Source organism: Vanessa cardui, chromosome 8 (genome assembly GCF_905220365.1).
Source record: "Vanessa cardui chromosome 8, ilVanCard2.1, whole genome shotgun sequence".
NCBI classification, from domain to species: Eukaryota; Metazoa; Arthropoda; class Insecta; order Lepidoptera; family Nymphalidae; genus Vanessa; species Vanessa cardui.
In genome coordinates this window covers 10,780,967-10,852,068 of record NC_061130.1, presented here as the reverse complement: position 1 = coordinate 10,852,068, position 71,102 = coordinate 10,780,967, and the positions used below count along the sequence as shown (strand labels likewise).

Below are 71,102 nucleotides of genomic sequence, written 5' to 3'. Positions count from 1 at the left end.
TCGGTTTCATTACGTCGTAATAAAGAATCACAAATGAGTACACGGTTCCTTAGATTTCTTTCAGTGAGTTCACGAGGCACCCATATATCGAGCTTTTTTGTGTACCCAGCTTTATTCAAATGAGTCAAAACCGTTTTGTGGTCAATTGCCAGTTTTTCAGCTACATCGTAACTACCAATATGCCGATCTTGCTCCACTTTTTCAAAAATGGCATCAATTTTGTCCGTAACAGGGCGACCAGAGCGAGATGCATCTTTGATATCAAAATTTCCGGCTTGAAAACGCTTAAGCCAAACTTGCGCTACTCTTACAGATACTGCATTAGGTCCATAAATATCACAATTTTTTTTCGCGGCTTGAGTTGCATTTTTACCTTTTTTATAGTAAAATTTTAAAATGTATCGAATTTCTTCTTTAGATTCACTCATTTTAACAACAACAAAAACAAATGAAAATCACACAAATTCCTAATTTGAATTTGGAAGTGACTTCTTTAAAATTAAAACTTTTTAATGATACCAAAACCAGCCAGATACAAATGGTATAGCCAAAGAGATTTTATTACAAGTTCATACATACTATATGCGAAAAGACTTTTTCCCCAACCTAATATTATTCTTATATATATCCAATAATAGATCTATCTCTTCCAGGTTTCTGGCAAATTAATCTAAAGCCAATTATACTTTATATTCCTTAGCATTTGTATTTGAAAGGGTTGGTTTGGAAGCGTTAATTGTGTAAATAGTTATTTATGCCCTGTCAATCCAAACCATGCATTGAAATAAATAATGCAACTTACGACATAAAAGTATTCATTTTTCGTACATTCAAGTATATTTTTTCCTTTAATAGATTATATTTAAGAATACATAAGAAGAAAAACACACATACAAGTTTAATTTCAAAATATTTTATTTATCTTCACACTGTAGTGTGTGTGGATGAAATCTGCAATCAAACCGGTCCCATCTGATGGCACCGATTATTCCTCACAAACTTTTGGTGCCTGTGACAATCAAGTCAATCTTGTATACTAAATTCTATTTTATTTTTATTCATTTTGAATATAAGGTTTCCAAGAAACCTATTAAAATTTATAAATTATTGCTTGTAAATTATATCTGAAAAGTTTTAATTGTATCTTGTTTTGAAACGTTTGCTTCCGAAATATAAAAAGAGGTATATGTACATTAAATGAAATTGCTTTTACGAACTAGTATTCGAATAAATATAATATCATGTAAATGTCATTTTGAAGGTACATCAAAAGGAAAACTGATCCCTTTTCCGGTTTGATACCTGCCTTCTTTGTCGCGTCGACGAACCTCCGACTTCCTCATTGTGCAGAGCCCTCATAACTTTTGTCAATGGACAGATTTCTTTATTAAACGAATACTTTTCTAATTCAATCCTCTGATCCTCCTGCTCATTTATTTATTCGTTTCAAAGTAATTCAGTGAAAGGCAATTTGAAAAAAAGTCCCATTTTTCTTATTAAAATAGTCCACTGGGAACACCCGAGGGACCTCATTGTTACTCCACCTGCATTCTTCAGCTAAGTTCAACATAAGTAAATCTTATTATATTCGTCAATGGGAATCGAGTTACTTGAGGGAACGCTCATTCTATATTTATAATACGCCGCAAGTTAAATTTTCAGAAATGACATTTCGACATTATAAGCTCGCTCGCATACTCGCGTACGTAGACGGGTGTATATTTTAACGAGTCGCATAACTTCGCTTGATCATTGGATCTTGAATTTTTTTTTTTGAGAAACTTTATTGTATATATTATCATTTTAAGTATCGATATACAAAGAATAAACAATGAAAACAATAAATAAGAAAAATTGAACCAATTCAAACTTGATAAAAACATATATAAATATGTAAAACAAATGAATTTGCATAAATTTTGTCCTACAAATTCCTGTGGCGTTGTTTCTGCGACGCTAACACCTATTGGTTACTTTAGGCTCAATCTTTGAGTTAGCTCAACATACTTAGGTAAATACCAGCTCTTGGGTCGCCATATGTGTAGTTGATTCACTACACACTATCAGTTATTCTTTTTAGTACCTTTTTCACGAATAGATTTTTATTGAATGTGTGCTATATCCAGTTCCATTGTGTTATTAATTCATTATAGACGTCTGGGTATTTAATATTCCGCACCCATCCGTAACACAATGGTATCCAATTGGAACACTATCTAGACTAAACTAGATCTTTCTACCAATTAATTTAAATTAAGATATTCTTCTGAGCTATAACGACAGTAAACGATTTATATTTTTTTTAGATCTACCAGCGATACTTTAATATGATATTAAAAATAAAAAGAAGAAAATATTACTTACTTACTTACTTATTTCGTAGTCATTAAATCTTTCTTAAAACGTTTTTGTTTTGTTTAAATGTGATTATCGACAGTATTCAGCAATAAGTACGAACGTCTTTATAATATTCTTTATATTATATTTAATTTCTTATTTTTAAATCTCTGTAAATATTTATTGTTACCAGGGCAAAAAGACAACGATATTTTATAAGTTATGACCATATGATAATAAATAATAATGTAACTATATCATCAAATAAAAAACCTGGAATTCATTTTCTACGTGGTTATAAAAGAAGAAAATTAAATCTAATAATTATATTAAAGAATCGTTTTTAATGGATACATCAGTTAATTGTTTAACTACTTGTAAAATATATTTAAATATTAATAATTTGATCGCAGTACTTTAGTCTTAATTTTTTCATTTTATTTGATAAGAAATTCTTGTATAAGAATTACATTTAAATGTCTTTACTTATTTACAAATGTACGTATCGCGAGGAATTAATAAAAAATATCTATGATTATTTTCTTAAATTACAAACATAATCGTAGATTACTCAGAACCGAATACAAATAATCTCGTATAAAACTAAGCTAAATAATATGATTATGACAAACAAATTTTTGGAACTCTAATGAGGGTTGTACTGAATATCGCCTCGCCACAGATTTATTTTAAGACCAGCGGCAATTTATTATATACGTTCTAAATTATTTAGTATGTACAATTTTAAGTATTACATTACTTATGCATGCTACAAGCTATAAACGGGTATAAATTTCATTCAAGCCTTTTTTCGTCTTTTATTCAAATTATAAATTTTCAAATTTAGAATTAATTCTATAAATAGTCTCACGTTGATTCCAGCAAAAACAACTGAAGCGTAAAAAGTAATAACTCCTAATACCACATTAATATTTATAAAGCAACTATACAATGTTGATATTACCTTATTACGTCGTTAATAAATTTAATATGAATACCTTAAGCCGTGTACTGGTGCTGCCACACTGCAGTTATAAAATGCTATAAAAAATATTTTAATTAACATTTTGTCACAATGAATAGAACACTTTATTACATACTAGCGAGCCGCCCAATACTGGTATTCTACAGAATTTGTTTATTTACGATATCACATTATTAACATCTAAAATGATCTGTATTTCTTTATTATATTATTCACGTATTATACATATACAAAAATATTGCCCGCGAATCACTCTACCTATTAAAAAACCGAATCAAAATCCATTGCGTAATTTTAAAGATCTAAGCATACATAGGGAAAGACAACGGTAAGCGACTTTGTTTTATACTATGTAATGTATGTATTATATAATGATAAAATGATTATCACGTGGTGTAAGATTATTTGGCAATACTTAGTATTGTTGTGTATTAGTTTGAAGGGTGTGGGAACCAATGTGAATACAGGCACAAGAGATATGACATCTTATTTTCCAGGATTGGTGGCGCATTGACGATGTAAGAAATAGTTAATATTTTTTTACAAGTTCAATATATTTGACCAATTGTGGCTTCTTACTATACGAAGGCCCATTTGCTCGTCAGCCCACCTGTTATGTATTCATGTTCTTTTACACATTGCTTACTTCCGAATTTATATACAAAGTTAAGACTTTGTATTTTTCATCGCTAGCTAAGGCTAGCGATGAAAAATAATGTGTGTTAAATATGTAAAGAATTGTAATGAAATCTTACATATGTTGATAAATAAAGTGTTAGTTAATGTTTTAAAACATTTTGTAACTGCAGTGAGGCAACACCGTAGAACATAAAGCGAGTTCGCAAACTGATAGCTCCCCTAACATCACGTGTTCATATAGATTTTTAAACAGAGGAACTGAGGGTTGCTTTTATTTTCTGAGTTAAGTACACGGTTACGACACACTCGTAAAACACGGATCACTGAAAATTTTTGATATGTAACTTTTCTATTCAAATGTCGAGTTTACGAGCCGGCCCATTATAATTTTACTGACGTCATATTTTTTCTCGACGTCGTGATTATGAACGGTGGTTCAAAAGAATTTTTTAATAAAAAAAATGTTATTTCTTTTTAATCACTTCCCTTTTACATCGTCGGAACGTCTCTTTTCAATTTTGCGCAGTGGCACTATTAAACTTGTTTATTTCTGTTTTTTATTGACATTTAGAAATTGCCAGTAATTGACTCCTTTTAAATAGAGAAACATGTTTTGTTTAAGTGATTTCGTGGTTTTTATTATACTTATTTATACGTGTTCGATATTTTTTTTATATCACTGACTTAATTAATCTTTAATTAATGATTGACCACCTAGGTACCTACGTAAAAACATTGGTGATTCAGTATAGTTTATTGTAGATGTCCCACTACTGGGCTAAAGACTTTCCTTTCAGGGAAAAAACGTTTTATCAATTACGCCGCTTCACTGTAGATTAGTATAAACATTTGTGTCAGAATTTCCAATGAGTATGTACTAAAAGTGAAATACGCGTTTCGCTCCAGTTCCTCGAATAAGTGAGAACTTTTTTACAATGATTAGGTGTGTATGGGTAATACACTCCCATTATACATATGTAATGATTGTAAAAATAGTTGTCTTATAAGGCACTCACATATTCTTAGAAGGCAATAATTTGTATCAGTATATATGTATATCATTTTTATATTTACCTATTGCGTTTTGCTTTAAACTGCGTCTGTCTTATGAAGATATCAAATCGAATCAATTATTTTAAGAGTAATAAAAACTTGTCATTGACTCATTATGTAATTGGAAATGACAGATTTTGAAAATAAAATATATATAACCATGTATAAAGGTACAGGTAAATAATCGATAACCCGTTTTTTGACATTTTTTTGAGTTTTTTTTCTTTCGGGTGACAAACGTGTGGTTATCGAATCAAAAAAAATATACCCATCATAATTAATATGATCTGATATCTCATATTTTATTAACGATTCATGAACTACGGTTAAATTCTTAGTTTGAGCTCGGAGGCTGAAAGTTGGAAGTATGTATACTGTAGACTCCAGTTTCTCGAAGCCGTTGTTTTTGGGCCTGATTTTCCGATCTCGAGGCTGGGATACGAAATCCCACCTCATCGGATCATCGAAAGGAATAGTGAGTGCACTTGTATATTTATTTTTTTTAATTAATTTCACAGCATCCACGGGCTTACAGTCGCCCGTGCCTTTTTTACATCTTACTTTAATACATTTTGGCGTTTTATATTTCTCACTGAATACCAGGAGATCATCTTTGTACTTCAAGCTAGTCGCATTCTTGGAAGACGTTGCCCACACTGGTTTTTTTCTTTTTGCATTTGCATTATAATTATAATATATAAAAAAATAGGGAAAGTATTATAAAAATATATATGGTCTCGAATATTGAACGCTTGGGACAACATTGTAAGCTTTTTTATCCTATTAAAAACTTACTTGTATTTGCGTAAACATGTTTGCCATAACTATAATACGTTCTGCTTCTTATTAGTCACCCTTGAGATTGCCCGTCTTGGCTGAAATAGGTCAGGATATATAAATTCTTACCGCCTAATGCAATAATACCTTGTAGCTTGTACCTTGTAATACATACAATTAATTTAATCTTGAACGTTTAAATATAGGTACATATTTGGGAAATTACAATATTAAAGTTGTATCAAAATAGTTCCCAGAAAAAAATGTTCTGATTTTGATCTGAACCCAAAATAATTATGTACTAAGATTTAAAATTAACATGTTTATTATTATTACAGTTATTTTTATTATATATATAGCTCATAAAAATAAAAATAAAAAACATGGTAAATATCCCTTTTTAAATAACTATAATTATGTAGTAAAGTAAAGTAAAGTAACAGCCTGTAAATTTCCCTCTGCTGAGATAAGGCCTCCTCTTCGATTAAGGAGAGGGTTTGGAGCATATTTCACCACGCTGTTCCAGTGCGGGTTGGTGAAATGCACATGTGGCAGAATTTCGATGACAATTATATTAATTTAAAAATTATAATTATGTAGAAATTTCTCAAAACAATAGTGTTTACTAATTATTATACTATAAATAGTTACATGATTATTTTTAGTCTGTGCTTTCTGTAACATGCCTCTAGACAAATATTTACTAAAACTATAAAACAAAAAAAAATAAAAAACAAAATAGTCCACGCCAATAAAAATTAATAAAAGCCATTACAAATAATGAGTTATAAAATAAAATAAACAAATCCATTTTTATTACCATCACGAGTCGTATCAAAAACTGCTCTAATTTATAGTCATATGATGTCATATGTGTAAAATGGAAGTCAATAAGAATAAAAGACGCGCAATGAAAAACATGTGTCGGTGTAGCGTGAGAACATAAAAACCTATTCGATATAAGAGACAAGTGTAATTCGTAAACATAATAACATAACTTTCCTGTTATGATTCGGCGATTTCTAGAGATGGCCCTTTGTGGTTAAAAAACGTGAATCAGTCGTATTTCAACCAATCAAACCTGGGTAAACACCACAGAGGATTAGTGTGCTTAATTTGTGTTTATAATTAATCATATGTCTGCTGAAATTACGCTGCATGACAGCTCCGTCTGAATCATATGAAGCGCCCGGTAATTTTCGCGATTTTTACTCCTTTAATTTTTAAAAATAACTATGGTTCACCATTATCAGTAAAGCTACCTTAACCTGCGATGTATTTTGCATCCAGTATTTCCCGGATTGAGACGCATCTGCAATATAGAGTATACTCTAAACCTTTGCAGAATAATACTTCTGAAATCCAGTTACTAAATTAAAAAAAAAAACCGATTATATTTGCTTATGTATAATTGAATTATCACAAGATTCTTCTCTCACTACCGAAGCTTAGATTAAACCGGGGACTAAATAATTATGAGAATCGCGTTAATTTGGGTTACATTAAGCTTTGCTATAAATTATACGTAACCAGATATATCCAGTTCTAATGAGCTTAGGTTGTATGAAACTGTGGGAGATACTATTTATAGCGTCATATAAACAAAGTCCTAAATATACCTAAAATAAAACAAAAAAATAAATAAGGAAGATTCTCTAGGCTGTATTATCGTTAAATTATTTGAATATATTGAACTCATTAAATAAATATATTTGTAAACTAAAAAGATAAAAGCAATAAATTAGATACATACTTATTATAAATACAAAATATACGAGCGACTGATACAAATTCTTCACATTACAACTACATCGATTCTATTAATATTTAGGGTATTAAGCGGAGATAAAAATCAAAATAAAATACTTTAAGTTTCCGAGTATCCGAAATAAGGTCAGGTCAACAGTCGGGTACAAAGTATGTGTTGTTTTTTGACCACAGTTATGCAATAGGGCGTTGAAACATGAGAAGAAATACAAAGCCGACGATTCTCAGAAACGTGCTTTAGAGAGAAACATCACAATTTCATCGATTTGAACTCGATATTGGAACATATTCGAAATTCAAAGCATAACTTTAATAGTTTGTTGAAATAGAACAACTCCAATTAGCGCAGATTTCGTGAGTTAATCGAACATAACACACGTATTAAAAGCCAAACATTGTTTTTATTTTGTGTTTTCTACTTTTAATAGACTTAATTTGTTATTTACGACAGACATTATTCGATTTTCTTAGATTTAATTTATTAAAATTATACTAGAAGTTGATTTAAACGAACAACATTAAATCGATTTTTAAAAGTATTATTAGGTATGTCGCACTGCTGTTAGATTTAGACGATTTATCGATAGCGTTAGTTCAAAAGGTCGTATGTAAATTTTTGATCTTTTATGTGTATAGTAATAATTATATTATTTCCTTAAGTCATTATAATTTCACGTTACTTTTGATACCAGAATGCTATCATGAATAAATATATAAACTAATTTGTTCCTAAACTAGCTATATAAATAGTCACTACAGTATCCAGTGCAGTAATCTCGTTCTCCGTCACTACAAACACAGACTTATAGAAAACTTACATTTTAGTTTTACAAATAGCGAAGTAGTCGACGATGTACAAACGAAACAAGTCAAACGGGTCTCAGGTTTTCAAAGTATATTTTTATACGGTTTCCAATTTCTTTCTCGCACAAACAACACAATAAAGGGGATGTATGCAAGCCACCGTGATAATAGCATCGTGTTAACGTAGAACGAATGTAACGAATACACTGTGAAAATAACTACACTAGAAAAATCGGTATTATAATAACAAAAACATACTCGCATTTAAAGAATCGTATCTATAACTCGTTATATACACACACGGGCATGATCACGCTTGTCACTTCATCTGTATTGTTTTATAGTGGTGTATAAATTTAAAATGTAGCCAGGTATAATTTTATGTATATTTTTCGAAACTCACTTAATTTTCTGATGCATGTTTGGAATAGGTTTTTCTGTTAGGCATTACAAAAAAAGTTTTTTTTTATTAGATAAGATACGCTATTTATTAGTCGGCTATATATTTTCGCGAAATTATGGGTATCCATGTAAAAAACATGTGTCTATTTATTTTCATCAGTATCGTTCAAATCAACTTCAAAGAAACTTTATCATTTATTATTTCGCTTAAAAAAGCGAAAAAGTTTCGTTAAATTAAAGTTTAAGTATAAAAAATTACTCTCCACGTACGATCATAAAATCCAAGTTACCATATTCGAGGTCAAGCAGAGAAAATTTGTGGAATCAAATTTAAGAGCACGCAGCTGTATCAAAATTTCGCGGCGAGCTGAGCGACCATTATTCCAAACCATAAATAACTCCACTCCACTATACAAAAACGACTAACCCTTCATTGCCTCTTCCTTTTACGGTTCCGCGAAAAGAAATAAATGTGCGAGCCAAAACAAAGGCTATTACATCGAAATGACAGGGCCACACGCTTTTCACGGACGGGAGATGTGGGGAATAAAAAAAATCGAAACTATAATATCGCATTATGTAACAAACGGAAGGAGTTGCTCGACGGGATTCGTATGCAGGCGAAGTTTAAAAATAACCCAAGGTTAGCCGGCGGCAAACCGTCGAGGGTCCCTTTCAGAGATCAAGGTCTACCAGTTTCGCGGGATGCCTTCGACTACATCCACCATGTTTTGTTCGAAAACCCGTATTGGAACTGTATAGCTAAGGAAAGTAGATGCGTATCTTAATTAATGGGATAGCGATATCTTGTTGTTTCATTTTACTTTAATAGTTATTTTATTGAAAAATGAGTTCCTTATAGACATACTATACACTCATAAACATAAATAGCATGTAACTTTATGTTAATCATAATACTTACTGGAGGAAAAATTTTAATTCTTTCGGTATAAATATTAGTTTTTTTTTTAATGAAGAGTAATAAAATATACTAAGATTCTATTTAAACATTTTGATTTTAATAAGAATAAAATAAATAAGTATTTTTAAATGTTTTTGAATTAAAGTATTATTTAGCTTAATTACGTTTATTAATTAAATATTTTATGTATTATCTCTAAAATAGAATCATAAAAATATACAATTATAATTTTGGGAATTATATAGATGAAGACTTTATGGTTTTAAGCGATATACATTTTAGGTAAATTACACATAACCAGTACGCCTTATTTAAGTAACAGAAACATGTTAAGCACTTTATAAGTAAATACTTAAGTGCAGTCGCAGACAGTAATTACGAAATAAGTTATTTTAAGTTAAAATAACATTATATTATACATGAAGATACTTAAGTCGAGTAATAATGTGCAAGGACTTTTAATACTATGTACTTTTTACCTACAGTTAAATACTATTTCATTTATAACAAATGAAGTACAAATTAAAAAAGATTTTAATCTCGACGTTTTAAGTATGTTGATCTTTATACGTAATTATTTATGACTATTTTTTTATTTTTTATAAATTTGGTCGTGATATTTACTAGTAAAAGAATATTTTATACTAGAGAAATATTTCATTTTTTAATACTACTCGTCGACGCGAGAATCGCGTCTTTCAAAGAACGAAAAGTAAATTAAAAAATAATAATAATACTTAATGCATAAAAGATGTAATTATTTATGTAGATGTGTCTAATGTATTAGAATTAAAATTCGCAATTAACGAAGCGTAACAACATGAAATACAATAAAAACCGAGAAATGCTTCAGACACAAAATACTGTTGCGATTTAATAAAGTATAAAAGTAATATTTACTAACATAACAATTAAGACTTACTGTACTGTACTTAAAGTTTTATCGAGTACCATTAATACCTACTGCGCTATAATTAGGTCGAAGTCGCGAGAAAATCTCTGTGATGTTAACCAGATAGATTTTATGAATACATTTGAATATTATTATGTTTAATAATCGTAACGCTATTATTAATATAATTAACTTTTATAAATTACATTTGAAAACATTATAAAATACTTTAAAATGTATGGTTTAGTTTCAAATCAAGAGTAAGTAGATAAAATATTAAAAAGATTTGTTGAGAATGTAAAAAGTTTTTTTTTTAATTTTAAAATAAACTAAACTTTGTATAAAGCAACGATCATGAACTGTCAATTAATTAAAGAATATACGACAAAAAATTAACATTCTCCTTAGTCGGCTTCATTGGAAAGATAATTAAAAAATAAGTTTCTAACACGTCAAAAACGTTCAATAAATATTCGATGCAAAAACATGTTCACCTATAAAAATTCCCGCGCACGCGCAGGCAAAATACGAGCAAAAAGCGTACATCGCAGACCTTGAACAACCCCTTAGCAGGTGTACGCACCAATGCACCTGCCAACATTATGCAGTGACCTATAAAGTAATAATTAAACAATTTATTCCTCCACAATTGTCCCTTAGATGTGGGTCAAATAAAAACGAATATGATTTTAAAGCTAATGAATCGACTTCGCCTGTGGCTGTACTGTTAAATGTGGAATTTACATGCATGTTTAAATAGGCTTTGATCGTGACTTTGGTGAGTATTTTCAATGCGAAACCACTTTCAAACAAAGGATTTTCACAAATTAGCTGCGTTTATTGAAATTTTCACGCTCTTAAACGTACTTAAACAATACTAATACGTACTTAAATTAATTAAGTATTTTTTTACAATGTTTTATCTTTAGTTGGTGTTGCTCGATATTTTGGCCATATCTACGAATGTCTTGTTCACGTCAATCTTAATCTAATATGTTATTAGTGACGAGACCCACCTTACTTTAAAAACAATTTACTTACGCTGATATTTTAATTGGTGTTTATAATTTGAATTTAAAATTGTACACACGTACCAGTTATATATATGATTTTATAAAACATTTATTGTTTTGATTACGACAACAATGTCTTTACAAATTAAATCATATAGAAAATAATACTGTGATAATTGGTATGGATCAGTATAACTATTGAAACAATGGGAAATCCGCAACAATAAGGCTAGACGCTGGCTCATCGTCAAAACATCGCAGAATCGTGGCCATCAGTCATTATGTGCTAACGAAGTCACACTCGGCAAAATAATAATATGTAACGCTTTTTGTATTCCACAACGCGTCCGCTCAGCGTCAGAGGAAATGAGGGGTTTATGTAAAAATTTACTGGTTAACTTTTATGGCGTGTACAACGCATCGCTTAACAAGATGCATTATTTTGTAATGGTCATACTTTTAATTACAATTTGTGTTTTAAATTTTAATGCCGTACCATGAAAATTTAACTTTCTTTAATATATCTTGAGAGCTATAAATCAAAGAACATAAATTTTGTTTTATATCTTTTATTTATAAATATATTCTCAAGGAACTGATATCGTTTATGTACAAATAATTTATCGTTTATAATTTTAAGAATCCTTATTCCTTGAGTAAATAACATTCAAGAGTTTCGCTCCAAATATTTTCCACAACTCAATGGCGATTCAAGAGGTCACACAGATGTGCGGACTTCAGACAAAAGGCTTACCTATAATAATATCGCGGGATCGAAACGAGTTGAGACGCAGTTCCTTCACCACGTTATCTGTAACGCTGATATTTTGACAGTGTTCCTTATTGGTATGAAATAAGGCAGTTTTTGGCATGAATTTTGAGGATGTACTTGAAGTCTTAAATTTGTCGGGTTGTAATTCGGCTGGTGTTTGATACACGTGTTTAGGCTCCCCTCGAAATGCACCTATCACCTGGTGGGGCAAGTCGAAATAAAATTGGGTCACACGTTGCGCCACTAGTTTCTTTATAGGCTTATTCAGTGATAAATATTCGGATATGATCCGGTTGATTTGACCCTCTTATACGAATTTTCCAGTAAGATTTCAATCTGAATTATAATCTTATTAAAGATCATTTTTCTCTATCAATATAATTGCAAATGTATAAAAAGTATCTAAAAGAATATAGCTAATTCAATAATTACACACGACAGAAATAATAAATAAAACAGAAATGCAACAAGCCCATTAAGTTTTTAGATTAAATGGTCGATTGTCATAAATGAAGATTCAATCGCTCAATCAATTCAAAAAAGAACATACCTACCATGCCATAGTTCTCTAGGGCCTGATCTTAGCCTTGGACCGGTCTTGGCATTATTGTGCCTTTCAATAACCACCCTATACAAACGCCTATAGTATATTACACACGTGCGCGCTTTGTATAATCGGCATTCGGTGTACATGAATGGTTCTTTAGTCCTCATTATTTTCATAAGGGAATTGGTCAACTGACGATGCTTACGATTTTTTAATAAAAATAGTTACTATTTTTCAATTATTATTTTTTATATAGCAATACTTTTCATACTAAAAAAAATATTCATCATTGTTTATACTCTATGAACGGTAGATCAAATAATTAATTATTATTTACGTCAATAGAGAAAATAAAGGTTATTAAAGTAGTATAGGTAAAAGAATCATATTACTTCAACGTTGTTAGTATCTAATTACTAAATTCTAATTATAGTTATTTTATCGACGCCACACTGTCTATTCCGCTGACAATATAGATAAACAATATCAAAACAAATATATTGCGATTCACAAACTATCGTTGTCTAATAGTTTTACAAATAATTACAAATGGATCACTTTCTTAATTACTAAAATGTTAAGAATAATACTGATAAGTAATACTAACTTAAGCATTATTGTTAATATAAAAGTGAGTTTGTAACGCTTTTACTTCTAAAGTACTTTCGGTTCATCATCATAGTGTTGTAATTTTTAGGGATAAAGAAATACACAAAGGGTTTTCAATCGCCTCGTAACAAGTGGACGACGTATACGATACACGCAATTTCATCTGTTTTGTTTCCATGTATTAAAACAATAATGAAATATATATTAAAGCAATCTATCTACCTGTTTATACAGCATATGAATAACTGTTAATAGTTACGTAATACAAGACACGATTTATGCATTCACAATTTGAGTCGAAGTCGAAAGCGATTTGAATTATCTGATCAAATTTGAATCAACACATATCGTTTCGTTAAAAAATACTAGCATTTATTGTTATTTTTAATTGTCTGGTTCAAACTGCAATAACAAAGTAAAATCATGCTATATAAGTGTAGAATATTATTTATATTTATTATATTTATTATATATATTATATTTTACTATACTATAAGATTATTCTTTGTTTCCATGAGAATTGGGTGAAAAATATCACCCCTGAGGCTGGTAACTACGGACTCGCTGCTGTTTCACTCAATAGCAGGCAAAGTTTTGAAGGCGGGATTTACTTTATTCGAAAAGTATATACGTTTATTCTGTTTCAAATTTAATTCATATTTCACCAACATTTAATTTGTAGCCTAACAAATTCAAACTGTGTGAAGCCGTTACTGCGTTAATTTCGCTGTCGGAATTACAAAAATAAAAGGACAATTTCTAATTAGGAAAAAAAAAAGGAAGTTTCGTGGGACATCCGGTTCGAACGATTCTACTTTCGCTATTTATTTCGAATTCAAAAAAATTTAACGTTTAAAAGTAATTTACTAAATGAAAGTAATCTAATAAACTTGTAATTAATTTTATAAAATTACATATTAAAAGTCTCATGATAGTCGAAGTGTTACATTTTTTTTTCATCCCAGCTCTATTTCGCCCTAGAAACGTGTAACGGACGATGGTGAACTTGGCTCCAAAAATATTTAATATATTTTTTATTTTATATATTCTAACTATTATTTAATAAAGGTAAGGTAGGTACTCCAGTACAAAAAAATATTTAGAGGTAAGTTTATTTTTATTGAGACTTTTAAATTTGCATATAAAGATGATATAAAAAAAGCAATGTCATACACCTAATAAGTATATGTTACAAATTAAGAGTGGTAAAAGGCCTTTACAGCCTGTCAATTTCCCAATTCCTTGTCAAATGTGTTGGCCGTGTGCTAAGGCCGCCTCTGCCTTGGATGCTTCGAGCTTATTCCACAAAACTGGTACAGTGTGGCTTAGTCACATCACACATGTAAGTCTTCTCACGATATTTTTCTACGAACTATTTCGGGTTTGAACCCGCTATCATCGGTTAAGATGCACGCGTTCTTACCACTGGGCTATTTCGGCTCGCCTATCCTAACCTAAGCGTCTACTAAAGGCTAACCGGGCGGTCATAGAAGTTCAGATGGAATAAAGTATATCAGTTTGACGGAGTAGAGAGAAAGAGAAAAAAAGACTCAGCGGGAGAAATCCGTTCGACCAGGCAAGGATCAACCTGTGGCTGTCAAAAAATTTATCTTAAACCTTTTATAGGTATATAAGTTTCTTATTTTAAATCATTCATTGATTATTTACTTTTTGGGATAGAAAGGCTCTAGTTGTAATAACGAGATAAAAAGCAAAGCTGTGTGCATACCTACTATGCTAAAAATCTCAACCATTCAGAATTTCAAAATAATATATAATTTTGGTATATTATACTTATGTTAAAACGATCATATCTTTGATTTACCTAATAAGTCCAGAATAGCAATTCCGTTATAATCATCAAATTAACTTAATTTATCACATCGTTTTAAAATCTGCCATTTATATATCCTATGAGGATCGAAACGTGTTTATATTGAAGATAGCATACAGACATAATATTAATTATTATGTATGCAATTATTATAGGTATAACAAAAACGATATTTACTTTTTAGTCGAAGTTTCATGAATAACGTATTGTTTGTGTTATAGTGGTATTGTTGCAGAAAATTAAACAATAATGGCGCTATGTAACGAATTCGGTTCGCACCAATCAGAGGTCCTGGCAATAACACAGGATGCAAAGCTACTTGCACATGAACATCAACCGCCACCACCACCTCGCCCGCTGTCGCGCGAAAGTGAAAATTTGCTAGGCACTTTCTCCCCACCCGGCCCGTCGCGCGTCGGCCGCATCGCCCCGCCCCTCGCTGCACCCCCGCGCCCCCTCGCGCGCCGCAAGGTCAGCCCCGCGTGCAGGCGGGTGGCGCGGCGGCGGCGCGGCGACGCGCTGCGCTCTTGAAATTTCGCTTTCGTTCACTCGCGGTTATTAGTCGGCCGCGCGCGCTCCGGCAAGCATGTGTCTCGCGTGACGCGTTTTAGTACTTCGCGGCGGCACGTTCGATTTCGTTGGCGAGTCGGTCGTGATCCGACATGGCTCCTCGACGGCAAGGCGCGACCGGCGAACGTGAAGCCGAAGACATTCACGGGTGCTGCGTTCCCGGTGAATGCCTCCGCCCCCGGGAACCCGTACGCATCGAGGACGCTATCCGCGTGCTATGCAACAACGACACGTGTGCCGTCGGTCGGTACATGCACAGAGAATGCTTCGAGCAATGGGAGGCCGGGGTGCTCGCTTATCTAAAGTCCTGCGGCCGCGCAAGATCGTGGTCTGAAAGGCAAAGACATCAGAATTTATGGACGAAGAAGGGCTATGATTTGGCTTTCAAGGCGTGTGGCTGCCGTTGCGGTCGTGGTCACCTAAAGAAAGACTTAGATTGGACACCACCAGGGGCCGCTGTAAGAGCTGACGATGAAAAGAAGAAGCGGAGGCGAGCGAGATCTGGTCGGACGCCGGCGGCTGTAGACGCCCGCAGCAGGGCTTTCAGTTTATCAAGTTCTGGGTCCTGCTCTCCACCATCTGCACCTTCGGAGCCATCAGCTAGCCCAACACATGCTGCACCTCACTCGATGACCCCGGCGAAGAGGAATTCTAAACCTGAAATAGTTTCCGATAGAATCAGGTAACTAAAAATATTTTAATCGTTTTAATCAAATCTGCTCATAGTTATGCTATGATGCGATTTTAATTTTTAACAAATGTTAAGCTTTACTTTGGTGTTGAAAAAACATTATCCGTCTTGTCAACATTACAGTGCTTATGAATAATTGAAAAGGCAGGTAAGTGTACGCGATAGCATTATTACGCGTGTGTTATTAGAAGTCAAAACATGTCTACCGGTCACACTAAGTTGTAACAACAACATATATACGTATAAAATAATAATCACGACTTGTTTTCCTGGGATTAAGAGTGTGGCGCCGTGCGGGTTAAATCGCAAACTATATATTAATATAAAACTTCACCCACGCATATTTAGTATGTCTACTAACTACAAGCTACGCCTACGGTGTTTTGAATGTTGTCGCTTGCCGGTTGTTTATATTTAATCCTCTAAGCGCTCCGTATAATTGGCGCAAACTGGTTGTGGGCTCGCAGGCTAGTGTCGGTCAAAAACCGGACCCCTTTTACTGTATGCATTGAAATAAGATTCAACGTTAGATATTTATACAACCGAAGTATTTTAGAAAACTTATCCTAATCAAGTTAGTAGAAAGTACTGTAGGTTAATTGCAAAATGTCACTACTTTCAAAATTTATACCCATTTATGTTTTAATTTTAATGTTCATTAAAATATATATATGAATATTTCAAATTGTATAATTAGCAATCAGCAAAACCATTTCAATTTTAAATCATTTACTAATATAAGTATGTACCTGGACGCTTTACACCTGGTTTTCTTTTAATTGTCATTTGCAACATCGGCTAATGAATTCATAAACATACATGTTATTCATTACGGTAATAATATTTTATTTCAATCGCGATATCAAGTTGATTTAGTCGGAAATGACGCTCCCTAACTCACCTGTCTTTGTTTACAAATTTGTAAAGTTCGTTGGAATTTGATAAACATTTATTAATATATATATTATGAAAATATATTCAAGTAGGTTTTGAATGAATTATCTCTATATCTAAAAATAAAACCTAAAACTGAATTAATTTTATAAAAACAATATATTATCTTCTTGATCTTTTAAGCTCTAAAAATAGATATAAACTAAAAAATACTACGATATTGTATAGTTATTAATTTAAAAAATATTAATATACCTAAATAATATCTAAATTCGTAACATTTCTTCCAGCATATTATAAAAAAGTAAATAAAAGAAAATTAACTTGTCATTATTGAACTTAACGTAAAAACACAAATCAAAAAGGTACATGGTATGCAAATCAAAATGTCATATCGCCAAAAAAGGCGTGTGACCTTTTTAACGTGTACTTCAATAACTGCAATTCTATAAATGAACAATTGTAATACAATATATTGTGTTCAAAACAATGAGTTTTTGCACAACAGTTGGCGTTAGTATTCCAGTCGGAAAGCGCATCCGAAATTGTCGGAGCCCTAAAAATGCAATTTCGCCGGTCCCATACATTAAGTCCGCTCCGTTGCGCAGCTGGTTTCCGCTTCCCGTACATACTACATTGTTACTGTCAAAAATGCATTTTCCCGAAATTGCCACAGCTGCCCTCCGTTCAATTTGTTGCGGTTTCTTCGCTAAAACTCATTACAATTCCGATTACCTTATCGAATTGTTTTAAGTTCAAATGTTATCGGTTTTTGCATTGTTATTGTGTAACGTTACTACACTTATTGTTTTGTATAATTATATTATAACTTATTAAATTCACATATACATATTTACAAACCATAAATACAAAAATTGTCGTACAAATTAATGAAAATATTACATCTATTTAACAAAAAATTACGTCTTATTACTAAGTTTTGCATATTTTAGCTATATAAAAATATGTAATACATTTATTGTAATAAATGTTACATATTTTTGTTGATTTTCAATTTAAATAAAAAAATGCAAAAGAAAAAGACGTTAAATAAGTTTATTTAATGTAGCAGTTTATGTAAATGCGCATTGAATTAAAAATAACATGTTATCAATACATTTTATAAATACATGAACAAGTATTATAATTCCATTAATTTATTAAAATTATCAAACCATTTTTATTATTTATCACAAATGTGTTTAAATAGTAGGAATTCGGTTTTTATTCAAAATCATCCCTAAGTTTTATATTATCTATGTTTTTGACGTGTAAAAATATCCAGACCCAAATAATGCACACTAAATAGTATCTATAATAGAGTACTTGTATAGTCAACAAAAAATATATTTAAATGTGTCTATACTTTTTAAATTTCGCTGTTAACTTTTATCGTATGCCAGTTCCATTTCCATTGATATTTTTTTCAATTTTAATACATTATTAGAAGATAAAAATACGAATCAATAACAAAGTTTTGCCAAATAAGATTTATTTTAATGAAACTGGAAATGGAATTAATAAATTATCATTCTTACTTGTTTTTTTCCTCGTATATCGAATCATTTCATTGCAGTAATTAATATTTATTCACGTGTTTAAACAAAACGTGACTTTATTATCAACGATATTGAACATCATTATATCTTCCTTTCAATCGTAGGTGTTATAGCTATGTAATAGTGTATAATTATGATCTTCATTGTTCCGTGGGCGAAGACTGCATGACGTCCCATTACCGATGGCTTGTTTACTCGTTTAGTTGACCTATAAAAACGAGACGAAGCGTAACCTCGGCTAATTGAACTTAAACTCTTTGCAAATCAATCATTCTTAATTTAAAATTTGAATAATCACAGATTATATCATAAGCAAAGCGTAGTATAACACCAGCCACAGATCAATCCTATCTAGTTACTAAAATGTTAATGACCACAGATTATATTTTAATAGACAATGAAATCATTATTACTGTTTTAAATATCGAACATTAAACGAACACATTTATAAATGTATGAAAAGGAAATATTTCATAAACATAATTTAAATTTGTAAACCAGTGTACGCTGTAAGATTGATTTAAAATATAGCTCACTTTTTTATCACAGCTACATTAAAACCTGCTTTGGAAATTTTAAAATTGTAATTTATATCATGAAACTGAGACTGAACGCCTCGAAGGTATAAATAAAATTAATGCGATAGTTTGTATGCGTATGCACGTTGTAATTCCATTAATTGATTGTAAAATACCTTATAAGACGAAAACGTTCGGTTTTAATTAGTAGTTCTATTAATATTTATCAATCCCCTTAATCACATATCATACTGTTATTTTTTATTGGGGATTGTGTTTTCACTAACCTTCTGGAAATTTAAGGTACATGATAACGAATAGTGTTAGGGTGTAATGTTTGACAAAAAGTGTAGTAATATAAGGTACAAAATTTCAGACATATTCAGGTGATAAAATCTTATTCTGTAAATATAATCTGCGGAAACATGTTGAATTTCAAAGTTTATATTATTAAATAATTGAGACAATTATATAATTTATTATTGAGAATTTCATTAAAAAGGGTCTGGTAACTATGTTTGTATCATGTATCATAAAATATGTTTATAGAACTAGTAGTTTATATAAAGACGATAAAAAGGTTACACAGTTATGCGAAAAATTAAAATCTATTTTGTCTTATGAATATTAAAATGATCAAATAATGATTTACTTTAAATATATTCAGGAACGTTCCAAAAGCAGAGATCCTGAAAGGTATTAATGAAACCGAAACCAGCTTCTGTTTGTCCAATAAAATTTTATTTCCGAACAGGGTCCGAATTTCCATACCATCGGTTATGCCATAAAAGGTATTGCTGCCTCTGACCGCATTGGTGGTTAATTAACTTTACATTGGGAGTTATTGTAATTATCCGATATTTGAGAGACCAAATTTTGAAAAATCTCATATGTTTACTGTATTTCGATTCTGTGACTTAAGCGTAGTTTGTAAGCAGTTTATTTTTAAATTTAATAAATGCCCGTTTAATCGCTTTATTTATTCCAGTACGATCAAGAAAAAACTTTTAAAGTAATGATAATGTAAATCTAAAATAAAAAATCTATTTCGAAATCTCTTATCAAGATCTATGTTTTTATAAAATTTACGATAGTATAAGATTCTTTTTTAATATAATTATTCGTATACAGGATCGGAATATATAATCCACCGAGAATAACTGGCATGAAAATCAGTAGATACTCATTTTCATAAATTGATTAAAAAAAAACATCAATCAATCATCAAACTTATTTAATAATCATTGCGACAAAATATAATGATACCAAATATGATATACCTAAAATAACGCTTGGCTAATATGAAGTTAAAAGCAATTTGTATTCCATTCATGAATCATTGTGTGCCCACTGCCCGTTGGTCGCATTATTATCGATCTAATATGAATTTATAAAACCGGTTAGACGTCTAAAATATACCGTGTACACATATATATCATACAATGACTACAGCAGGATGTTTATAACGTTAAATAACATACTTCAATAATATCAACATAGTATTGTACGAAACGTAAGCACTTTATTATTAAAAGTCACAGTCATAACTGTTATTTATAATCTGTAACGTTTTTTCTAACTCGTTAATAACAAAACTATGTTTTACCAAGAACGCGTTGCTGACAAAAAATTATCACAAAGCTACGACGCAATTGCAAATAGACATCGAACGGAAGCAAACGCTTTATATTTATGGTGGCTAAGATTGTTTTTAAAAGTTAATGTTTCAAATTTATATTTCGTTGCGGTCAAACTGGTTTTTTTAATTATTTGTTTTTTTTTGTTTTTTAATATCTATTTTTATTTGATATAATCTGTGAAATTTTATACAATTTGCAACTGTTTATAATATGCCTCTATAGGAGTATATGTATATATATATTCTCGTTTTTGATTTGCGAAATGATTGCGTTACGAAATAGTCGGATCACGTTTGTCGTGACCTTGAGACGAACAAACAACGCGAACCAAGCCAAACATTCAAAAGGCAAAAGTATGGCACTGCGGCTGGATGTGTTTGGTTTATTGAAAGAAAAAGAAAAAAGAAATTATTTATTTATATGATTTTGAATTATGAACTTTTATTTTTGATCTGTAAAACAAAATATAGCAAACTACTTTTACCGTTTTTGATTTATCATTGGGGCAGGATTAATTTATTATTCAGATAAAAACTAAACACAATTGTCATATGAAGTTCATCATCATATTATATTTTGTTTAAGTTTAAGTATATCATAGACAAAAATTCATTCTTGTTTCAAGAAGACAAATTCGAACTCTGTCCCTGCCATGCCCATTTTACAATTTACATGTGTTAAAGATATTCCCAGATTAAGTTTTTTTTTCTGTATAATCGAATGAAAAAATATCAATAAATATTATAATTATTAAATGACTGATTAATCTGTTATTAATTTTATTATAAAATTTTGTACATCATATTTAAAAAAATATATCATTAGGTGTATAAAAAACTCACTTCAAAAGGTCGCTTTTTATGGAAAAATATAAGGCAATTCTATTCGGTTGAGGTATGAAAAATTACGGTAATACCCTTATTTATATTTCCTCTCAGTTCTGTATTTTCCTTTATATGTAAATAAAATCAGTATTTATAATACATTTCGGAGAAATTCTGTATCATCAATCATATGTACAGAACAAAGGGCATGTGTATTATAATACATTTATTTGGCATGAATGAAACCAGTCAAGAATGTTTGTTTCGTTTTAAGTTGCTGTAGATTGAAATTGTTAAAGTGCACATGATAAACATTCATCGTGTGAAAATATACAAATTGATTAGACCTTTGAGGGCCATTCTTTAACAGATCGTCTGAGGCGCGATCGCTGTGACTCAGACTATAGTGGGGCTTAAATACTTTAGTGCCTTGCAATGGACATATCAGCAATTTATTTGACTAATTAAAGGCATTCACATATACCGCATTATTTAAAGAATAGAAATAATGATATCAATAATATTGGAATGAAATCATTGATAAATTACAAAAATAAATATCGCTCCTCTTCACTGGTCATTGTTTCAAATTACAGCTGATACATATATAGAATAAATGTAAATAGTATTAAATTACTCGACGTTAAGTACAACTTGAGTCTTAAATTCTTGCCAGACGAGGCGGCGATTTCCGTTCCCATGTCGACAGTGGTAGAGGGCGGCAAGGCTCGTTAACGTCGTTTTTAGGGCGTGATCGACGCAACGGCGCATGCCTGCATAAATTGCAACCGAACACAATATTCTCCCGATTCCTGTCTACGTGCATCTCTTTCATGGAAGCGTGCGTTTGTTCTACCGCGTCACGTAACATTGTGGCCGACCTTGTGCCGAGTTTTGGACGATAATAACGTAGGCAATAAGGATATGCGCCCTCGGCTGTGTCGAGACAATGCCGTGTTACATTTGCGAGCTTAAAAAGTGCTATGTCTCGTTATTTAACTTGCAAATTTTTATGATTATGCATAGCCCGGCAAAGAAGTATTTACGTACGCTTTTGTATGCATTGTGTTGTCCCCGTGTGGGCACGCACCGATGTGCCAGAGTATAATGCGAGTGCAACAAAATCATCTCTCCCTTCGTTCAGGTTCACTCAACAATAAAGAATTCATTTTTATTAGTGTAATCATTGTTGTATTACTACAACAATGATTCCTCTTTCTTGAGCGTTGACGCTGTTACGATATTATTTTAACATTCTTTATTTGACTAAGCATGTTTGGAAAGAAAAATTAAATGTATGTTGTCAGCCATTTGCGGTCAGTTGCAGTAAGTTTATTCAGGCGATGTAACGATAATTCGGAACAGTCCATGCATAATTCAGCTATTAATTCTCGAAATGACTCCAAGTTCTGTTGGCTAGACGTAGTTGACCAACCTTATACGACGCTATATGTCAGGATTCAATACAACTTTCAAGACTGCTAAAACGACTTTGTAACGAGTTCGAAGCAATTTAAAAGCAGTCTATACATTCTATTCTATCGGCTAAAACTTGTTCGATAATATTAAGTAAATCTAGTTTATATTGGAAATTCTTATTATATCGATATATTTATTATTTTTAATTAATTTCTCTTTTCGTATGTTTATCGAGCTAATGTTACGGTTGCAGCGGAGAAAGTTCGGTTAGGTTCAGGGACGAGGTGTTGCTATTTACGTCGCGCGGCAGGCGATCGTCGATGCAATTAAATTTGTAAGCAAATCTTTATGCTTAAGCTAAATATAAGACTATCTCGCGACGTTGCCGTGCCGTACTCTGTCAAACGAGACTTTCGTGAAACATTTCTATAGTTATAGACGCAATGCTCATATCCTTTATTCTTTGATTCACATACAATAGCAATTCCGAGGCTAGTATTACGTATATGTAAAGTAAAAGTAGTATAACTTCCCTGTTAAAACAGTAGTGGAAACTTAACTGGCATAAGTGTTAAAATATGATTATTATATTAAGTTGTAATATACGATATGATGTATGTTTCCCTAATAAATAAATAAAAATAAAAAAAATAATAAATAATATAATCGATATGTGAATAAACTGAATTATATCCAAAAATATCATTTAAAGTGCACTTTATTGAAGGCTACATTTTAACTTCAAATTTATTACATTTTGTCAGTTGTTGAGCGCAGGGAATAATCGAATGTTGAAATCTTATCCTACATAAAGTTCAGTAGTTCATTGAGCTCTAACACTTATTGTACTTATCTAAAGGTTAAATCTGCGACGTTAATAAAGGAAAACCATTGTTAAGTAAAAGCAAGATCATTGCAAACAATTGTTGCTGTTGAATATTTGCTTAATCCTCACGAGACTCATACATTGAATAAATATTTAATGGACTACTTGTTTCATGTCTTATTACAAATACTAGTAGTAAAGTAACATTCAGTAAATATCCCACTGCTGGGATGTGTGCTTTGTGACTTTTATCGCGCTTAGGATACATTTATGTACTTTCATCGGATACGTGCATGTTTCCCGATATTTTTTTTACCACTAGCACGAGATGAATTTAAATTAATAAAAAAATATAAACACAGATTTAGATTAATTAGTGTTTGATAGGGTTTGAACCCGTTAAACTAAGATTTACATGTTCTTATCACTGAGTCATATCTCGAGTTGTATAAGTTGTACCTACAATAAAGTATAAATAAATCAAAAATACGTTCGTTATTATTGAATGGAATTCGAATATATATAAATAATAATAGAACAAAAGGTATTAGATATATAATCACATTAGGTATGTACTATATTACGCAGCTTAAGTAAACATGCGGTTTAGCAGTCTGTTCTCACTGATCTCTTTAAAATTGACGTTTATTACGACGTTTATATACGTAAGACGCTATGTAGAGAAATCTCAATTACAAATGCATATACCACATGGCTCTGTTGCCTGTAAATCTTGAAATATATCTGCAGCAATAGGCTGGGAGTGACGTTTAGATTAGATAGTTGATTTATAGTTGCGTTGACTTGTCACTTTGATATCAAGTAAATTGTGCACTCGCGTCGAAAACAATATGTATTAATACAATATTTTGTTGAATTAAATGAATTTTAAACACAGTATGACATATTTTTATGCAGTGGAAAATAACAAGATAATAATTTAGTTCCAACGCAGAATGTTACGTGTGTAAAACTACCTATATATACAAACATTGTAGTTGTAAGATAGGACTTGAGTCGTTATCACGCTTGAAGACTTATGTAACGTGTTATTTATAAACTATTTACGGTTCCAGTTTTCATTACATTGTCAGCCATAATTACTGCACTTCACAAGAACTAACCATCCTCAATACGTATTCTATTCCAAGGTCTAGTATTTTCAACGCGTTTGTTCAACGATCGGGGTCACATTGTCATTTGCTTCCTGCGATAAACAACGTTTTTTCGTTAAAATGTTGCGTTTATTACTTATTATTTCTTTAAATAAGCGACTTTACTTATAACTTCTACATTCTGATTAAATTTCTTCAACTATAACAGATAAATAATACATTTTAAAGGTTTTAAGAAAAAAATCATATATGTAGATACATTTCGTTAAATGTAGGTTCTATAGATTTACCATATGTATAAAATTATATTGCATTCAAATATTCTAATGCTATATATAAATAGGCAACTAAACAGCACAATTAAATCAATTATTTCGCGAACGAACTTGTAAATAAATAGAAATTGTTATCTTTATCATTTATTTGCCGTTTTATTAGTCACTCGCAAATAAAACAGTGTTTGTTATAACTCACAATATACGCAGTGACTGTTCGAACTAATAATAGATCCTTTATTGTCAGCGAAGACACAAGTATAAAGGATAATTAAATAAATTATTGCAGTTTGCAACTGTTCAATATATAACTTGTATAGGAGGTTAGGGTTAAATAAAATATTGCGTCGATTTGAATTTATTTCACCTAAGGCAATTGTTTCACAGTAAAATATATATAAGTACTTTTTACAAAATCAACTCTTTCCCATTAAAATCATTTGATAATTCAACACTTTGCAATGACATTACGAAGTCAATATGTTATGTAAACCTTTCTTTGCTGTAATTATGATATTAATATTTGTTTGTTTACTGTTTCTAAAACATTAGGTGTCTATTATAGAATTTAAGTATGCCAATGTATTTGTTATTGGTTATGTAAATACAAGTCCGTTGTCCTCTATTGACTGATTATATGAATTGAATATATTGTGAACATTCAAGCTTTGTGGTTTTCATTTATTTTATATATTTACTATTTAATTCATTATTCCTAAGTATAAAGCGGTTACTTATAAGGTAAAATATAATGAAATTGAGACCGTGAAAGTAAAAACTTTAATCACTATTACGTTTAAATCCGAGTTCGTTATGCCTCGTTTGTCTAGTGGCCATATCGTTAGGCTGCAGATCTCGAGGTGTCGGATTTTTCTTTCAAGAAATCCTCACTTACAGTTCGATGTTTCAAAGAAGCTGACACTGCGGCATTAACATTCCCGTGCTTCAGAGAGCATGTAAAGCCATTGTTCCAGGCGTGAATCCTAGGAACTTTGTGAACCAATTGGATTATGAGAGAGTGTTATTGCACCCGTGTTTTCGCACATACTTCTGACGGAGCACAAGTGCATATGTGCGTTGTTGTTGTCGTTGTTGTAGAACGATAAAGTGGGTCGTGGGCGTGGCTGGACGACAGCACTCGTAGTGGTGCAATAATTATGTATCTAATTCATTGAAATAATTTCACAAATAATATCCTCTTGTTTAAATTTGACCAATAGTTATTTATCTCGAAGAATTAGATTACATTTTTTAAATGGAAACTGTTAACAGATACAATAAACAAAAGATAATGATGTGTAATCAACTTAATAACCTAATCGTTTCATAAATTATATGCAAGATAATTATAAGATCAGAATACACCGTTATTAACTGTACCTATACCTGGATAATTCTTTAAATAATAATATTGTGTATTGTCTGTATTATTTATAATATTGACTTTATTTATTAAAATGAAAAAGAATAGAAAAACACTGACAGATTAGCAAAAAATAGTTTTTGTTTTTGATTATAATATTATAATTTATTTTATCATTAATACGACTTGCTACATTTTCTACAAATTGAATAAAAATAAGATCAAATCAACAAGAAGAATCAAAGTCAACGTTTCCTAGAAACCGTAATGAAATGGAGTTTCCATTTTATACATTGCATAATTAAAATTTGCAAGAATATGTTAAATTTAATAATCATTTATTTTGTGTAATAAAATTCCATATTCATACACTTAATGATCTTCAAATATATCTTTAAAATGATCTTTAGGTAATTTATGGTCAATATATTCATTTAAAAGCATATACTATACTGGTATAGTAATTCATACAGCTGTTTATTATTTTTAAAAATGTCACTCAGATTTTTCCTTATTGTCGTTATTTATTTTCGATTTTTAAAATTATATTTCGCAACGTAAACGGAAAAACGCTGACATTTTAACTTTAAAAAAATTAAATGTTAAAAAAAATACATATCTTTAGTCAATTGACTGATTTATTATACAAATTATAAATTGGTATTATGATAATAAATCTTGTAGCATAATATACTTGACCACTAACGATTTGTTTTTTATCTAACGAGCGTATTTATAATGTTTTGCCAGCTTATTATTAAAAACAAACATAATTATAAAGTATAAAATTCAACAGTGAAATATCGATAAAATAGATTTTTTATTTATATTTGACAAACTCCGTGGTCGAGTGGTGTGTACATGGTTTCATGGATACGTCCCGGGTTCGATTCCCTGACGAATCGATATAGAAAAAGTTCATTACTTTACTATGTTGTCTTGGGTCTGGTTGTCTGTTGTAACGTCATTTTCTCTGATTTTTCATAACACAATTGACTTAGCTATTTACATTGGGACCAGAGTAATATATGTGATTTTGTCTAAAATTTATTTGTCGTTAAAAAGACCAAATCTAATTCTCGAAAAGAATTTTAATTAAAATATGAAAAGAATAAAATTATAGGTATCTCTCGAAAATTATAATGATAAAATATTTTTAAATTAAGAATTTAATAATTTATTAATCTGTAAAAGTTTTAAATTTATTCCAAAGAAATGTTATAATGGAATAATTTATTACAACACAAAACGTCATTCATTAGTTCGTATTTAGATAAAACATATCCAAAAATACGTTTCAAGTGGTTCGTTTCGATACGGACGATTGAGTTGTTTTGCTTTTTACATACAATGAGATAGCCGGGATCGAACGCCACGCCCCCGCGCAATTCAGCTAATTGCCTAATTATTTTTATTACCCGTTTGTTTGAGAACGATCGTCTCGAGTCTCGACCTATTTTCCAATTTAAATTAACAAAAAATACGTAGATTTTATTCTTATTATTATTTTCATTCAAATACTAATCTGTTTGATGGATGGGGTATCTATTTAATTAATATTTGACGCGTATCCCAAAATTTCTCACAGTAAATATTTAGAGTAGACTACCGTCGCCTATCATCTTTCAAAGAAATATTCGGACACGAATCTTTAATGAGGGAATTTTGCCTTGAAATAATCCGATAGACGACTCGGTTTCTTTGTTCTTGATACGGAACACTATGGAATTCTAATGAGGGCCATGTTTATGTTATTAGACCTTGAAAAGGAGCTGTATATTGGGCAATTTAATTGAATGGGTTTGTTAACCGTAGTATTGAAGAACGTTATAAACTTAGAAACAATATAGTAATTATTATCGCATTAGTCCTTTTAAAAGAGGCTATTTGTAATTGTATGTTGCATAAATGCAAAAAAATATTAAAAAGAGACGTCTATATGTTACCTTTTCGGATAGCAAAAATCATGACTAACGACATGTTAAATATGTATATTTTTAAACTATTAATAAAGTACCATAAAACGTAGGCGAAACACCGCTCAAATTACCATAATGGTAAAATTCGTGAGCAAAACAACCGTGCTGAGTGTTAGGTAATCGAATTTAGTGGGGCCCATTGTACTGCCGAGGCCAAGGTCTTTGTTGTTTACAAAGTACGCCGTTCTATGTTGCATTATAGACATTAAAAGCACATTTGTACCGGTAGTAACGCAGAAATAAAACTAATTCGAATCATAAATTTGATATTATATTTTTGGTGATCTTGAGGCGAAGGTTTTCGTAGTGCCGTTTACTGAGTATATTTGACTAGTAGAACGAGCACCAAAGTCGTTTTACTCGTCTCGTCTTATTTGTATATAATTTGTGCCACAATGTCTGCAAATTATACAAAGTAGACAAAGACATATGTTTTATGTAGGTATCTGGTGACCTTGCTCGGGAATTAATTCCATCAATTGTTTCAAAACAACTTTACAATGTATGTGTACATTGTGAAGCGATTACGATCTTGTTATTTACAATAATTTACCTTTCGTATATACTGCGGGATATTCGTAATGGCTTATTTAAGTGAATTAATGAGTTACAAAATCAAATAACGTGATCGGTGATATCTGAAAATAATGTTAGCTTAACGATGCGATAAATCCCACGCCTTTATAATTCGTACTTTGATATTAATAGGCTCGTATTTAAAAGTTGTCAGTATTGTATATTTCTCTTTACAAGCATTCATTGCGGGCTCGCAAACAGCAGACGATAATTCAATACTTATTGACATAGTGTCTGACGAGTTCTCAACAATATACGTACCTACCTACTTGTTATGTAGGCGCATTCGTGCTATAGATTTGGAGGCACTTTTGTCGTATGTATTAAAAATGCGTCTCAAAGTCACCTCTGTGTTATTTTTAAAAGCCGGCGCCACACGTACTTAATTAAAATATTATTCGAGCAAATATATCGATGCCTGAGTATTTAATATAGACCGCGAATTATTTTTCAAAATAAGCAATAGTAATCTCAGAAGTTATATGTATTTCCATTTCCATTGGCGTATATTCTATTACATGTGCAAAATATTTGCACTTCATTCGGATTTCGTCGCATGTGTACCGCTGGTCATACACTATGTCTGACACACATTGTATTTATATGTTTCATTTAACCTTGCAATTTCTTATATATTACGGTAGGTTAAGTATTATAGTACATTATGTGACTAAGTATGTATTGTTACGTTTAGGTACTCTTTAGTTTATGGTTTGAAAATATCGACGTAAAAACATAAATATTTTATCGTAAACATGGCATTTGTTTTTCTTTTTAATGTTTTCTTTAATATATCTTTTAAATATATGAGTGCTATAAAATATTCATTATTTAAACGATAAAATATCTTTTACACAGCTTCAATTTCTATTTAAATTCGCGCATGTATTTAGTCTTGGTGTATACAGTATTCTGAGAGTATAATCCTTAAATGTCCAAGCTACTGGTTAAAAGGTCTTTTCTCTTCGGTCTCTTCCTAATGTATTTCTTCATAAGGTTCTTTGGACATTACTCCACCAAACACTACATTAAATTCGTTTTTATTTGACAATAAAATCATTTAATACCTACCTTAAAACGTTTCGAAATATCAAAACGTTTCTGATGTGAATATAAAACATTACATAATAAGTACATATTGTATAAATTATAAACATTCTTGAATAAAACAAAATTTCAAAGAACAATGTCAGGGTCGAGCGTAAATATTTTATCGGATTTAGCTGAATTGTTATTCGAAACTTGAATCCGATCCAGAGCCGGTTGCTGTGGGCTGATCTGAATGAGAAAGTCGATACCGGTTCCCGGCACCCACTAGGTCCACTTTCATATCACAATAGACTGGCTTATCGCTAAATATAACAGACAGCTCCTGTACACTATTCAATAAATGTTTGTGATAAAATATAACATTTATGTTTTCGGTAACAAATGCTCACAATTGTACGTAAATAGTGCTTAATGTGTGTAATTCTGATATCGTGAATACAAATTACAGATAACTTATTCAATGATAAATTAAAACAATTGACCGGATTATTAATTAAAGTTATTTTTTTAACATGATGAAAATGGCACGTTTAATCATATTGTTTATGAATGATACAAACAATTATTCTCATTAAAAGAAATACGTATTATGAACACTAACATATAATTTTAAATTTCTTTTATGTATGACTTACAATTATCCTTGTTTATTTTAAACGTCAAAACACTTTTGAAGTAAAATATAATAATAGTATTAATGTATTATAAAAAAAATAGTTGTGATAAAAACAGCAGCAAGTATGTCTAATAATATAATTGATTGTAAAAGGATCTATTTACGGCAACATTGTCATAGAAAAATAAGTTGTTTTGTTGTTAGATAGACTTGTATTTGTCGCCTTCGTTTTGATCCCGTTGAAGATGGTCGGTACGTGATACTTACCTATTTAGTTCAAAAGCTTACTTCATTACAAAATTTCATCAAGACCGATAGACTTTCGCATCTAAAATATTTGTATAGAGTATACATAATACACAAGAGATTAAGTAAAAAAAAAACAAATTCTTATAACATTATTTTTATGAATATAAATTAAATGTATCGTTTTTTATTAAGTATTATTACAAATGTGCATAAAGAATTAGTTTTCATTAGTCAAAAAAACAAATGAGTTTAGTTGAACAGTCTCGTGGTCTGTCTGGCGGAAATACGGTCGACTAATATGGGTAACCTTGGGAATACAATGGCTTAGTTATTTTAATGTAATCGAAAAAAAAACGACAGTAATGTTATGGCCCAATTACATAAGGACAACGTGACACTTGGTTTTAATGTATTATGTTGACATTTAAGACGAGGACGCGATAAGAGATCTTAGCTACGGAGGTGTAAGGTCGGGATACCTGTGCATGTTAACTAATTATATGATTAATCGTTTATTTTAAATTAATAACCTTTATATAACAGACATACAATTGCTATAATGATCAGTATTATTTTGCGTTTATTTGTGAAATAATTTTTTACTCTATGGTAATCCTATTTACATTTCCAAAAGTTTTAAGATAAGTCTAAAACGTATGTGCCCATTTCCAGTAATGTTGTTATATTACTTCGCACTTCGATTTATTTTCAAATGCACCGTCACAAAATACCTTGTTTACGAGTTACGAATTTTTTTTGAATCAATACATAGTGAATGCAATATGGCGTTGCTGGCCTTGAATGTTGAATAAAAATAAGCATGTTTGTGTCGACTCGATTTTTATCTCAAACGAGCTTGGTTCGATTGCTGACGACTTTGTTTACGTAGTTTTTTTTTACTTGTACTTATCGTTTTTTAAAAATCACTTAGAAACCTTTTCATTATCTAAAAGGAATCTTTAATTAATCTATAATAAATAAGGGTTAGGCCACATTGAGGAGAACTGCTATTTAATTGTAATCATTCAGACGGAACAGTACCTTGTGGCTATTATAAAAAAATACAATGAAAAATTTTACTAAGAATATATTTTGTGGGTCTTTCGCAATGCGTATGCTGGCAGATATATTAAATAATGACCTCTGTACTTTTAATAATGTTCACGAACACGATGTCACGATCTTCAAAAAATGTTTTATGTACAGACAAGGCAGTTCATTGTATGAAATTATTGTACTGCCGAAACGAGTCATAGTTCATGCCATAATACGTATTTTTGAATATTAATTTACACATTGACTCATTAAAATGTTTTTTATTGAAGAAATAAAAGGTATTTATTAAAACGCAGTATGTGTTTCGTGGTCGTATATTTAAGAGGCTTTATATGGAATGCTACATAATTGCTGAAAACCTATTTTTTTTTAAATTATAAGGTGATATATCTAAAATAATATACATATATAAAGTTAGAGTTTGTTTGGTTAAACGTCGCATTAACTTACGAAAATGGAAAGATTTTTTTCGGGTTTGAAAGCCTAATTATTGAGGATTATTATCTTATGGCAAATTCTTAAAACCATAGCAGGAAAGTAAGTCGATAGAACCGAGCGGACAAAATAAAATAATTTACCTTTTTTAACATGGAAATACTTTTTCATAAAAATCGTAATACATCATCGATCACCTCTCGTAATCCCAATTGTTTTCTGAGAGAAAAAACTAATTGACAGATTTTTATCGCTGGTGTTGTGCTGCCTGTCACTAAAAATGATTTTAGTGGCTTAGTCCCACCACTGATAAGGATCGTTGAATTAAATGCTGATGCAATTCACTTAACATATATATTTATTAAAAAGGAAAATATACACCAAAATTAGACTTTTAATACTACTAAAAATATAAATGAATGAAAACAAATTAATAAGTTTGTTTTGTCTATTTATACTCAAGCGCTAAAAGCTATGCAACGTGTCTAAATCAGACTCGAACATGCTATAATAACGTTTGTGTTTAACAAACAACTGCTTGAGGTCATCTGTGGACTGCGTGGAGGTGGCATTATCAATTTACTTCGAAAATACACTAAAAACATTTTACATTTTGACATTTGAATACGATAGTAGCACATCATTATTTTAACATTTCAATGTGCATGCTTTATCAAATTCTAGCAACCAATAACACAATATATCATTATTAATTAGCAAATTATTATTTCATCAGGAACATTAGTTCAGCTAATAATATTGATAAACTTTTGAATACTTTTATTTACATTTTTGTAAGAAAATCCGTAAAATGGAAGAAAATTAAGTGCGTTATTGATATTGATAAACCTCTCATGTCAATCCCGGTTGTCGACATTATACGATTATCATCGAATACATACACAATCGCACTGCAGTATGATTAAAATAATAATGATATTAATAAAAATAATCACCATTCTCGAGAAACATATTATTATTTCGATTCGATTAACTTATTTTATATGTAATAATATGTAGGTACAGACTTTATTGCAATGTCTAAATCTGATAGTTCGTTCGTGAATGCGAGTAGAATTTTTATACGTCGGAAACGGATACGCATGCGCAGCTGCCTTATAATAATTGAGCAAGGGAACGTTGCAACAGAACCACATTTTAAATACGATATTAAATTCAATCTTGTTTTTTATATTTTATCTGTATGAAGTTTATTACTCGGTAATGTTACTTGTAAAGAACAAGGCGATTTAAATTTTATCGGCTAATTTATTTTATATTACAGAAAATAGACATTACGATGGACTATTTATAGTAAAAATAAAACAATAAACTTCACGTCCGCAACCATAAAATCACACGTCGAATATTTTATCCGCTTTTTTTTATCTGAACGCAAATGTAAACACAATGCTATGTTGACACGCCTCGCCGAGATATAAGAGCCGGTATCTAATTCGACTGACCTTGACAATGAAAAACAAGTTTTTTCGCGCAGCCTTGAAGCTTTATTATGTTTTTTGCACGGCGCCACCGATGTGCCGTGAAAAATGTCTGTTCTTAAACGAATTATAACGCTTGCAACACGTGCAAAGGTTTTATTCGAAGTAATTTTATTGTTAAGATATAATCTAGCGAGAGTGCTTTCTTGTTCATACTCGTAATACAAAACAGAGTAATTGATTGCCCCGTCGGATGAAATATGTTTTTGGTTACTCAGCAATAAAGATAAAACTTTGGGTCGCACGGCAACGAATTGGGCTATTATTAACCTTTTCTTTTCGCAATATTTTTGATACCAAGTTGTATCGCGAAATAAGAACGAGTTTATACTGCAAAATATTATCGACCGTCATATTGTATAATCGCAACAACATTTCCTAAACTGTTTACGTGTAATAAAGTCGTCTTTAAATTGTTCGTATAATAATGAATTTCATACTCTCACTTTACATATTAAAAATTCAAGGTCAAATGTTATGAGAACAATGATTCGTTGTTTTTGTTACACCCGAAACAGGAATATGATACATTTGTTTTCAATAGTTTGTTTTGAAGAGCGAGCTGTATTATTATTTAGCATATTGATGCGCGTATTCAATACCTATATTGTTTCTGGTACAAAAGTTTATACATTTTAAATGTTCCGTGCGCTGTAGTTGATTTAAAAAAAAATTCATAGTACTTAAATTTATACTTAAAGAAGAAATCTATAGTAGTTTTGTAAGCTATTATAATAGTATATTATGTAATTATAATTATTTATGTCTTTGTTTATTTCCAGAGCTGGTGCTGGAGCAAATGGAATATTTTCAAGGCGGCTAGACTTCTCAACATTCAATCTCCTGCCGAAGCATAAAGTCAACTCATATCAAATCAAGGTAAGTCAAGTTAGCTTGTAACATATACAACTCATCTTGTCTTCAGACCATTATTTATAAAAACCAGTTCTATATTTAAAATTAATGCAGCGAGCCCATGCTCTATGCATATTTTTAACTGCGTTTCATAGGTAGGTGTTGCTACTCTTTATAATTAACTTTTTGTGTAGTGACAATCTAAATTACCAACAGCAAGTCATAAATTCATTGTAAGTAAATAATGACATCCACTTGAACCACTTACTATCGATTGAAGTGGAAATTGATGAAGATTGGCAGACAAGAAAAAAATACTTTGCACTTTCAATAAATCAACCAATAACGTATCGATTTTTTTATTTTGTTTTAAATTTTGATTACTTGCTGTACTCTACTTTTTCATCATTAATAAATTACCGTGCTTTCATTAATTAGAAAATTGTTCTAAGAGCGTAGAAGGTAATGTTTACACTTATTCAGACTAGCTTCCTTTCAATGACAGTTTCTTACAAGAGGTAGGCTGGGTTTATCACTCGACTCATTAGTCTTGTCATCGCGTCCACTTAGACCACTTACAGCGAGATTCCTTCACAACTTTAATTTATAAAGTAAATTATCATTCATAAAAAAAAATCATCCATCTAATCCAGTTAAAAAATCTGGCCCTTGTACGAGTTTTGTGACAATAAAATATTTTTATTACTGAAAAAGGTTTACAGAGGTGAAAGTTTGCTTTTGTTGGAAGTGCCGTAAAAACACTGCTCTGACAGTTTTCACGATAAAACACCGTTACGGGAGGCGCCCTCGGTCGGTACGTTTTCTACCAAATAAACGTAACTCTCGTGTAATTTAATCGCACCACTAGGTGTTTTACTACTTTACTTACTTTTCTACTGAATTCAAATGTTTATTTTAAAGCACGTAGCTACAAAGTCTACCACGAATTACATTAGCATATAGAGCTGCACAAAGCAAATGTTGTTATTACGTTTGTATATTCGGACGCTCATGTCATAATTAGAGATAATTTATCTTACATTACGAACTTCTGTTGATAATTACGGATGTGTTTCATTTGGCAAAAGCCACTGTCATATTAAGTAAAATAGACATAACATAACATAGCTTCTTCATATTTATCAATATGCTAAACCAATATAAATAAAACTTATATAAGAAGGTGCAATGTTTAAGTTTTAAGTATATAATATTATTATATAAGCGGTTGCGCTTAGGATTTTCACATTTAATTAACAGTATTGACGTTACGATCGTCATTAAAATATTCTTGTATTTGGCTAATAAGAGTTAGGAGTTTTAAGAGTAAAAGGTGCATTTAAAATAAAATTACTCAATAGCAAAGAAAGATACGGAGTGTGAGTTATTCTGCTGTTGTCAATATAATTATGTTTGTATGCGACGGCAGTTGGTATCTAATCTCCACAGGCCTTGAGTCCGTTGTATGTCAACCGACGGTCATTCGCCCGCCCGCCGTGCCTGTTTCTATTTTTACCCGACGTTTGTTTGATATTTATTACAGCGTTTGCAAGTACATACTTTTACAGTTGCGACGATTAAGTTATTGTTTCCAGACATCATGAAAACGAGCGTCACATCGTCTTACTGGCGAGTTGATTTTATGAAAACTTAAAAACTAATTTATTCGAATATAGAATTTTAAAAGACTGATTATTATCAAGTAACTTGAGTAGTTTTATTCCCTTATTATTGACTGAAATGCAAACTATAAATCCATTATAGCTTTCGATGAACTCGACCAGTTTTTATGAAATATCGAATGAATTAAAATGTTATGATTCAATTATTAACATTTATAATTTTAAACCGTTCTGAAACTTAGCTCCGAGGAAACAGACAGATTAATGTACCAATATAATGATTTTATTTTTCCCCGTTTTGGTAACTTTCAACATCCCTTAGGTACCTACTAAATAAAGGCAGACATTTTATTTATTTGTATAGATTTAGAGGTTACGTTTGTACAGGTCGAATAACGAATTACGAAACAGTGAAGAGATTTAGGATAATCTGCTACAATAATTTAAAACATTCTCCTTGCTTTATCGCTTAAACACGACCGGTATTGTCTTGTACAGTCGTTTCGCTCCGCGTCGCGTGACAGCACCTCGTTTGTATACCACCAAGGGAAACTTCATAATTTTCTGTTCCCATGTATTAGTCTCTGTGTAGAACATTTATTGAAAATGCATTATTAGAATATAAAACTACTATGACTGGCATATTACCTAGTGGTAAGTTTTGACGACCATTGGCACTGTGAGAATTATTAACCGTCCCTTAACGTATACATCATCCATGTGTCACTCGGGTCTTGGGAACTAAGATATTATATTAAGATATATATGTCTATAGTTCAGAATCAGAATAAAGAAAGAAATCAGAATACTAATCATTGAGATTTTCTTTTTGTATATTCATTAGTTTCTCTAATTGCCTTCCCAGTTCAAAACATTAGTTAAAGAATATTTAGTTACAGCGTGATTGATAACAGTGACAAGCGAGGCACGTTTTTGCAAAGCAGCATCATTAAATCTACGGTCACTTTTTCTATTTATGGGCTTCGATGTCTACCAACATATTGATCAGACCGGTTAGCTGTACATTCCAAACTTGGCTTATGAATTCATCGTGTAAGCGATTTTCACATCGTCCGTACATGAGCTGATAGAATTTACTTACGTTCGAACATTGCTTTAACAAGCCTTACAAAGCTTTATGAAACTCATTTGAAATTAATTAAATTATTTTGACCAAGAGCAAATAAAACTTGCTAATTTTAGGTTAATATATAAGCTATTTTTTAATAAGCTATTAAAAAATAGTTTTGTATTGTAATACTCAATGCTACTTTTCAAGTATCTATAAATGTTGTAACATAATAAAGGTAATTATTAATTTGAAATATATTTATTTGTAAATAGTTTATCGTTGTAGAAATATATTTCAACTCCTTGGAAAGATGCGGCCGGCGCGCGGTCGTCCGTGTAACTGAATCCGGCTGACTGCGCTTGGCTACCCAATACCCTGCTCAAGGCTTCCCATGTGGATTAGCACCGTGTTTTACTTTTAAATCGTCTTGTCGAGCTCACAACAAGATAATAGCTTTATTATTTTGGCTCCGGCTGATATTGGAATTGATAAATCGGATCTCGCTAAATTGAAAACTTTTCCGATTAGCGAAATGTTTGCGTGGACCGTTACTGATTTATAAAACGATTTTTATTGCCATTGCAGTTTCGTTTTACGTTTTTTTAAATACTAAAATTTGATGTCTAAATTTGTTTCGAATATTGAATTGTTTTAAAAATCTCAAGTCAGGTTTACGTGAAATGGGCATTTCGTTGTCATGTATTTTATATTGTTCAAATACGGCTCAAGATATTACAAATACGTTACGATTTTCTCGACAATCTGTAAATGGTAAGAAATAAGAAAGTAGCCAGCTAATAGATACAATAGGGTTGGATGCCAGTTAAGTCTTGTAGTGCAACTTTCTTGGGCTAGAAAAACTAGTAGTTCGATGATAGCATGATGTGCAATCTCATACTAGTACATATCAATCGTTTCGTAAGACGTCGCTTGACGTAATTAGTTCGTTGATGTGACATACAATTTATTTGAGTCTTTAAACTAACAAAAATGTCAGTAGAGCTGCACCGTTTCGTAACTGGCGCGTGGACTCGCATATTTTCTGCAACCTAAGTTTTCAATTCATTTTATAGCTGCAATAGCTTTAAAAGGCAATCTTAGGAACTTTGCCCAACTACTACAAGATTTCGTGTGCCTCTGAAACGACTTTTTATAATGTTATCGCAAGTATCCACTTGCAGAACATTAAAACCATAATTGGAAATGGTCTGCGATCCGGTTTTTGTAATCATCAGACTGTATTGAATTCAATCTCGATAAAAGTACCTTGTTTGCATATTTTACGAGTTTCGTTAAATATCTTGAAGTTGTAATGAAATAACTTTTATTGATTTATAAATCATTTAAAATTTTATTTTTATAAAACAGGTACATGCAATTCATTTACTTACGAAATCCCAGTGTGCTTTTGGTTAATTTTTATCGCACAATCCCGCTTATCTCAATTCTTCGACACTCCGTCCTGTAAACAAAGTAATTTCACTACGATTTTTAAGCCGTATTGCAATATGAAGCCCACACTGCGCCCACATCGCCGCGTCGCCGGTCTGACTTAAGACACGTACGCATATTATGATTCATTGACTTTACGTTTTAAAAAGGATTACTGTTGATAACTGGAACCAATAATCAGTAAACATTTGAGGAAATAGAAAAATAGTGATTATGTTGTATTACTCACAATTAAATTACATGAAATTAGTTTCATACTTATCACTCTTAAAGGGTCTAAAGCCCAATTACAGATATTTCCTTGTAACCCACGGCGCTTGAAGACCTTTGCATCTAGCAGATCGTAAAGGTAGGTGTGTCGCCTGTCAAACGGCTAAAGAACAAATATTAAGGTGTGAGAGTTATACCAGCGTCGATTATTACAGATTATTGAAGTATAATTCTAGAAATCTATTCAAAAATCCGTTAAGTTTCACGGAAAACACTCTTTTGTGTATTGTTTAAATACTTAAAGATTATTTTTAGTTTATACCGATCGCCTGACGGAAAAAATATACTGATACTCTTGAAGTGACGTGCAAAGTAAAATAAAGTAAACTAATATGTGCAAAGATAAACAAAAGGTACAAAATTATTTTTCAAATGACGAAAATGTATAAAAGAAACTTCACCACTCTGGTAAAACATGCTGTTTTCCAATCATAACAGTGACTTTTCCACGAAATAACAAAGTAGTAAGACAAGTCTTTGCGATTGGTTACTAGAATAGAACTGGAGCGGTCATTGATCTCAGTAGATACTATTATTATCTCGATAACACTAATAATGTTTGGATAAACATGCTTGATTCCGAGCCAAAATTCAATATGCTATTTATTTTAACAATAAATACTAGTTATAATGTGAATGGTGTAGATGTTAATAGGGTTACGTAAGAGTTTGTTGGCATGATCGACAAGCGGCAGTGGTAACCCTGAAGTCGGGCGTGAGGTCGACGCTCGCGCACGTCCCACTTAGAGTGCACGGCTGCGCCTGCGCCGCAACGCTTGCAAATCTCTAGCGCATAGAATCGTAAACTAATGCCGTCATGTTGATTTGTTGCGTTTCTATTCGTAACCTACCAATAAAACTGTATAAGTTCGCTATTGACAAAAACTAAACTAAAATCGTTTTATGACCGATTACAACTTTAAAAAAAAAGTAAGAAAAATAAAATAATACGTCTTTTTGATTTGAGCAGGTTAAGTACTAAAGTTAAAAGTAGTCTTAAACGATATGCGTATGAATGGCGTATATATCTTAACAATTTTTTAACTATAAATCAGCCTTTGTCAAAAGTAATATGCGCTTTAAGGTACAATTACTTGCGTAAATCTTTCTAGATATATCTTATGTCTCTATCTCGTTCCTTATAGGGTCAGATTTAAGTGCTACCTTTAATAACACAAGCGTATCGCGTAATCGAGATCTAATTGCGAGGTGTGGTTTGATATTTTATAGTATAACAAATTATTATAGTACATTAAGATAGAGTCGATAACGCTTGTGTTTATGTTGTTTATTACGAATACCGGATGCTTCTTTACATGTTTATATAATGCAGATTATTAATAAATAATCGCGAAAGTCATAAATTATTCTCAATAAATAATATAATTGTTACGAATTTTGAAATGTACTTATACTCGAAAGAACACATTATTGATGAAGTAAAACCAAAAGAAAAACTATTCAAGCAGCTAAAGTAGGTATTCCAAATGCAGCATGTATATCTAAGTAATTATATTATTTGATGACCTTTTGGTCTTAGGTAAAACTAATCGAAAATTTACCATTGTATATCAACTTTATACCTCCTATTTTTGATGCTACGACACTAAATATAAATACCAGTTCTGATTCTATTGTATGGCGTTGCTAACAAATTGAAAGTACAAAACAAGAATAACTATCATGGAACGTCTCATGACAGTGATTACACGTTTATGACTAAAGAAAACAGCATGCCAAAGGTTAACAGGAATTTCCTTGCCGTGGCATGTGTCTTCAAGCATTAATAAAACTAAATTATCAGTGCCTACGTGACCTACCTACACGTTGCTCATATTATGATAGGTACGGTTATGGCGAGGGAATATATTAAACAAACTGCGTTTCTAGTCTGATGACAATGTATTATTGTAAACTATTATAAGTACTGGGTATTTTATGTACCTTATTACTGTTGGCAGTACTTTACAATGCGACTTAATTGAACAGTCGATTGTTTATCAACTCGGCTTGTTTATAATTTATTCAAATCAACACTCGCCTTGTATTTATTTCCGACGCTAACTCGATACTACCTGTGTATTTATAGATGCAATTTTGCCACTACCCTACTTACATTCGTTGACTCTAGAGAAGAGGTCTGCAACGTTGGTTGCAAAAGTTTTCTACAAGGTTTGGTCTCATTCATTTGAATAGATTAATTAAATTTTAACATTTTACAAATTCGAAAGCTTTGTTAAGTGAATGAGATTCACGGTAATGATTTTAGATGTCGGAGATTTGTAGAGGAATATTTTTAAGTAGAAACGGGAATGGAGACGATTGCCGGCGCGCCATTAGCCGTATTGTTATTGCCAGCATTCGAGTAATGAAGCGCTCGTTTTCGACTCTAATATTACCGCTTTGCTCCCTCGCTATCACGGACTAGCTCCATTCTGTCACGTACCGTCGCTCTTCGGTCTGTATGTATAATTTTAATTTCATTCTGTCAATCTCGTTGCTTTATCTAAGAACATAAAATCGACGTTTAATATTAAAAATACCGTTGCAAATCTCTCTAAATTTTGTTATTTTCAATGAAATAGAGTGAATTGCGAATATTGAAATTTAGTATGTCTATTTTAGTCGACGTGCAAAAATTCAGCACGCTTGTTTTTCCAATTCGAACTTGCTCGGTGCCATTTTTCCAGCCATTGCGTCGAACAATCGCCAGCCACGAGTGCTCTGAAGGACTATTTACATGAAAAGTCAGTGAAATATTCACATCAATTGTCGATTGTCACGTCTTATTGAGATATTCCAACTTTCTCTGACGCGGGTTGTGCATATAATTTAAATAATGAGACGCCTGCCATTGTACTACACCGCAGCTCACGAACTCCAAATATTGATTACTCATTCTTTGTATCAGTTCGAGGTGTGAATATTGCGTCGATAAGGCGCACGCGATCGTGGAACAACCGGGAACGTTTTGACACTTTCGCCCATGAAATCGTAACGCTCAGCTAGGTGAAGTTCAAGACTATTTATAAAGCGGCCGAGTCCTTACTCGGCGTTTATTGATCGTTTACGGACGCACGCACCCCGACGCATTACGGTAGGTTAGTATGCCCGCGGCTCCGCTCGTAGCTCCCGGAACCCGCCGAAAGCAGCCGAAATTTTACATCCCCGGCCGTTATTGATCGGACTTGACATTGAAATCGTAATAGACGCAAACAGCTGGGAGGTGAGGGTAGGGTGCGTACCGGGCCCTCCTCACGCGACCCTCACCGACCCGCCAGATTTTTTGCGAGCGAAAGTCGGCAAAATGCGGTTAGCTCCATTAAAGCAATTTAATTACTCGTAGATATAGCTAAAACAAACGAATTGTAGTAAAGGCCAATTTAAGATATTCATCGACTGCAATGAAGTTGAACGTCCTTAATGTCTAGTAATTATGCACGAGAGCCCTAAGACGGGCGATGTGGCGTTCTAAAATCTCATTTATATTCAGTGTGGTCGGAGTTTGAATGTTATCTAAAATCCGTGTTTAGGTGTCGGGCGGGATTGGTCTAATCTCGAAACTAAACACATTGTTAAGTTAACTTAAGCTTTGTCCTGGAGCCGGTTCTTCGATCCCATATTAGATCATAATATAAATTCTTAAACTTGCTCGATTTCGCTCTCCCTATTACTAAGATTGTTATTATTTAATAACTTTCTATGGTATTATTTCTTATCGATTCTGAATAGGTATATAAATTATTTTTTTAAATAAACGAATTAATATTAAATATGCATGGAGAGTGTTAGGTCGCTTCGGCTCGATGGTAAAACCATCCATAAATGACATCGCACACTGGGGACGTGTGAGTATCGAACAAGTGTAGAGGGTAGCAAACTTATGACGTCATACTTTAAATAAATACGCGTAGGATGTTAAAAACTAATCCCGTTTCAAATTGCAAGTATTGAGCGTGACGTCATCAGTAAATGACCAACGATGGAATAATTGACGAATTATATAGGTGTAAACATTAGGATACTCAATAGTTAATTAAATCATACCTACACTTGACTCCGAACTGCATTAGTACGATATATCTTATCAGTTCAAATTACCGTTCACATGTTTCTTTTCTGCGTCAAGTACGAACTGACATTTGTTTCCTGTTGTAACTTGTCTTTTTTCCTTTATGTCAGTCTAATTGCTACTTTCATTGATATAGCAAATGACTGGTTTTCGTTAGATAAAAAAGCTATTTACTTAATTTCTGTTACATTTACCAAAGTCATGTTACGTGTAGCTTTCTTTTCAAAATTGTTAGTAGACGATATTATCTTAATACGACCGAGTAACTACAACTAATATTTCAATTTAAACTCAGTAGTGTATAAATATAGATTTCTATATACATTAATAATATGATTACTAATACAATGCAATATACAGTTTATATATTACAGGGGTATGCGAAAATTTAATAGCAATAAATTATCTCTAGATGCTATTGTGCTTGACGCAATAGACTGCTATTTAATTAAGACTGCTATGCCGAATGCATCGTCCAGACGGGAATTAATTATACCAAATGTTTTTTTTTTATTTAAACGTAAGCGAACTTAAGAAATTGAGTGAGCTGATATGGCCTAGTGGTTAGAACGCGTGCATCTTAACCGATGATTGCGGGATCAAACCCAGGCAAGCACCATTATGTATATGTGCTTAATTTGTCTTTATAATTCATCTCGTGCTCGGCGGTGAAGGAAAAGATCGTGAGGAAACCTGTAGGTATGTGTCTAATTTCATAGAAATTCTGTCACATGTGTATTCCACCAACTCGCATTGGAACAGCTTGGTGGATTATGTTCCAAAATCTTCTCCTCAAAGGGAGAGGATTCCTTTACCCAGCTGTGGGAAATTTACAGGCTGTTGTTGTTGAACTTAAGAAATAAATACAGGCAAAAAACACCTTTTATTAAGCGCATTGTATTTTTTCTAACAGATATTCCCACGCTGAAATCTAAACACATTAAACAAACAAGGTTATATAATTTACTTGCCATGAAATAAATCCGAACAAGACAACATAACGAAGCAATTATGTCCAATAAAAAGTAATGTTGATGAATTGAAGCAATTTTATAGCAATATTAAGCTATTATATCAAAAACTCATGGATGAAATTGTTTACCTGAAAAAAACATGTTTTATTAATTTTTTTTTTTAACTTATTCGCATAAATTTTCAAAAACCATAAAAGAGTTAAGAAACCTTAAAAGCAATAAGCTCTTAACATAACATCAAAGGGAATCAAAGTAAGGAAAGCTGTAGACACACTGAGCTATTTCCAAGCGAGCACTGAGCAGGCTGCTCAACTTATTCCATCAGTAGAAACTATTTCAAGTAAAAAAATCATAAATAGAAAATGCGCTGTGGCTTATCCGATGAATTCTATAGAATCACGACACCTCTGAGTTAAATAAGTGATCACCGGTCGGCGACGTGAGCAGAAATCGAAACGACGCGCTATCGCCACCTGGGGTTTCAGCAATCCTCTTATATAACGTTCAATTTACAGCGATCGAAAAATTTTCGTAAAATTAAAAAAATATTTAAGGGAAATAGCTAGTACTATATCAACTAAATTATGAGTAACAATTGGGCAATTTCAAAATGCGAAAGCAAAGGTCGATAGATTGGCTGTGGCGCGACGGGCGGCGGGCTAGCCCACTAATCGATCGCTGTCTGTGTGCACACAGCTTGCTGGCTGCTGCACTCCTGCCCGCGCCCTGTCATTTGTCTCGCTCGTGGTCGCGCCATTGCCAATAATCCATCCTTCTCGCTTCGTTATTCATCGTCCCTAACCACCCGGTAGTCGTTGCCTCCCGGTGTCCTCCCGTATTTAGACACTGCACTATCTAATTTATGTTTTAAATTGTACGCTTTTAAAGTAGTCCTCGCTGTGGGACGGTAACGGCTATATCTAGTGTTATCGTTATGAGGGATACCTAATTGGCTATATCATGAAAAATTTGTCTAGCACCGTTGTTTCAAGTTTAGACAGCACCTGATATAAATGGATCGTAATTTTCGCGATGCACTCATTTTCAACTTACCTACAGTAGCTTAATATAATGTGAATTTATTCCTCACTTAACTCTAATTTATTAATATCCAAAGGCTCCCTTTAAACGTGTTTTGTCTACTTTCAATTGTTTGTAGGCCTTGACGTAAGTTCTAACTAGCTTAGGAATAGCACAGTGGCATTTGGTATCGGTAAGTGCGCCTGCGCAGCCCGCTTACATAACACACCTGCCATATCGGGCTGAACCTCGCGCTCACTCGCCCATTCTATGAATTACTTATAGGTCATAGACCTTATGTATTATTTCATTCCACTTGGCATGCGATGCAGTGCACTGGTGACTGGATTTTCTTAAGTCGAAAATACAATTTGCAATATCCATAATAGTATTTTATATACGTTCAAAATGTAATTCATAGAAATACTTGGTCCAACGCAGTTATAATAAGAGACATAACATTTAGCGGCGTTGTTAAAAATTGTAAAAACCTTGTCTCTCTTTCGGCGCATTTAATGTTGATACCGAACGGAGTTTTTTTTTTTCGTTTTTGTCTTTAAATCCTTTAACATCCCTAAGGAACCGACCGCGGATAAAGGGGACTGCCTACTTTAAACAGTACGAGCACTCCTCTCAACGACTGTGCCAACACCCCGATAAAAATTTAAACACGCTTTCACGCTTCATCTTGTTAAAAACTGAATTACTTTGTAGAACACTTTGAACAACATTTAGATCTACGGGTGAAAAGTTAAATAATTATGCGATAAGATTTTTAATGCCTTCGTTTTTCTAGTATTTTCGTGTTTAATTTATACTAGGAAATCAGAAATTTGAAGACCATAATACATAAAAATGATCATAAAATTTACATGAAGTTTAATGCCCTCTAATTTCACAGCGAACTAATGAGTTCTCGTAACAAATGGAAGCAACCGATCATTTGTAAATTGCATGTTTACGTATATAATGCTAAAAACTAGATCCAATCTTATATAAGTAATTTTGGTGTAATATGATTCCTTCGTGCTTGACAGTTAATAGTAATTATTTGTAACTGCGGTCGACCGGTGTCTATTTAACGATACTCAAATCTATTTCGTTATGACATGCTACAGCCATATTGCGTGTTTACGCGACGATGCTGTTTAAATTTGAAATAACATGAATTATATCGCCTTAAAATTGTATTTAAAAAACAAATTCTCGCGGTCGGCGGATATTTTTTTTAATAACATGTTTATTCAGCGATTTATTTAATGATATCTGTTATTGCGTAATAAACGACTGTGTATTCTGGATAGTTTACTGTAAATCAGTTTACTATTTATGTATCAATGAAAATAACTATAAAGGCTTTAAAGCTGTAAAACTGTAAAGTTCAGCAGTCTTAACATTGCGTCCTAATTCATTGTCACCTTTTAACTTTAACAAGCTGAAAAATATTAGACAATGATAAATTTGCAAACAAAACCTGCAAAGTTATTTACGATACATTTAAAAAAATTGCAAATTCAGAATTTCGCTAAAATTCACAATTTCTTTTCTCTGTAATGAGCATTCTAGAAAGTTGCTTGCACGCATGCGCTTGCACCTAAATGTTATCTATTTCACGGGTATTACTTAAATGGATAACTATTGAAGTTTTTATCTGAGAACACACATCGGTCCCGAGTATTTCCAACGATAATGCGAGTTACATAACACTTCGGTTTATTATGGTACAATGACCGATAGAAATCTTAGGGCGTAGTTTACCTTGTGATCGCTATGTACTATATGTATATAACGGGTTTCAAATTAGATTCAATACATAGACACTTAATGAACTCTAACATATATACACACAAGTATAACATAGTCTCGCAATAAGGGCTGACAATGGTGAAATAAAATATGTTTTATTATATAAAATATGTACGTATACGTATATAGGTCTTAAGTACTGACTTTTCAGGTGCTTAATTTGTGTTTATATTTCATATCGCGCTCGGCGGTAAAGGAAAACAACGCGAGGAAACCTGCATGTGCCGACGAAAACGAGGTTTCAACGATATTCTTCACACCTGAATCTGAAACTTAAGACAAAAGTATTGTAGGGTGGATCGCCATTTTTAGTGTTTAAGCTTCATTAGTAAACGACAGCAGTGTTTTACGTATATCTCCCATTTAGTACACGGCTAGTTACTTAACAAATTTTATTGTAGTTGATATTTTAATTCACACAAATATTTCAGATAAAGGAGAACACATTAAACAGCCTTACTAATAATATGAACGATATGTTAATATAACTTGTAATCACCCCGTCGAAATATGTTTCGTATAAAATATACAGTTTCGTAATAATCGTTCAACAACTAATATTATAATCATTTAAATCCATTAATAATATATAGCAACCCTAAATTAGAGCTCCACCTGCCAATCACGTTTTTTGTGTCGCATATTGGCAACGGTTACATTAATAAAGGGCGCACTAGAACAACTTGTAGTATGTTATGCAAGGACCGTACGGTGGGCAAAATTATTTCGTTTAGTTCTTATCGCCTTTGCATAAGGTATTCGACTTATTAGTGTGTTACTTAAGTTGTGTACTGTATGTGTTTATTATGTTCGCCTTGAAGCGGACGTTATCCTCTATACGAATACGATACTTGGCTTATCGTATGCGTACCTTTACCTACGCTCGTATAATGAATTAGTTATACTATTTGCACACTTAAGTAGGTACTAATAAATATAACTGTCATGTTTTTTTGTATGTTTGTGTGTGTGTTTTTTTAACAATTGTAATTGTGTATCTTATTCGGTTCTTGTCTAATCAAAGAACTCAAAGTTTAATGGGAGTTTATTTTTTTGTGCTCTGAAAAATGTTGTTTACATAAACTTATCATCCTAAATATGAACAAAGGGGTCTATTTTGGCATTACGAAATTCCGCGATGTTACTGTAGGGTGTTAATCAAACAAATATTTTAAAAATAAGTTTAATGTTGCTCTATTCAATGTTAGACACTCTCACTCTTCTTATCAACTGAATTAAAATATCCGCGGTCAGAAATTAGACATAAAATAATCATTATACTCTGTATATGACAGTTTTCAGTAACAGACAGCGGTCGCTAACAAGGTATGCTAATATGCAAATTGCATTCTTACAACTACGCATCGACTTCACTCAAATAAAAGCCACCATTGGTCATTATTTTGGCATTATGTATGTTCATCTGTTCCCGCACATCTTTTCAAATTATTATTTGACTAATGAAGTACTGTTAGAATTCACTTAAAGTCTGTTTTTTATAAGCTATATACAGCCAGACGAAGTTCAGTAAGTCTTAGAGATCCACCTCGTCCTAAGATTTGTTTACTTAACAATACATTTTAAGACATCTTTTTTTTTGACACACGACTATCTATCAATGGATATTCAATGGAACGTCACTGCACATATGCAATAAATTAAAAAAAAAACATTTATTTTTATGACAAGATAAATAATTGAAAGTGACTTTTCCGTAGTCGGGTTAAACGTAGATTTACGGGGCAACTTAAATTGCGCGATTTAAAAGACAGTTATAAAAGCTAACAATACCTACTAACTTGTTTACATTGCCTGTGATCTCATTCCACGATAACACTGTTTTTAATGTCACGCACATTCCATTTTATTATTAAATTGCAAAACTATAAATAGATTGCTATTAATGTTAACGTCGTGTTCAATTATCGTGACTATCGACTTATTTCATTTTCAAGCATTCGATCAAAATATGGTAATATTTATCGATATCATTTTATCGAGCTTTTGATGTACTCGTAACAACCCTTTAAGCTGACAATTAATCTCTAGATATACCTATAACGCATTTATAATTTTTAAAACGATTTATTAATACATTTTGATACCCTGCTTAGTATAATCTAAATAAATTTATAAAACATGACTCACTGAGGGTAAGGCTTAAAATACGAAAACATACGATAATTCCCATTAACATAGTTTTAATTCTTAATATTACCTAACAAACATTTTATTTTTAAAAGCGGTGGATTTAAAACCAATCAACATTAATCTTACGCGATCGTAGCCTGTAGGTATTTCTTCCAACGCAGCCAGACCAGAATTAATTATAAAAATAAAAAATAAATTTGTTCTTTCTGTTCGAAATTTAAATTATAAACAAACCGAGTTATCTCAATTATTTAATTCGTCTATAGATTTCATAGATATGATTATCATGTATTATTATTTAAGGTATTGTGTAGATTTTATCAAGTACGATTTTTTATTTTATCTTATACAAGATAACGTTTATTATTCAATATAAACAACAAAATGTCTGATAAAAATGTCATATGTAAATTGCATAACTTGTGATAAAATAAATGTAGTATATATATATAGATAAGAAATCTTTAAATAAAACGTCAAAGATAATTTAATGAAATAAATAGACAATATTATAATAACAAAAAACTCTTATGCAGTTTCAATATTGCAAAAGGTATTTAACTGATAACACCTTTTTATTACATAGGATGTTTTAAATAACTTTCAATTTTAAAACAATGTATATATGTATGTATATATGCTTAAATAAAAAATGAAACAAACATTTGACAGTTAATAAACTGACATAAAGACTTAAAAAAACACTTTCGTTGGTATAAATATAATCCAACGATTTCTTACATCACATAACTTAGCTTCAATTATGAAAATAGAATAGTTTATTTATAATATGCAAATGATTATAGGGCTTGTTAATTCTAAACGCGGCACTCGTACAATGCAACATCGACTCAATGACGGTTGCAACACTAGGACGAAACGAATACAAACGTCGGCGCTTTAAATCGTTTCGTCAGTGTTTTACTCGTGTACAGAGCGCCACAAAACGTCAGTCGAACACGAAAACAATATAATACATAGTACATTTTGGAACCAAGCGAATATAAAGCGAAGACATGTACCATCAAGAACATTATCAGATGAATATTCGTAATAGTTTGTTTTTTACTGAAAATAGTTTTGAGAAGCTTTAAAAGATGATTGCTTTGGTGGATTACATGGAGAATAATTTAATTACATGTATGTATTAAGTACGTGAAATCTTAGTGATGGTTTGGAGTTTGAGCCATTGGGCCAGCATGGCTATATAAATATTGTATTTCATTTGCTGCAATATTGTAACAAATGATACGTGAAACGGTAAACCAATAAAAGTAAACTTATCAACCAATAATGCGGACAATTATATGTTTACCATGTTATTTTTGCGACTTTGTTCGAGAGATATTAAATAATGTGAATTGTTCGAAATCGAGACATTATCTTTTAAATTTAAATTCTGATTTCAAAAAGGAATAGTAACGATTTACACATAAAAATATATCACACAATTCACATATCTTTGTTTTAATATACATTACATAATAAACGACTTAATTTTTACAATATCATATTTCAAACTAAGAATAAGGCTACTTGATTTGTTTTGAATTTAGTTAGTTAGCCTGTATTAAGTTGATATCTTGTTTATTTTCACTCTTATCGTTATTTTAACTTTTATTTTCGTTCCAGTGATAATTACTCACAAGGCTGTTTGTTGGCAACTTTGCAAAACATCGTTGATAACTTGCGTGGAGGTGACACAACTAAGTGCAGGGTTATCGCTGCTCGGTCGGTTTATACTCGTATCGAGAATGATAACGTAATCAATGGTTTATATAATTTCTCATGTCATGCATTTAGGTACATAATTGACAATAAATTTTAAATCCAGAACCTCCAAACTAAAACTCACGACGTATATGTAAATAAAGATAACTTTTACTGGCAAGCAGTGGTCGAAATGTTAGTTAAATTTGGAAAAAAAAATCATTTTATGCAGATTTTTAATTTTTCAAAGAATTTGGTATGTGAAAAAACAAGAGGCTTTTTTTACTATGTTTGTAGGTATGTATTTTTTTACATTTTACGTTGGCTTTTAAGCTAATAATTCTTATCTAGATAAATAAAAAGCGCAAATATCATAAATGTAAACTGTACACTAATATTGTTAAAATCACATGCAAATATATTTTTAAAAAAATCTTATTAGGTACATTTTCATTATTTGCAATGCAAAACAAACATCAATATATGTGCAAAACAAATATAAAATATGGTGGTAGTGATTTTATCTGAACCTAAATAAATGTATTCACGCAATAAGTAGTAAAATTATTTAGACTAATTTGCATGCATAATACGATACATTTTATTATGGTTAACGTTTAACGAACCAATGTTGTTTGAACGACAATAAATTTAATAAATGTTTTACTATTACAATTTGTATATCCTTAACATTCCAGAAACTGGCATAGTATAGCAGGTCGATATAAATGAACTAATGCGTATTTATTTCTTAATATTAATTTTAAATAAATTATTTCGTATACATTCTTTTGATAAATAAAAAACTTATCATTACCACTAGAACGCAAAAAAAATGTATAACGTATTTATACATTTTTTTTTGCGTTCACTCGTACAACTAAAGTCGCATTCAAATATTGCTTCTTCTTATTTAATTCCCTACGAAATATTATTAACCGTTTCTTGAAGAGAGATATTTAAAATTCGAACGCAGATATGTTTAATTCATAATTAATATAAATTGATATATGCGTAAGTACACATTTATTTCTAGCGTTGTTTAAATATGAACTGTAATAATTGTCTCTATAATATTCTGGTATATATTTTAATAAGTAAATGTAGATAATAATATTATATATTTAAAAATGTGTTATTTGTTTGTCTTAAAACGAAATGATTATAGGCAGGAGAGATACGTATCTACGCGATTTTATGCTGGAAAAATGCACATGAGCTGCATGTAATAAGCTGGATATTGGTTATGAATTTAATTTATAAGCAAATTCTTATTATGGACCTTGAGTTTAATATTATACATCGGTTCAATTTACATTTTATTTTTATCACAGTGCATAAAATATATTATCTTCGTCCATAATCCAAATATCTATATGTTCTTATCGCTTTGTTGGGGATCGAGATATCAATGTTTGCTCATAATTACTGATTATATATATATTTATTATTAATAACAGATAATAGTAAAAGATAAATATAATTTTATAATAGTCGTACACTTAAGTAATTTCGTTAAATAATTGAATAGCTTAATACGATAGAATAATTGAATTATTGAATTTGATTCAGATCAAATATCGAATGTCTAGCGAATTAAAGCCGTAAGATGAAGTTTATCCAGTCTTTGTCTAGCAAATTAGATTAGACGTTGAAATATCAAACGTTTCAATATCAGAGAAATCGAACGTTAATTTAATAGAACTAATAGGAGTTTAATGCCTCGTAGCTCAATTGTTTATGAGTGGCTGGCGAAGTGAAAGGAGCAGGTTCGATGACAGGTTTTGACTTCTGATTCCATGGGCTGTTACTTGTGTTTCGATTTAGTATAAGTATGCTTTGAAATACATCGGTATCGACTTTGTAATTTTTCAAAATGATTGGAATGCATACAATGCACAGTCTAAACTTAACGGTCTAAGAGGATGAAATTTAGCACAGGAATCTCTTATGGAACATAGATGAGCATAAGTTACTTAAAATTCATATAAAGTAAATTTTTACTCTGTAAAAACTTCACCGATTTAAACCGAAATCACACCTCGTTAGCACCAGAAAATTAAACTGATAACGTGGTCGAGTTGTTTTTTTTTTCATATGGTTTGATCAAGGCATCAGATATACATTTCGTAAGGAGTTTAACACATGTTATGAATAATCATGTTGACTCAGCTGATGTCGCACGTGGTCGTCCACAATACAGAAAAGCGATACATACTTCAACAGACGTAACATTGTTAAAAATTATATTTGTTCAAGATATTATTTTCTTTACCTCTTACTGATTCATTACATGTCAACGACTTAACCTAATGCAAATATATCGATATCTTTACCACTTATGATAAGAATCTAATTTTGTTTTGCAATTTCTTGATGATAGCGTTTGAGAAAGTTTTTCCTGGTTGATACCAACTACTCATCTTTTATTTTATCGCCAAGCAGTAGGTAATACTAAGCATTTTTGTGTTCTGGTTTAAGGCAGACTACATGACTACAGCAACAAGAGCATGACAGCTTCCAAGCGTTGGTAGCGTATTGGTGATGAAAGAAATAGTTAATATTTCTTACAGCGCTAATATCTATAGGCGCTGGTGACCACTTAACACCAGGCTCTTTTGCCCATCCGCCTACCTTTGTCATAAAAAATAATGAGATGGGTATTTCAAGAATTATTATTACGTCTAAAAAATAAGATTTTGATATGTTTGTAGAAATAATTATTACAGACTTCGATTTGTCGACATAAAACTTAATTAGTCAATATAATTAAACCAATGTTGATTCATAACGTTAACGCACAGACGTATTGGTAGTTTAAAACAAATATATCATGTCGAATCGGAAACAATTTTTCATTTCACAAACGCTTTGTTGTGATTTAGTCACATTCGTAGAATATAACAACGAAGAAATATTTTGTTGTCAATGTCACTTTGAGACGTCAAATACAAATACGTGGACATCTTAAACTTTTAAAAATAAAATCTTGCTCGTGTTAGGTTCATATTAACACATGTTATTATAAAAAAAATGTTCCCATATATTTATCAGTTTTTTATTACTAAATCGTAAACACACGTAAAATGTAAAATACATTTACTATAATCGAAATAATTCGAGAAATGTCAAGGTACTATTTTTAATAAAGTACATACATTAAAGGCGTTAATCAAAACACTTAGCAAGTTAGTTAGCAGTTGTTATATTAAATAATCGAATTCTAAATATATACATATAAATATCATAAACCTCAAAACAAAACACATATCAACTAAAATGTTTAACGTAAATACTTACAATTACTCACGAGTCGGCATGCCTTGACCTACATCAATACACACATTCGCGTATTTATATATCATTTTACGCTTGGACAAAGGAATTAGTTACAATCATATATCTTGTACGGAGCTAATAAAATACGTTTTAGTCTTGTTTAAATAGAAACTAGAGTCACTTGACGTTTTATCGCGCCGTTTAATTTGTACGTATCACACTTCGCTGATAAGCTAATATTATGATTTGGTCACAATTTGTACCAATTATCAAATAGTATGCACAGACTAAAGCAGTCAATGGTCTTTATTTCAGGAATTAAATAGCTATTTTAGTTTTATAAGAGAAATCCTTTATGACGAAATAATAGGACCTTTTCGTGTTGTCTTTCACGGGCTTGGTTCTTTCATGTTTTGGCACGTTATGTTTTGATATGTAAAATATCTTTGCTCCCAATATTGGTATTGGTGATATAACAAATGCTTCATATTACTCGAATCGTCTGTGGTGTTGGTGACCACTAACCACAAAGTGCCGATTTTAGTGTCTGCTTACCTTTTTAAATAGTATATAATTATTACGCCATATCTGCATACCAACCATTCATATTGAATTATTATTTAAAAATAATCTGCCTACCCGGTGTTATCTAGGAATAATGACGTTGGTGTTGCGTAGCGACTAGTAATTGATAATACAATACAACAACTACTATTTACGAAGGCGAAAATCCTAAGTCATAGAACAGCTCTCTTCGTGTTCAATCCAATACTAAGAATGAATAACATTGGTTAACAATTAACTGACGTTAAGTCGCTTTTCATGTTCCTTGTGACCGTCACGCCTAAAAACCGAGTCTAATATACTAAAGCACCACGCACACTCTCACACATATAAACAATGACTTTGTTAACACTCTCGCTTACGATTGCACCTGACGCGTTTTAAATTTTTATATTTATATAAGCGTGAATTTATATTATTAAAAACGTATTCTGAACCATCGCAAATGGTGATATGAATTCCGGAAGACATCTGTTTAAAAAAAGGAACTGTCCTTGTGAAACATTTATTATTTCCTGTTCACTGACGGAAAAGTCGCTTCTCAACTATCTTTATTAAAATTGAATCTCCGACAAGTGTCGCCGGAGTTCCTCGTCAATATCGCATCAAAGTACCGACTATGATAATTTTACATCGATATCTCCGATGGTAATCGTTAACTCGTTCACCATTGATATTATAGGCAATAATATGAAACTTGGCTTCTGAAAAGCAATTTGCATTTTATGAATATTTTATCAATTAAAATACAAGGTGTACTATAATTAAAATGCCTGTTAAAATGATACAATATAAGAGAATTTTCAAAGCGTCCCTCTTGGAATACCGAATATTTGAGACGCGAGACTAATCCATGAGGGAAAATATCTTGAATACGATACATTAAAATTTCACACAATCTTGATCCGCGTTTTTGCGATATGAAATTTCATTTCAGGTGAATCCCATACAGAAATTCCCGAGTTAAATATTCTGATAGAATATATTCTCGCAAAAATATTCGGTCCCATATGTCCCATCAATATTGAATATCGTGTGAAATGTTAACTTGATATTTTACAAATATCTATTTACCCTCGATACAAATGTTAGTAAAGTCAGGATTAATCAAATAATCATGTCTCAAGATATTCGAAATAAATTTCAAAAATGAACATCTTACTACAAAAGAAAGAACCGTAGTAAACATTAACAAAAACAATTCGATTTAGAAGAAAGCGTTATTCATTTTCTTAAAATTCCCATTTTGATATAAAAAGTAAAATATTACTGCGATGCTCTCAGACAATGGAAAACATAGAGTAAAACGCAATGCAGCCGTCAGGATAAATGTATTGGGCACCGCAAATATCATCCACTAGCAGACATATTGTTTGAAATCCTGCTGAAAAATTGCAATTCTTCTTTGCGTTTGTCAGCGCTAGCATTTATGAGCTCGAAACTTTTATTTGTTTGGAAAAATCAAATAATTATATTTCTTCCACAAATAATACAAGAGATTTTTTTCTGAAACTCGGTTATTTATGAATTTAAATGTAATTAAGTTAAAAGTTTTAGTACTTTATATTTATAATCTCAACTTATACTTCCCCTTTTTACTTCCAGCCATCTGCATCCCAAAGCTAACAAGAGCCTTCGTGAATCTCTTTAATTATTACACCACCTTCAATTTAGGAACTTTTAATGTGTATACATTCGTTTTGCGGCATGTCGACGACTAACAACGCTTCGAGCACACTCTATACTTCTCGTCTCCTCTTCTAAACGACCACTTGTCGCTTTTATTGTTTGAACTACAAAACAAACGAACAAAGTTTAAATTTTGTATAGACAAATCTAAATATTCAATCCCGAGCCGTATTTACTTCGATAACATTATAACAAGAGTTGGATTTTGCGACGTAATTGCGACTTTATATATCTTTTATCGAAAGATATTATAATTTTTTAACTCTTTGTCTACGTTTATGTCGAAAAGGATCATTCAGAACATCGAGACAAAGAGCGTGATCGGATTGAGTGAATAAATAGTCTGCTTTAGAGTGCTCATCAATCTTGCAGTATACCTACTAGTAAATTGTGCAAGTTTTGAACGTTTCGTCGCACAGAGTTCGACGCCCGCGCCTTCTAACCTAACTAAACTTTCGTTTAACCCGACACGTGATAATTTAAATTCAAGCGAATACAAGTAATTTAGCGAATTAATTCAAGCACGGATATTTTAAACATAAAACACGTAAACAGTTAATTTTTAATATTAAATACAAAAGAAATTGTCAATTTAGTATTATTAATCATTTGCGAATTAGCAGATTGCTGGGACGAATCAATCACACACGTCCCTCGCAGATGTTCTATCTGACCAGTTATTTATCATTTACAAAATGGACGACAGGCTTGCTACGATTCCAATTTGCAAATGGATGAGTCGTTATCGCTCCGTTAATTATCTTGTTTGTAATTGTAGTGAAAATTAGACTTAATGTTAAAGCCTGAGTTGCAACGCGTTCATTTGTAATGCCGAATGGTTCAACCCGCCTCGTATCTTGGCAAACTGCACTATTCTATATTGCATATCATACTGTGTTTGTTTGCGTAGGTCAGCGCTCTCGCCGAGACGTTTTATGTGTTCCTGGTGTCACGACGTCAATCTAATAATAGAATAATAGGAATGTTAACATCAAACATGCTGGCACGCGCAATGTTACAAACCGATTGTGTATTCCTAGTCCTGCGTTACCAGATTGACATCCTATTTCACATACATGAAAACTGTATGATTTGTAAAATCGATATATAAACGAAACTGTTTTTTGTTGCTAATTGTAGGAACAATATGAAGCTTTTTATGATTTACTATAATATGTTTAATTAAGTTCTAGCGCGCGACCGTAACTCGTTAAACTTTCATTATTATTCGCTTTCACAAATTGCTCGTACTCGTACGTGAACGAATTGTGTTCACAATCGATCTCTGTGGTGCTTGCGAGCCTTTGTTTGACTTCGACTCCGAATTCAGCATAATTGCCTTTCAGGCTTTCATTATTCAACTTTATGCAGTCATTTACTTGGATTATTAGGAAGGGAGAGTACTGCGGTAATTGTCTTGGGTGGGATACATTCATCGCAATATGTAAATGCATATTGAAATCGGAAATTTAAAACCGGTTTGGAGTATAGTAGCTATAAACATATGTTTACTCAGACTTTTTGTACGTTGATACTTAAACATAATTCTTGTTGCAGATTGAAGATGAGGGCAACCACGGCAATGACGACACTCGTCTGTTCATCCTGTCGACGCTCGCAGGTCAACACAAACCCCGTGTGTCTTGTGCTCTGTGCAAGGAGACCCTGCACGTTTTCGACCGTTACCCACTGGTTGATGGAACTTTCTTCCTAAGTCCTCGACAACATACCAGCAGCGCAGTTGAGGTTTGTTCACCATTTTATTCTACGTCCATATATTGATTTTGTTATTCATAACATTTGAAATTTATTTTACGATGTCTATTTATGTGATAACTTTAGCGAACTTATAAACTAAATTCTATTTAGGAACATTTTGTTACATTTATCAAAATAAATTTTGTTTTGAGTTATAAGAAATGTAACAATTTAAATTTTATTCCAAAGTTAAATAGGATACTGAAAGTTTGTTCAAGTCAACAAAATAACAGAGACTTCCTTGCGAGACGGTATAAACTTCTCGACTGGCGTTGTTTGTTCAGTGAATTACGACATGAATGTGAGCGCTCCTGATACTTACGTGTTTGTTTGATGTTAGAATTAGTATCTTATTCCCTTCGCCGTACACATATAGATGTTGTCGTGTATTTTAAGGACAATATGTGTTAACCTAACTTTTCAACAGGAAAACATAATTTTTGTAATAGAATATAATATTAAAAATAATATTTTGTTCACAGGTGAAAGTTGAAGGACGAACGCAATACTTGACGTGCGTGTGCATGGGGTGCTTGGAGCGATGTGACCCTGATCGCACAATTCGCTGCCGTTTTTGCGGACAGAAGTGGGATGGCTCGTCACTCGTGCTTGGTACAATGTACTCTTATGACATTTTCATGGCAACGCCTTGTTGCGCTGAGAGATTGAAGGTGAGCTCTATATTTCTTTTCAAAAATAACATTTAAACATCTTAGTTAATTATCATAACAAAATAAATTTTAATCCAAATTGTTGTCCACAGTGTAACAACTGCTACAAGCCACTGCTGCACCCACACCAGCGGCTCAATTACTCGGATTACTCCCATCCAGTGACATGCCCACATTGTCGTGTAGTCGATACACACTTCGTGAAACCGCTGTCCTACTGTTTCACAAAACGGGTTTTTCCGCTGTTCCAGCAGTGGCCATAACAAACGGCGGTGCCGGGGCCCTCCCCCGGCACCCCCCCAGAAACGTGGGGTCTTGCACCGTCTCCTTCGCGACGGGCTTCCCCACCTGCGTTGCGCCCAGTCGTCAATACAAGCATGGCATCACGCGCGCCTGAACCAACCGATGAATCTGCTAAGTTCCTCACTCCGACCTTGGCGAGCATAACGGATTCGTTGTCCTTGCTCGGTCTGAGCCCCGAAACTCTCGCAATAAGCCTCGGCGAGTCACTCGCGGAACGATATCTGGCAACACTTCGGCCCAAGCCCGTGGAGAGGCCGATGGTACCTCTGAGCACGTGCAGCGCCCCGCGCCGCATCCCCGTTGCCGAGCCGTCGAACCTGCAACTGTTCTCCAACGACTTCATCGACTACCTTAACCAAATCGCGTAAATGGTGTTTGTGTGACTTCGGACGTAATGACATTTTGGACTTTTACGTGTCCTCCTTGAGGCGCTAGGAATAATTTTTGTTAAAATTAAGTTGGTATTATTGAAAATAATTTTATGTATCGGTTTAGATCATATTATTGATTTTATTTTAATTTTATTCTGCACTTTGTTAATTAAAATAGGTAGAAGTTGATTTTATCAAAAATATTAATGATTAGTGACGCCAGAAATTGCATTTTTTTTTGTTTTCGATTGAACATCAAACTCGTTGTATTTCTTCTGAAGGATACAAAAAATAGATTTCTTTTACGATTACTTTCAATTTCAGTGATACTGATATAATAACCCTATTTAATAGGGCGTTTGAGTGGTGTGTTGTTTAGTTCAATTTAGTTTATTAGTTATGTTTTATTTTAGCAAAATTTTAAACTTAACAATAAGTGTTATACAATATTTTCGTAGATTTATGACTATTTTTTCTTTTCTCCCACCAAATGGCAATTGCATTCTGCAAAAGCGAGCAGATGCCTTTTTAGGTTATTTCCTTCGATATCATTTTGATTTACTTACAAATATAATTTTCACTTAAAAATGGTAAAGGAATATAATTGTAAGTGATTGCTGTGTCACCAATAATATGATTAGCTTGTCTATATATATTACATTATCATTGTAAGACTATGTATTTATATATGTTTTGTTTTTTTTTTTCTAAAAAATTCAGTGATCAGCGGAGTTCTATGGAAAAAAATATTTTTTATTTAAATATAGTTTTTTGGAATCGTGCCATATCAAGTGAAAGAACCTCAGTATATGGAACAGAAATTATTTTGTAAGATAAAAATATCCGCTTATCACTGAAAGCATTTATTTATACGAAAAGAGCGGTACTTTTGTTATTGAGATGAAAATTAAATTGGCTACGTCTATAGGTTTAGGTTAGGGGTTTTCTTATAATTATCATGAATGTCTATTTATTTGTAAGAATAGCGCTTGGACATTGAATAAGCGTATAAGTGATGCACATTTACTCATTAATGTTTAACGTTAACGTTTTAGGTAAGTTTTTGATACATTTGATACTTATTACTCGCAAAAGTGATTAAAAGTGATAAAATTCCTAGTACTAGTGCGTGTTTAGTAAATAGCGGATAGAGACCAAGTGGTGCGGATAGGTAGGCGCTTAAGGGTGGACGCTCACTGGCGATCTGTAAGTAATTTACAATTTAAAACTACAATTGAAATATATAAAAAAATAACATCGATTTGTTCTGTCAACGGTACTCAATATTCTCTGTGTTTGACTACACTACATCTAACATCTAACGCAGCGATTGACGCTTATGCACTTAACGGTTTAAACACATAAGAGGTACTATTTTCACTCTGAAGTTTATTGCAATCGAAATTACCTTCTAGTTATTCATGTTGACTACTATTGATTACGCACACGATACAACGACAGATCGATCAGAAACAAACGCGAGTCAGCATCTATGATGCATTTTTGATATGAATTACAGATTATAAATGGTCTTACAGCTCGCAAGTGAGCACTCGACTTAAAATGGCTTGTTTAAAAAAAAATAGATAACGTGATATCCGTGAACGGTCCATGTTCACTAAGTAGGCAATAATTCTATGAAGACTTGAAAAATTTTTATAGGTGAAAATATTTGCATTATTCTAAAAAAATCAAAACTGCCATTTATATTTTACTAAACTAATTGCTTCGGTTTCATAACTTAGTACGTATACTAGGTTTTGAAATATTTGTACGTGGACTGAATACGAGTTTGTTCATACGTGTTGCGTAGTTAGTAGAGCCTTAGGATCATCACCTATCGAACTTCATCTTGCCATCATCCGCATCACTGCACCTCATCAATCGTCATTCTTGTCACCTGACACGGTTTGATTGGCGGCGAACTGGCTTACTATTTTCCGTTCGTTATTTTTATCAAGTACGATATTAATTTTCTATCTAATTTATACTAGCTATTGGACCAAATATATGACCAAATACTTCAAGTTGGAAGAAAACATTGGTTTACTAATGGCTTAAAATATATTCTATTTATGATTTTTTTTACCAAAAATCCTTTGAAGTTTTGTTTTTGGATTTTTTTTAAATAGGATCATAGTAGCCAGTTCGTCGAGTGTGATTGTTCTTATAATACCTCTCTAAACGTTTTTTAACTTTTGTATCCTCTCGCTTAAAGTTACTCTAAGGTCGAGAATATAATATTATATATCGAAAAGTATGGTAGCACAGTATAGTATTGTAAATATTGCCGTTTTTCTACACGCAGATGCTTACAAAGTGTTTATTGAGATATATTATTGCATATTTCTAGTTTAGCCATTAATCGATAGTACATTATGTCAACAATATCAAAAAAACCCTAATTATTTTAACGAATCCACCGAAATGTAATGTCATAACATATGTTAATCAATTTTAATTTTATCGAAGTTTGCTCGTTCGAATATAGAATTATATTTAAAAGTTTAATGTACATTTAAAATAAATGTATGTACCCAATAAAAAATATTTGAAAAATTAAAAAAAAATATGACGAGCTGTTGTTGGTATATTTAGGAAAATATTAAAAAAAAAGAACCAGATCATCTGATGGTGGCCATGTACAAATAAAAGTGAAATGACATTACACTTCGGTTATTTAGCGAAAGCGACACAAATTATAGAATCATATTGTTTAATAGTCAATACAGAGCCATCTAGTGTAGATGTATTATCATAGGAAAGGAATATAATGAGGCGAAGCAAGCATCCCCTCTCTCCGGTACAAATTCAAAGTAATTACGATATATTGAAAATTAATATCCACTTTTACGAGTTTATTAAAGTCCTCCAAAACACAAAGGATCTTTTAAATATTTTATAAAGTGTAACATTACCTCTCTAGATACTAAAATAGAAAATTTTATAAGTATATTGATCAGAAGGCTCCTTAAATAAAAATACGTTTGAAAGCTATCCTTTATATTTAAGATGTAATACATAAATACGACTAGTACTTTTAGTTGCAGAGTACAAAAGTAAAGGAAAGCGTATTTTAATGATTGCCTACTAAATCTTAAATCTTCCTCTGTTATTGATTAAAAAAATATTATTTTACCCCTTTTTAAAGTTCGTTCGTAATTGTAGAGTAACTTATTTAACCTTTTAACTTGAATTGTCTATGAATAATTTAATCTTTATATCGTTAAGAATTTTCCTATGTCGAATATATATCTTATTCCCACTTAATCAAAAGGTTCTAACAGTGGCATTACCAAAGCTCCTTTAAAATGTAATACGGAAAGGATATTGAAGGAACGCAATACGAAACATAAGGTTGTATAGATATAGGTAGGGGTGAAATAAGAGTTCGACATTTCCTACGTAATGGATACAACTGAACATAACTGTAGTATGTGTTTGATTATTCATATTTTAGTCACTTAGTTATTTGTTCAGTTTGAATAAATGTATTAATAACACAAACGTTGCCAACTTCTTAGTTTATTTGCACATATTTGTTAAATTTTTGTAATTAATAACAATTTATTTAGACATTACATTCAAATTTCTTCATGTTGAATTTAATATGGTGTAATTTAGTGAATTGCTTCAAAGTACAAAGAAACAATTTGTTACTTTTGCAAATTTTATAAAGTAAATCAATTACCTATAAAAAAAGTAACAGTGATCTAGATAATCTTTACGAAATAGCTTCTGTAAATCCTAAATGAAACGAACGTTTCTACTCACAAAAGTGACTAGCCGTTATAATGATTTTAAAGAAATTTTCGTTTTACGTTGGTAAATTAGGAGCGAAAAATTGTTAATTATTATAAAACTATATCTCGTATTAGTTTATGTACATTTTATTTGGTCTCGTATTTTATAAATGCTATTAGTATAGTACATAGTAGGAGCACACCATAAGTAGATAACCAAGGACACGACGCGGGCCGAACTAGGATTCGTGTCTTGCTTTTCAACCTAGATTAATCGAACCTTATTTCAACGGTAGTTCTCATTTAGGGTCATAAGTATTTCCTTTAACGATAATGAGCGAATGGGATGCGTGTTTGTGGTCATAATATATAAAATAAGTCATCGCGTTTAATTTTCATTACTAATCTAACTTTCGCTATCGATTTGAACGAGTTTTGTTATGAATCGTGTGCATTCTGGTCATAGAGCCGCGTTTGCGTGCTCATAGTTATTTGAAAGTAACATAAAAATCGTAGAGTGACTTCATCATCATCATTCAATTCACACTCTTTAAAACCCTGCCCCTTCACGTTTATTCTTGCCTATAACGTAATTGGCATTCGTAAATGTTCTAATTTTGGCAAAAATTCCAAACGAAACAGTCCCATAAAAATGTGATAGGTAAGAAGACTATAGTCGCGCATGCTTAACTTCGTAAAAAGTTTAAGTCTAGGTAAGCTATTTGAAAGAAAGCAGCAAAAAAATAATGTTTGACGTAAATATGATCAATGGAGATTCTCTTTTACGAAAAATTAGACTTAACTGTTATTCCTTTACATGATAAAGTTTTACAGAAGAGCCAAATCCTCATCCAACTTTTGTAAATTGCAGATCTCGAAGCAATATTTATAGGCTCCATTGGTCCGCCATATTGCCAGCAAGGCACCCAATGATAACCGGCGTCAGCAATAAACGCTCAAAATTTTCCAACGCATTGGCTGATTATAGTATACGGCTGTTATTGGTTAGTGAAAGATGCAAATCAACGTGGTAATTATATTTTGATATTCGATGTTTTCTACACTAATGTAGTTGTATGTATTGACATTTTGTATTAACTTTTGTAGTTTAGGGCTTAAACATCGCGTTCCATCGCATTTATCAATTTGAGTGACGTAGTATCGACTTGACGACATTGATACATTTTAAATAACATAAGGTAGTCTTAAATTTTCGCGATTATTACACATTTAAATAAAACTAATTATAACGGATGAATCGCGTATATTAATTATTTTTAAGTCTACCCGTGACCACGAACATTGCAAAGTGCTCGAAACGTCGGGATGTTTAAAAAAAAATAAAAAAAAAAAAAAAAAAAAAAAAAAAAAAAAAAAAAAAAAAAAAAAAAAATAATTAATATACGCGATTCATCCGTTATAATTAGTTTTATTTAACATAAGGTAATTTTATCTCAAACTAAGAAATGCGATGAGAGTGTGCAAAGTGATATTACAGCATTACTGGGATATCCCGAGAGCAAACGCACAACCGAAAGACTGCCTAGACGATAATATACTTAAAAATTATATCTGGCTACTGACTTTTATACTCTGTATTCACTGTAACACTTCGAATAATAGGAAGTTTGATATCCTCACAAATTGACAATATGTAATAAAACGTATACCTCATTTTTCGTTAAAATGCGTTTGCTCCGAACGGTGTCAAATAATAATTCACTCCAAATAACTAAGATTGTGATCCAGTCGTAAAAAATGAAATTAAAAAAAAAAGGAATTGTGGTAATAAGGATTTAATTGGTGATAATCTTACGAATTGGTTAAAGATAATAATTAAGTTATTGCGTGGCAATTAGGCTAACGTTAACTACGTAATGCGCGGGGTGCATCAGGGTATGAGTGTCATAATTTGTAATAATAAATATCTTTTGTACTTTCGTAAAGGTAACAAGTAATTTAGTGATAACATTTTTTCTATTAATGTATAAATTCGTAAAATAAACATCAAGTAATGTACGTTTTTTTACTGAAATCTTAGATTTAGTATTTTTATAAGAGAAAACGAGTGTTGAACTCGTACGTGTATCACAGCGATAATAGGTATTGTGTAAGACCGCCCGTTCGTTGGAATTTAAGAAGTTGTCTTGACCGATGTCGCGGAGGTCGTTATGATTATTCGCACTGCGGAATATTGAGATTTCTTCTTGATACGAGACTTACGGGGCGAGGTCATTCGTGTCTAGGCTAGGCTATCTTCACCTTACGTGTGTGTTTCGATGCTTTTTAAAAGTTATTTTATTTAACTCGATTGAAACAGATATATAATACATAAATTACGGTTTATATTTATACAAATAGAAGCCAGTCTTGTTATTTTCGCGGATATTTCAACAATATAATTTGACTTTTAAAAGCATCTTACTTAAATATAATTTTTCAATATAAGAAATGTATGTTTGGATGAGTGAATATTTAATCGTGTTATTAAATTTTCCCTTCATTTATAGTGTAGGTATACCGGTTATCTACATACTTTAATATTAACAATGGGTGTGGTCGTGTCGTATATGTATTTTGATATGATCTCTCGTTTACTTACAATTTTTCTGGAATATGGAGAGTTGATAAAGATGGTTAGGATAAGAAGCTCAGAGAAAACGCCAATTGATTAATTTTAAGCGTAACGGTTAAGTGCTTGGAATACAAATAAGAATCGTTTTATAATATTATATAATATTTAACATATAACATTAAAATTGATATTATTCATAAAATTACTAAATATGTCTATGTATATTTTTATAAATGAGCAGTCAATGCGAAAGGAATTGCTGGAATGAAAACATAGAAACATAAGCGTTTAGGATATTCAGTTGATTATAAGAGAGGTGACGTTTTGTAACAATTCAAATATTGAGAAAGCTATTGATTTATAACGATAGTGAGCGTTGTATTGTCTATTTTGTAATGTTGGTAAAGCATGATGTAGTGTCTAAGGTTGTTTCAGAAAATTGTAATAAAACTAAGGAGACAAAAAAAACATGTTATATTTTATACGGATCCTGATATTCGCTCGCTGCTCGAGCGGCGGGCGTTGTGTTAATTTACGAATATAGATTGTAAGTTTACTCTTTAAAAGAGTTTTCGCAGGTAGTAGTTTTAGTAGGCTTAGTGTTTTTTATACTGGCTTGATGTTGTGACATTTATTATTAATATGATATCGATTTAACGCAGAACTACCGAACGAGCGGCCAACACTGATCAATAGCAGAATGTGTAGTGGGTACTCGGTGAATGGGACATTTCGTTGATTTTGTTTACGGACGAGCGGGCAGCATTTCTGCAGTTGTGATCTTTACCAAAGTGTCGCTGTTCGCAAGCATATCATTTTATTACGACGCTAGATACATTTTCGGTACAAAATTTAGCGAAGTTTTTATTCTATTCGATTAATAATATATTGTTAGACAATTCCTCGTTGTCAGCTTTGTAGTGGACAGTAAAGAATTGACCTCAGATTAAATTGAAGCCGTTTCTAGTCGACTTCATCGGCTTGCGAATGAATCGTTCGTCTAATCAATGATGTCAGCGAGTTCAAATTGATCCATTACAACTCTGGCGATGAACCTGAATTACTTCAGTTATTTAGCAGAATTATATTATTGTCTAGTGTTTCCGATTATGTTACGTTTTATATTGCTTATATTATATATTATTGATACAATGTTCATTAAGTATTTAATATTCATTTGATGAGGACCTAGTCGATTCTCTATGATATCACATCTCCCAAAGTACAAATTCCTTGTTGTTTAGTCCAATTTTGTTTGACTGTTATTGACTGGAAATTATTTTAGAGAGTTCGCATCGTCTATCAGGTCGTGTGAATTGTAGGTTCTATTTACGAACCTGTATCGGTTTTAGTAAGTCTTTGTCTATGACAGGAGAATGGAGTGTTTGCTCTGTTTATTTTAAAAGATTACTATTGTCTCTGGCAAAGATCTTTACATAGATAACGTTAACAAATAGTTCAAATGAACCCTTAAAATTATTTCAGTAGATATGAATATAACGTGCCGTGTAGGCAACTACAAAGTACCATTACATTATGTTTAGCAGCTCTTAACATAGTTTGAATTTAGATTAATTTTAATTTACCTATTTTAGTTATTGCACAATTAATAACCCAAACTTAGTTACGTTCATTACCTTCACTAATTCTTACTGTATGCACACACAGGTTAATTTTAAGATTTGTTTAAACTTGTAAATTTATGCTCAGCATTCATATTTTTTTTAACTTACTATTGTATTTTTGTTATACGTAATCGCCTACTACACATTATCTAATTGGAAAGCTAATTAGTATTCAAATATATTTCAAATGACACTATACCTACAATAAAACCTTTATAAAAATATAATAAAAATTTTAAAAATATAATTTTGTTTTACTTTTATAATCATAAACCTGAAAATTCCTTTAACAACTTGATTTAGTATCCTATATTGAACATGTCTTATAAGTTACATGTGAATATGATTTGTGGTGAAAATTACTGAAAGCGTAAAAAAACAAAGCAGCATGCAACCTACCTGTCTGGGTACCGTTCATTAATACACTTTTCTATCGTCAACAATATTGCTACGTTCCACTATTATGGGAGACGAAGCAAGTGATTATTTTGTAAATAGTCGTTTTAATAAAAATATTTACGACGTGCAACAATGTATGATTTTTGAGTACAAAACATGTTTTTATAAAATTATTCTTCAATCAGGCCTCAATTCTTAATATTTTGTGGAGTGTGGGTGATTGACTCAAGGATCAATTCTCGGACCTTGTCTAATCCTCATGTACATAAATGACTTGCACTTAGGTACTTGCAGGAAACACACATGAGTGTTTACTGATTAAAAACATTTCGTCATTAATTATGTAAACAATACTGTCTCTGATATTACATTATTTTAGCCAAAATTGTCTTGTAAAAAAAGTTGTAAAGTTGTTAAAGAGTAAAAAAAAGTTGTAAAATGTAGCATACAACATACGTAAAAAAGGAAAAAGCTGATGTGCCTGTCAATGGAGAATGGATAAATCCAGTTGAATCAGCTAAATTTCTTGACCTTAAAGATATTAATGATTTTGTGAGCAAACTTATCTGTCTCTGTATACATATATGTATTGCTCATACATAAGTACAAGGAACAAACACTAACGAATTACTCCAGTCATGTAAGCGACTCGAACAGTAACTCTTTTATATTGCAATGTACCTATACTATTTTAACAGAAAGGGTTTCAAAATGCCTCTTAAATCTTACTAAAAATTAAGTAGTTTATGGTTAGCACACCTTGGGAATTAAACGGTCGCATTTGGGCTATTTCTTTGTTATGGTGAATGTATGTGTGTCAACAATAACAAAATGTCAACCCGCTGAGTTACTATTGCTGGTTCTCCTCAGGTATTTAGTATTGGAGTCTCTATTGGAGTATTTCAATAGAGGTAAAGTGTAGGGTTAGTCTCAGTTGCAAGATTTTACTCTTTTACATTCTCCAATGCTCACAGCTAGTAGATAAAATAAAAAAGGTTTTATAAAAAATAATTGTTCTTTAAATAACTTACAGTTTTGCAAATCTAACTAAAACGTATTCCTTCCTATATTTTGGGTTCATATCACATGTGTTAATAAGTTAAGACAACATTGGACCTCGGTGAAACACGTGAATTAGCCACGTACGACTACGCCTGGAACTACTCCTGAACATTCTCATCTTAATGTGCAATGTCCTTATGGCTGAGCATTATTAGTTAGTGTTCTAAATTAGAGTTGCTTTTTAATCAATACCTACCAGTAGAAAAGCGCTGTGGAGTAAGGTACTAACCTTACACACACTTGCCTCCTGTAATAATATCTTCTGGATAGTTGTTTGGCTCATCTGAGAATGTAAAACATACCAAAAAGGGTTTGTACGAATCAGATTTTATGAAAATTATACAATATACTGTTGTAGTGTCAAAATATATGAAAATATCGCATTCAGAGGAGTAAGTCTGTGATGGCGTTAGCAAGGGGTGCGATGGGACGAGAGCCCAGGGTGTCAATTTTTGTCTTGAACCTTCCCAGTCCGACTCTGGTCATATAAAAGGACGCCGAATACATGTCCAGCATAAGGAGGCTGGATAGTTAAGATTAGCCCAGGAGTGAATAATCAGCTTAGAGGAATAAAAAAGAGTAATCGATTTAGTAAAAGAGCAACAAACAAACAGAGTTCCTTTCGCATTTAGATTATTAGTATATATTATTAGTATATGTACTAACACATAGATTCTATTGATAAAAGAGGAGCTATTAAAAGTGTTAAATTATTAATAAACGAAATGACTATCTCACTTTCTATTAACATTTATACCTTAAAATATAACTTGCAACTACCAAAGTTTACTAAAATCGACTATTTTATTTTATTTAGGAATCACTAAATCTTGATTTAACAAAGTTTATCTACTCAATAAAATAGTGTAATTTATCGCTGATCATCTCATTAAGTGCACCAGCTACGTATAATAATGTATGTCTGCGCCTTCGATGTCGTACCATTGTTTATGTATTCTTGATTTTATCAATATGCATTGAAGTTCTAATGTTATTAACATCACAGACTTTTCTAAAAATATCTCTAAAATTGCCCGCGACTTGGTCTAAGATATAAATAGTTAAAATAGTTTTTTATATTAAAAAAAATGTACATTACTCTTATCCCAATGTGAGCAGCTACATGACTTGTGTAATGGCAAATCAAAAGCAACGACGGTACAACAAACAGTTAGATCCAAGACAACATAGAAAACTATGGAACTTTTTCTATATCGACTCGGCCGGGAATAGAACTCGGAGTCGGAGTGGTGCACACTACTCGACCACGGACCACGTCGTCATTTATATATATTTTATTACGATCAATTCAATATCTCGGTAGTGTGGTAACAAAGCGAGTCAGAGTATCTTTCACATTTATAATATTAATATAGATGCGGGTTGTTAGCACCTTGTAATGGGCTGCCTCTCTCAGTTATCGTATTTCATTTGGACATTATCTTTCTTTAATGACTTGACCGCCGGCTAACGCAGTGCGCTGATGTTTGCGTGTCAGACCGTCCCGCTAACAATTTGCGGTGCCTTGGGTTCATTTAAATTCTGATAA

General features: G+C 31.9%; 2 protein-coding genes across 2 annotated transcripts; both read left to right on the top strand.

Moving 5' to 3' along the window:
- The first annotated feature begins 15,892 nt into the window (after positions 1-15,892).
- On the top strand, positions 15,893-59,841 carry LOC124531703 (headcase protein). Its single transcript, XM_047106202.1, has 5 exons — positions 15,893-16,605; positions 35,293-35,389; positions 58,604-58,792; positions 59,287-59,475; positions 59,568-59,841. Exons 1-5 carry the CDS (start codon positions 16,016-16,018, stop codon positions 59,736-59,738), a joined length of 1,236 nt encoding a protein of 411 aa, XP_046962158.1. The 5' UTR covers positions 15,893-16,015; the 3' UTR covers positions 59,739-59,841.
- Positions 59,842-59,852: 11 nt separating this feature from the next.
- LOC124531704 lies at positions 59,853-60,853 on the top strand. The gene has a single exon (XM_047106203.1). It carries the CDS (start codon positions 59,853-59,855, stop codon positions 60,144-60,146), a length of 294 nt encoding a protein of 97 aa, XP_046962159.1. The 3' UTR covers positions 60,147-60,853.
- Positions 60,854-71,102: the final 10,249 nt, after the last annotated feature.

What these genes read in the sequence shown, in the direction of transcription:
- LOC124531703 (XM_047106202.1), top strand. Translation starts at nt 16,016, where the DNA reads ATGGCTCCTCGACGGCAAGGCGCGACCGGCGAACGTGAAGCCGAAGAC. An exon ending in ATACCAGCAGCGCAGTTGAG is followed by an intron (nt 58,793 to 59,286) that starts GTTTGTTCACCA and finishes TTTTGTTCACAG; the next exon opens with GTGAAAGTTGAAGGACGAAC. An exon ending in GTTGCGCTGAGAGATTGAAG is followed by an intron (nt 59,476 to 59,567) that starts GTGAGCTCTATA and finishes TGTTGTCCACAG; the next exon opens with TGTAACAACTGCTACAAGCC.
- LOC124531704 (XM_047106203.1), top strand. Translation starts at nt 59,853, where the DNA reads ATGGCATCACGCGCGCCTGAACCAACCGATGAATCTGCTAAGTTCCTC.